Source organism: Strongylocentrotus purpuratus, unplaced genomic scaffold, assembly GCF_000002235.5.
Source record: "Strongylocentrotus purpuratus isolate Spur 01 unplaced genomic scaffold, Spur_5.0 spur5_scaffold_12, whole genome shotgun sequence".
Classification (NCBI taxonomy): domain Eukaryota; kingdom Metazoa; phylum Echinodermata; class Echinoidea; order Camarodonta; family Strongylocentrotidae; genus Strongylocentrotus; species Strongylocentrotus purpuratus.
This window is the reverse complement of record NW_022145597.1, coordinates 19,042,760-19,103,707: the sequence shown is the minus strand read 5'-3', so window position 1 is coordinate 19,103,707 and position 60,948 is coordinate 19,042,760. Positions and strand designations below refer to the sequence as shown.

The window sequence follows — 60,948 nt, the reverse complement described above, 5'->3', positions numbered from 1 at the left end:
GATAATTGTTATAATATTCTAAAGCTGCTGTTGATTCACAATTCTTGGTATTTAACTTCACAATTTCACTTTATAGATATCCACTCTACGAGAATTTCAATAGCCTCACGTATTATATTGAAATGCATGGTCCTAATTTTGGTATCACTTTAATATACAATTCAACATTAGTTCTAGTGGCAATACAATCAGATATTGAAATGGACCAAGAGCAGATTTTTCAAGTCTCTGATTGGGTTTCCAGATCATTTTACTGATGACATTGATGACATTGTTGTCATGGGCCATGCAGTATGCTGAAAGCTGCCCCTATGAATTACATCTCACACAACAGTATGATCACAGAGATTTAACTTGGTATGATGATCTCTGAAACTAAATGTGCATACTTTTCCACAAGATGGCGCTGTTTAACTTGTGTTCAGACATGACAAAGTAAACCACCTTACAATATTGAACGTCACAGCAAAATAGAAATTAAATGATGTGTAAATGAATGGGAAGTGTGGGTGAAACAAAAAGTATGAACACATATCAAGGGCCCCCTGCAGCTAGTGCACTGTGTCATTATTTTTTGCCCCATTATTGTTTTGAAGTGTGAACTAGGCCAAGTATCTCAAAGATTGTTTCACAGGGAGGCAAGAATGAGGAGGACAGTGAGTGCACAGAAACAGTCTTTGGAAGCTAAATATGAAAATTCAGCACATTTTAGGGGGCATATTTACATTTAAGGGGCATTATAAAAACCCGATAGGCCTATACCTTATAAAGGTTTTGCCGAGGAGGGGGGGGGGGGGGGGGGGGAGGGGGTGCTCTCCATGGCCCCCCGGGGTCCACTACTGCAATTAGACTTGGAAATGTTGATAATTAGTTGACGAGTCATCTATGTAAGACCAAGCTCCTCCAGAACACTCTTGTTAACCTCCGTCTCCTGTGAAGGAAAAAGGGAAGAAAAGAAAAGGAAATTTAAATAAGAACATAGTAGTACTTGTTGTTCCTGTTGTCGTAATTTAGTAGTTGCAGTAGTAGTAAGTAGCAGCAAAAGTTATAATCATTGTTTCTTTCTGCTCTTTTTCTAAATTCTTCTTCTTATTTTCCTTCTTCTTCTATTTCTACCTCTCATTATTCTACTTCTTCTTCTTCTTCTTCTCCTTCTCCTGCATTAGTAATAACTAGTATTTGGTAGCCCACATGCACTTCCCAAAAGAGTGAATCGGATGCCGAGTCTGCAGACACAACATAATAAAATATAATTGAAGGATGCATAGGAAAACGTGTCTGGTTTGGTTTTAAAAATCTGAACTCCCTTTGAAACATGCTGATCATTAACATACATGTAGGAAGCATTCTGAGATATTAAATAGACATTTCTTTATATTATCATCAAACGTTGAAGCAAGCGATTGTGTTGCCTCTTGAATAAATTCCTATATGTACATTTACATTCAAATATAAATACAATATAAACCTGCATGCATACCCACACAAAGCCGTAATAGACTTCAAAATATCAATAAAGCTACCATATTTCGTTGAATCCCATTTTAAGTCCACAAAGGAGAATGAAATTGTAGAGATAGGGTTATAGTGTAGAAATTTTGCCTACGTTTTTCATTTGGATAATGATAGAAAAAGGCGGATATAAGTCTTAGCAGAGATATGAATTTCCATTTGAAAGGCAATCTAATGAGTACAGAAAGTTGGGGGGATTAGTAAATTTCATATATATACATATTATACAGGGGAATATATATTTGTCATATACAAGACAATGTCATATGTATGTTTTTAGTGCCCACACCATCCCATAAAAGGCATATATATACTGTTAAAAATAGTAATTTAGACATTTCTTAGAGAGTAGCTACTACTCGTCAAGGGTCTTATAAATTAAAACAAATAATTGTTTGTTAATCATGGTCTGCTGGGACTTGATGCTCAATAATCTGTTGAATTTCAAGGCAAAACGCCCACCCTTGAAATGAATATAATACATTTAATTGAAAATCAGATCCTTTTGGAACAAATAACTATACATTCATTGCTTTTCTTTCCTCAGTACAAGAATTTAAAAAAAGAAAAACAGAGACATACTAGTTTTCCAAAGGAGAAGAAAAATTGATAGACCAGGGGCATCTTGCACAAACTGTTTAGATTTAACTTAATAATGCAGATTAACTTTAAAATAGTTTCAACCAATCAGTATCACATATTTAAAGCACCAGTGTAGCACTGAAAAGGTACTTACTGGGAGGGGGAGGGGGCACCATACAAGGTGTATAAAGTTGATGAATGGGGGATGTAAGACGGGTTTTATAACCCCCAGTCATATATCCCTTCTTTGTCGATCTCTCTCTCTCTCTCTCTTTCCCTTTATTTTTATATGTAATGCAATTAGAGAGCATGTAGCCCCTCCCCCCCCCCTACCCCTATCTGCATAGCTACAGCACTATCAAGATCTATCAATTTCAGAGTTGTATTTAACAAAAACTTTTTATGCAAGAGGTCCCAGAATGGAGAATCTGCTCAGAAAAAAATGGTGAAAATAACCAGGAACCCACACATACCAATCACTCAGATATAAAAAAAAAAAAAAAAAAAGTAAGAAGCAATTGAATAGAAGGTTTCTAAATTTATATCAAAGAAGAAAGCAGGAAATTAAAAAAAGGAATTTTCTACTTGAACTTACATTTGGATCATACACACGCTACACAGAGAAAGGAACGGAATAAAATAAAAGTGAAGAAAAAAATAATACATGCTACATGTAATTATAAAAGAAAATCTAAACAAATCAAAATAGATGTCATTTATTATTAGATGCATTAAGTAAGAAGGGTGTTAACTAGAATTAAAAAGTACCTTTTAAGAATAGAATCAAAAATAGCTTTCAGCAAACCAAAACAGCTTCACTGCACACTTACACAATGTACATGTTTATTGTTTTCATACCATTAATGAAGCCTGTTTAATTGAAGAAAATATACAAGATTGTGATAAAGATTCCCTTAACGATGTTTCCTGATTAGGCCCATGACTGTTTGATTCGAGCACGAATGAACGATTAGAATGTGTATTGAATTTAAAAAGCTGCACCCTTTTTTTTACAGAAAATTAATGAATCAATGCATAAAAATTTGTATTACATACTGTAGATACAAAATGCACTTAATGCACTAAAAGCACTTAATAGCATGATAAATTGATCACCACTTTCATTACTTACCCATGTACCAATCCATATTTCTACCATCAACATTTGTTTATTACTATGACATCAACATACTATCGTCAAGGTAACCAGCGTTACCGGTATGTCCATCATCATCTCTTATATCATGAACATCAATTCATCAAAACCAATAATATGGACAAAATTATAATCATTACCAGTATCTCGTCTCCACAATCATCACTACCAGCATCACTATTATCACATCATTACCATTATTATCATCCTCTCATCATCATCGTCACCATCATCATCGTGAACACCATCATCACCATCATTGTCATCACCACCCATCATCATCACCATTATTATCATCCCCTCATCGTTATCTTCATCACCATCACCATTGTCACCATCATCACCACCATCACCATTATCATCACCATCATTCATCATCAACACCATTATTACCATCACCATCACCATTATCATCGCCATCACCATCACCATCACCATCACCATCACCATTGTCATCATCATCACCTTCATCACCATCAGCACCTCCATCACCATCATCACCTCCATCATCATCCTCATCGCCACCATCATTTTGCATCATCAATCATAATCATCATCTTCATTTTCATCTTCGAAGACAAGCCCTGGGAGGGTGGAAGAATCTCAATCAATGTACACTGTACCAAAGCATCCAAAATACATTTAGTGCCAATATATTTTAATGATAAGGCAGTAAATAATGTTGAAATGAAGGCACAGATCTTTTGAATAGCATGAATTGGTCAAATTAAAACGCCAATGTTAACACTTCTGTCACCCATAACATTTTTGAAATAGTACATTTTCAACAATTTAATCTTGATTGAATGAACTGACAAACATATGTCTAACAATGGAGCAAAGTACCTGAACATACATGTTACCCTCAAGACATTATTGTAGAAAGCATCATAAGCATGTTTACCCTGGATTGGAGAGTGTAAATTTAAACAAATTCCTGACAAAACACTGTACTCAGGAGCATAAAAAGCTTCCTTATCCAAATTCTATTTTCCCCTTAATTTTTTGTGTTTCTGGTGTTTTGTTTTTTAGAGACTTCAGGTGGTGCCCAGTCATACCACTGTGTGTTCATAAAGTCTTTACAGCTGTGGGCATACACTCTACAAATTATGTAGTGCCTACAAATAGTACATAATTTGGGTAAAAAGAAAAAAAATTACCCTTTGAAGGTATTCTACGATACCATTTAATACAAGTGAAAAACAACCATAGATTACATTCACCAATTTCACTACAATAACATCAAATCTGGCTAGGAAGTAGTACTGCAAGGCAGGAATGATATGATTTATACATCACAACATCTGTTTAGAGCCAAAAGGGCATTAACCCTTTATTTTAACACAGAATTAATGCCCTTATGACTCTGAACAGACTATACTAAAGAATAGTTTACCTTGCATCATAATTATTTCTTTGGTCATACTCAAGGCAAATTAAAGCATTGTATGCCTACCATAAAACTTAACACCACTTCTTTAGTTACATATTCCCTATATCCAAAGTGAAGATCTCGGTAATTTGCTGGAAAGGCGTAGTTCTAGTAACTAGTACCAACACAAAATATGATGAAGGCTAAAGACATCATAATGGAGTTCAACTGCATACTTGTGAAAGATTTGCAAAAATTTACAAAAAATGCAGACATTTACAATGATTACAATCATCAACAACTTAAATGTTTGCCTACACATAAGGCAATGTGAGTTAACACACACAAAAAAAATGGTTTGTAAGGGACTATCGCACCCAATATTTCCTTTCTCTCCTATTCATACAAACCAAATAGTTTCAAATCTCCATAAAAGCTCACCTTTGCAACTTATGGATTTTTATTTGCATGGTTGAAAGGTGAGAAACACACTTTACAATCCCTTGCTCTTGTAATATATATTGCTGCCATTTTTTTTTTTTTTTTTATCATAGAAGCTACACAAGGTAATGAAAGACCTTTAACTAAATCACTATTAATAACATAAACAAAACAAAACAAATAGAGAAACTAATGTCTCTTTCTATCAATAGTAAAATACATCTTTACATGATTAACACTTTTTGCACCATACATGTAATCATACGCAATCATTTCTAGTTGATAATTATAAAATAAATATGATATATTTGATATAATGTGCGATACAAATATGATTTAAAATTTGATAATTAATCTTTAAGCTGAAACATCAATATTCACTCCAATATTTTCACCTGTGACAATGACATTTAGTTGCTGCTTACACGTAATGAAAGACTAAATCATAGATCTGTTGAAATATTACTGTAATTTGACAATTAGCATTCTTCTTATCTATCATCTTCTACATGTCTGTCACTATGAATATGACTGACAAAGAAAGCGGACAAAATATACATTTCCTCAGGTAGACAAAGGAACATCCCTTCACTGCTATTATGTAAAAAGGTGAATATGCATGTGACACCTGTTCTACATATTTTTACATAATAGCAGTGAAGGGATGTTCCTTTGTGTACCTGAGGAAATGTATATTTTGTCCGCTTTCTTTGTCAGTCATATTCATAGTGTGTACACCTAGCTCAAGTCTAGCTAGCTGATTGGTGTTTGATGTATTTGTAAAGTCATAATGACAGTCTATTAGATCTTGAGAATTGAATATATTTTGAAGAGCACAACGCTGATATGATTTATCCACTCCTATACATTTTTCATGGTTTGTCTGTTTGGAGCCAGAAGGGTGTTAACTCTGTGTAAAATTACAGTCAGATCTGTCTATAGCGACCGCCCAAGGGAAACACAAAAATTGGTCTTTGTAGACAGGTTCCTTTAGTACATGTTTCAATGAGAAACCATTTTCAAGGGAAACAAAAAACGTGGTCTTTCAAGACAGGTGGTCACTAAAGCAGGTTTGACTGTATATGAGTTAATAACGCCCTTCTGGCTCCAAACAGATGCTTTGAAGAATTATCCATAAAAAAAATCATGATGAAGAAGTAACATGAAAGATTTGAAAAGAATTGTTTTTAGTTAATGTCAGTGGCACATGGTAGAGTGGAGAAGAGGGGCAGTTGACATTCATGCATTAATTAGCACCAACACTGAGCACATTGATGAAAATTGCAATCATTTTGTCACAATTCCCTCTTTTTACATCTTTCCTGTACAGCATTTTCATATTGACATACACTGTAGACAGGCAATGCGTTGACTGTCCGCAAGAAGGCCGTAAGGGCAATATGTATGTATTGTCAACACCAGCAAGGGCCTTCTTGAGGGTAGCCGATGAATTGTAACTTAGAACTTAGCTTACATGCATTTTAATTGTCTACAGCACCAGCATTTGGTCGTTAAAGCACTGGTTCTACATGTACCACAAGAACCTGTATACAAAGACCTCTAAACTTAAAAACTGCTTTGATTCTCCCTTGGGCGGACTTTCTATCCAGGTATGACTACATTGTACAGCTAGCGGAGTAAGCGGGTTGAGAAGGAGAAGGGGGAGGAGGAGGAGGTTGAAGGTCGAGTAAGGAGCTACAGAAAACCCATTTCTTCCAAGGCATTGCGGGTCGCCTCCAACTCCTACAGAGACAGACAAGGAGACAGAAAAACAAGAGGGAGAGTGTCAGTCACATGGAATCACGAGAGGGTCATGCAAGCGGGGGTTGGAGGCAATGGGAGGGGGAGGGTCAGGCTGGGTTGGATGGGGGAAGGGTCAGGCTGAGTTGCTGGGGGAGGGGGGGGGACTACAATTATTCCTTTATGCATAAAGGGTGGGGACAAAGTGTTGTAAGGGGAATTTTTTACATGCAAGAGAGAGACAAGGAGACAAGGAGGGAGATTGTCAATCACATGGAATCACAGGAAGGTCAAGCATGGAGAACAGTTGGGTGTGGCTGGGTTGGAGGGGGTCAGGCCAGGTTGGGTGGAGGGCTACAATTATATGTATTCGCATAGAGAGTGGGGACAAAGTGTTTTAACTATTTAAAGGGAAAGTTTTTACTTGCTTGAGAGAGACAAGGAGACAAAAAAAAGAGGGAGAGTGGAATCACAAGTGGGTCAAGCAAGGGGGACAGGGTGAGGTTGGGTGGGAGAGGGTCAAGTTGGGTTGGGTTTGGGGAGGGGGGGGGGGGCTACAATTTTACCTACATGTATACGCATAGGGGTGGGAACAAAGTGCGTTAACTTGATAGAGTATTAGAAGAAAGGAAGTAACATTTTTTTTGGGGGGGGGTGGGCTTTTCTACCTAAATACATGCATATATCATGGGCCAGGATACTATAAATTTTGTAAGAGTCAGTAAGAGTGGGAGGGAAAGAGCATTTAATTTTAACAGGCAGCCACAAAAAACTTAATGGAGTGTTGTCACTTGGACGGAAAGCCAAACTTATGTGTCAAGCATAATGGAACAGGGTGAGGGAAGGGGGACGAAGCTCACACTTTCACAGTTTCAAAGGAGATGGGGGGGGGGACTTTACTGTTTACAGAATGACACAGAATAGAAAATGAAGGGTATTGTCGTTCAAACGGAATGACAAGAGGGGTTTTGAGGTGAACCGACTACTTCGAAATACACAAATTGAGGTAAAGATTAGGAGGAAAGGAGAAATCATTAGAGAGGTGGGGGAAGAAAACAACAGGTGGTGTCTTGTTAATGAAACTATAAGAGGAGCTTTCTACAGCGGTCTGTGGTACAGCAGCAGTGTTAGGAAGTCACAAGGAGAAAGCATTAAAGGATTTAGAAACATCTAAGTTAAAGGAGGATATGCAAATGGATCTGATTGATGAAAATCTATGCTAACCCTATGATTTCCATCATGATTTTCCTTTGAAAATGAAAGATTTATATAGATTTATCTCACTTTTTTTGTATGAAAAAAATCCCCAACCCTTGGGGATAAAGGAACCATTGCAAAAGTGAAGAGTGTAGTTGTAACTCTGTTGTACATGAGAAGAAATCAAGAGAAGATATTGAGTTTAGGAGAGTGGGTGGGAATCAATTGCTCAATGATTGATAGAATCATGGCTAGCAAGATGTTTTGGTTTGTATTCTACCAATTCTGTTAAACCTGATCCTGGATCTAAAATCATGTTAATTAACAAAGGAAATCTTAAACCTTAGACTAACTTTTTAGTCCCTCTGATTTTCACAAAAGCCTACCAGTATCGGGTTCAATTTGATAACAATACTGCCCTTTCAAGTTTTAACAGGTACATGTATGAGGAACGACAGAGAGGCACAAGACAAGACAAAGTATGGGTAAATGGCTGCTACCATGATGGAAACTCAAAGAGAAATATGATTCCTAGGAGAAGGATAATTCCTTGGAGGAGAATGATACTGGTAGCAGTCTCTCTCAAGATGAAAAGAATGCATCTTACAGGAGGATGAGGACATGGATGAGGTGAGATCACATCGGATGGAATATGGTAGACATTACGTGTTTGACATATTCTTTCACATAGAGCTAATGCCATTCTAGCCCTCAGTAGAAAATAACTTTTTTTCTTTGAAAATGGTAATGAAAAGCTAAAAATCAAGAATGGTTCAAGTCTGATTTAACAATCCTAATGCTATCTAGCAAACTAACAATTCATTACATATATGAGAACATAAAGCCGAAAACCATATATAATTCTATACAGCTAAGCTATTGAATTCATATTTAATTATCAAAATGTCAAATGATACAGTCCAAAACATCAAGAGTACATGTTCTTTCTTACAAGATACACGTACATGTACATTAGAATAGAAAGTATGGAATGAATATATGGAAGATGGTTAGCACACACTGCTGAATCAAAACTATTTAGGAGATAACTGGAGAATATTGACAAAGTTAGAACCACATTTAAGCCACTGCAGGAGAAAGCAAAGAAAATTTGCTTTGAGCTAAATGTTTGAAATAAAGAGCAATATTGCTGTCAAGTTGTTAGTTGCTATTCCCACCAGTGATACAGCAAAAACACACATAGATATGATGTTGTTAACAAGAAAAAAGTATCAGAGCAAAGCATTAAATATTCTCAAAAATATACACAAGAAAGGAGGAAGATGCTCTTTTACATAAATTCAGAGCAGTGCTTTATACCATGTACAAATGTAGTTAGTTGCCTGAAAATACTTTTGCAAGAAACCATTTTGGTTTGCCCCAGTGTAAATGTTAGTAGTGACACTACCAGGTATTTTTAAGTTGCATGAGCTACCCCACTTGAAATTGAAGTATTGAAAATTGAAATACACTTGTGAACATTTTATTGCATGTTTACTTGTACATACCGGTAATATACTTTTCCTTTTTTTTGTACAAAATCTCTTAAAGAAATTTCCACTGCTACAAAATCACTCATTGCTCAAGTCAATCCTTTAGATGTTACTCATACATAAAAAGTGTACAATGTTTAGGCAAGTACATGTAAATCTTCCACTATGACAGTTTCACTCAGGTTGTGTGACAAACAATATTCGTTTCCCCAAGGCCTTGGAAACTGCTGATATTAACCTCTTTTCGTTTATCTTTTTGCACCTTGGTTATAAATAAGATAAATTTTGATAAGGGCACTAGGTGAGAATCATTTTATTTTGCAACATACAGTTTATTATGTTTGGAGCCAGAAGGGCCATAATTCATATCATTTTACACAGAGTTAATGCCTTCTGGCTCCAAACAGATGATACATGTATGTATAGTGTCACTGTGATTACAAATGAGAGATTAAATGTGTATCTCTACAATGATGTACACTGTAATGTCACTTAAAGATAAACTTGAGTTCTGGTAATGCGATTGCATTGTGAAAGAAAAGGTGTGGAATCGATCAGAAAAGTTGATCATAGCATGTAAGTAATGGTGTGTAATGCAAGGTTCTGGAGTCATCAAAATCATCATGAATTTGGCAGAGTCTTGGTAAAGTTACAATCACTTACACAGAAAGATGTATATGGGACAACACACACGGTGTCAGGGCTAGTACTACCCTGATTTCCTTATCTTTCTATGCTCATTACTCAGCCAGGATACATTTTCTTCCAAAATTGTTTGGCACATGACATTTATTTGTAATCTTGAACATTCAGTGTAAGTTTCTTTAGATTCTGTGAGAATTCATTTTCTTTTTTTACCAGAACTCAAGTTTATCTTTAACTTCTTACGAACGACAATTAAATGATGATTAAGTACAATAGAGGTGAATTAATTTCTTTCAACATTCATACAATTCTTTTCATAGCTTTTGCGCAAATTTTAATAATCATTCAGAACCATCTAACAGAAAGGCTTAACAGGTGTAAGCTAGTATATTTAAAAGAAATATTAGTACTTTGCTTTAGTTTTAAACTTTTAATAGTGCTCAGAAAACCAGTGGGTAAAAATTAGGATCGAAGTTGAAATTAAATGTTAGTTAAAGATGTACTTGTATATATTAATTCTGAATATTATGGGAAGCAAAGGAGTTCTATTTTGTAATTATTCATTTATTAAATAGATACTGGTTACTATTATGCAATGAATACAGTGTCATTGCTTGATATTGTATTCCCTTAGATGATTATCGTTTTTTGTAATACATTTGTGACAGCTACATGCAGATAGATGTAAGACAGTTAAAATTCAAATATACTTCCAAAATGGTTAAGGCTCGTTCAGATAAGATATAAGATGCGGCAAAACAGGAGCAGATTTTTTTTTTTTTAATGACGTAACGTGTAATATGCAAACACATTTCTCGATATTATAACTTAGAGCTCAGTGAATAAGCACAAGTGTAATTTCTTTGTTGGGCGCAGTTGCCTTTCATTTTACACTATTAAAAAACGCTGCTTTTTTGCGGCAATTTAACGCCATATCTGAAAAAGCCTTTATTCAGATGCCATTATTCCACAGTACAGGAGTTGAATGGGTGAGTATTAATCATCATCTTGCTTCATTTAGATATTCAAATCAGCTAAGAACAGAAAAAAAAAATCATGTATTGATCTTTGAATGAGAAAGGACACACCTTCAGATGTACTTGATGTATTTCAAAACAATGATAGACAAAAAGACAATGGAAGATTTGTATGAATGATACGGCAACACAAAAATATTTTGTATGTATTTATTAAAGATTAAGCCCCTTTCTTGCTGCATCAAAATGGCGAAAGAAATCTAAAGAAAAGGGTCTCCAGAACTCCGCCAAGGGAAAAAAAATATTTTAAAAATAGGGGGGCTACTTTTCAAGCTTGCTTGCATGAAAATAACACTCTTTATTTTGTTTTGCATTGAACTCTATGCAATTTTGGGGGGCTTTTTTATGACTTTCGGGGCTTTTTTTGGCATTTTGGGGGCTACTTCGCTCCGAGCCCCCCCGTGTATTTTTTTCCCTGAATTATTATTATTGTCTCCGCCAAAGGACATGCCAGTACAGAAGGTACATGTACATGTATGCATTCTGAAAACCATAAAGGGTCCCCAGGAATTCTTTCCAAGTGATGACAGTAAGAAAGGGGCTTTCCTCAAAGGGGCTTTCCCCATAGTTCTGACTACATGTACATGTAGATATTTTAAATGGAGAGGATGAGTATAAGGGGTGATATATACATGGTATCCACTCATTTCCTTACTTTGCTGGTTACTTGAGAAGGCATTTGCTCCAAGGATCAGTTAACTTCATAAAAATCAGGCTACGCACATTGTTGCAAAAGAGATGGAGATAAAAATTGTGTTATTTCATGAGTTAGCACGATTGGTGGAAGCTTTGATGCATGTTTAAAAGGCAATCCAACCCAAATAGACAACTACTCTATAAAAAGAAAGCAGAAAAATCAGAGTAGCAAAGTGATGAAAATTTCAACTAAATCCGACTACATATACATATTAAGTTGTAATCACTATACTTAAGGGCACTTCAAATTGGCTGAAGCGGTTATATCAATGTGATGTAGTGCCGGACTAATTTCCCTTCTGTTAAAACATATAAAATGAAAGTAAAAATATTTTATTTTTTTCTGCAAAATTTTGATGCTCAGGAGGGTCTTTACTTTTTGAGAGGAGCTACAGGTATAATAACATGCTATCTATCAAATATTTTGAATGGTTCCCCCAAGGGAAAAGGAACTTACGAGAGAAACAGAAATTAATATTTTTGTACACGGCAATGGGAGAGTTATCCACGTCCTACGTCACAATCCACTGACCGAACTACCAATTTGAGATTCGCATAGACTTAGTGATCTCATATTTCAAACATTCATAACTTCCTTACTATTGGTCCGATTCATTTCAAACATATGCCATTCTTTTTCTGTTATTTTTCTGCTTTCATAAAAATCAACTTATTACAAGGGTTGGATTGCCCTTTAATCGGATAAACATACATATATTTTCCCCCTGTAATTTAAAAAGAAAGTGACTTGGTTCACTGTAATCTAAAATGAGAGGAAAACTTAGAATGGCATGTCGGCCTGACTCCCATGTGCTACGGGTTCAAAAAATAACCGGATGAAGCAAGTAATAATAATAATGGTGGCTTCTTATATGTAATATATAGGTCAAACTTAACTTTAAGTTGGACTTAAAATTTATGGAGAGCCATTTGTAGCCTTTAAATAGAATGTATTCAAAAGCAAAAATTTTAAACTTTTTATAAATTCCACATCAAGAACATGAAATCTCCTTGATAATAGAAAATATGAATGATTTGAATCAACATTTTTTGCCTTCTAAAATAACTTTTACAAAATATTTTCATAGATGTCAACGGCTTTCCATAATTGTTAAGTCCAAATACCAGATAAGCTCAACTTAGGATCTTTGTGAAACACCCCCCTGGTACTCCAGCATCATTACCCCTCATATCCGAGTGGCCAAATATGCAGCACTCGAGCATACCAGGGACCCATTTACATGTGGGTGGAGTCCAATATATTCATTCAGTATGTGTCCCACACATGTACATATTACAAAGAATAACAAATAGAGAATAAACGTAAGGTTATAATGAAAAAAGGTTGGATATTTGGTCTTATCCATGCTGTAGAGGGGCAATCAACTTTTGAACTCTTTGATGTAATGATTAATGTGTGAGACAATAGACATATGTATGTTGTATCTTGACAATATACATATACATGTACAGTATGTTGTATCTTGACAATATATGTTGTATCTTGACAATATACATGTATGTTGTATCTCGACCAATATACATGTACATTTCTACAGATGATGTACATGAATTACTCAATACATTCATTAGACCAATCAAAACTCACGTTAATCGACATTTGCCAGAATTGACCGTTAAAGATAGATATCTTTGATTTAGATAATCATAAATGTAACCCAACCTTGCACTACAACATTTATTCTCTCTTCTGTTAAAAACTAAAGACTACACTGTACATGTACATTCTATTAAACAACCAAGTCTCCTGAAGATACCGCTGAATATGCCTTATAATGCAACTTTGATGGAGAACAGGGAAGAGGCATACAATCTGCCATTCCTAGAAATTCACACAACCAGAAATGAGGGTGATGGTTACATTCCCCCCCCCCCCCAAAAAAAAGTAGCAGTTTGCAGCATTTTTTCATTTTCCTAAAGTGTGGCAATGAATACCGTAATTAACGTTGTATAAACCGCCCTCGTGTATTAACAGCACCCCTCTTTTTCGCCCTGTGTGTGTAAGATCATTGATGTAAATTAAAAAACAGTAGGGGACCAAGGATAGAACCTTGTGGTACACCATGTAATAGAAGAAAAATTGGAGGAATTATTATTATAAACTACATATTGAGATCTATCAGGAAGATTACTTTCAAACCAAGAAGACAGACAAATTTGAGTGTTGTTCAAGTTTCTGAGTGGTGAGTCAACACACCGATTACCGAGCTGGGAGACATTGCCAGACATAGCACCAGGTGTAGGGGCATAAATCAAAACATAAAAAAAAAAATTGGTGTACCGTGTATAAGCCGCACCCCTGACTTTTAATTTTTTTCGGCGGCAAAAAGGTGCGGTTAATACACCGTTAATTACGGTAAGTCTTTACATGTGTAGAAGTGTCTGGGTTGAAATTTAGCAGAGCTCTTCATCATGTACAGGTATGCACCTTGTAGCTGTATCGAGTTGCAGGTTCAGCAAAGCATCAGACTTTGAATCTATTAGAGGAGTCATAGCAGGATGTAACTTCCCCTTGAGCCTATAGAAACAGCCATGCCTCTCATAGCAGTCAATATATCTTTATCAATTTCTTAAACTACAAGTACAATATACAATCAGGGTGATCCACCAGAGTTTAGCTTAGCAGCAACAGCAGAGATGCCAACCTCTTGACACAAAAAACAGACTGAGTATCCTAAAAAATCAGATTTTGGAGAGAAAAATCAGATTTTCAAGAAAACTCGACACTACCAATGGCCGGTTTGCCCCGGGCCAGTAAAATTTCAGAAAAATGTGATACTGGTACGTACAGTCAAGTAAAATGTTTGCTCTTTCATTAAAAACTTTAAAGAAAATTGTAAAGCAAAGTTTTTGGTGGGGCTGCGGGGGTTTACTTTCTCATGTTTGAATGCGATTCCATGGTTTTTATGGGTATTAAAAAAACATATTAAAAAAAAATTTATCGTATTCCACTTTTATTATTGTACTAAATAAAATTAAATCATTACTGGTTGGCACCTCTGCAACAGGATTGAATTTGAATTGAACATGTTTTTGAAGATCAGCGACAGGTTTCAATTTTTAATGCATGTAGGTTTGAATTTTTAATGCATGTAGGTTTGAAAATCAGCACCAGGTTAGTATTCAATGATACCCAAATCGTTTCTAAAATATTAGTTCTCAAATTTGAGTGAAAATGCTTCAAAATATACGGGTTAGATTGCACCGTAGTGAATCTAAGAACCTCGAAACCCGAAGCAAGCTCTAGAGCCTGGCAACAAGGGGCTGTTTGCTTCTCGAGTTTTCATACATCAATTTCATACTCCTTCCTCGTTCCAATACGTGTTTGAACTTCTGTTTGTGGACCGCCCAGGGGGGTGTTTCACAAGATCCTGAGTTGAACTTATCTTTAAGTTGGACTTAACAATTATGGAAAACTGTTAGCATCTTTGAAAATATTTTGTAAAAGTTATTTTAAAAGAAATGTTTATTCAAATCATTCATTTTTTTTTTTTAGCATAGGGATTTGATGTTCTGGATCTGAAATTCATAAAAAGTCTAAAATACTTCAATTTTCGCTTTTGAATTTATTTTATTTTAAGGCTACAAATGGCTATCCATAATTTTGAAGTCCAACTTAGAGATAAGTTCGACTTAGGATCTTTGTGAAACACCCCCCTGGTACTACAAAGTGAATTTCTCCTTTCTTCTGGCTACCAACATAGTCAAAACTACTGCTGCCTGCGAGCCCCATGACGTCGGGGCAAGGAAGCTGGGATCCGGCGCTAAAGTCTTGACGGTGCAAAGCTTGAAAGGGAGAGTGTGTGTTTTCTCACTCCTAAGCACACTAAAGGAAATTTGTTTGTTAGTAAAGCACACCGAGAAAGCATAGTCTCACAGATTTTTAAAGTGATACCCTTTGAGAAGCTGCCGGCTAAAGACGAAAAGGGAACATGATATAAATCTCGGAAATGTCTCGGTACCTGGTTCAATTGATCATCTGTTATGATAATGTCGGTTTTTCCTCTTAGTTCCAGCTGTGGTATAAAGAAATTTGGAAACTTAATCCATTGCACATTGCAGCATAATTTCACCAAGAAATTTCTCAGCTACTAAGAAGTTTCACGGGAGATGAAGATATCTTTCACACAGTAAATAAGATGAACTGCAGCAAAGAACAGTCACCACATGCTCCTTCTACACTCGATACCCAACCTTAGTACAACAAAACATATTACTTCTTTCAAAAGTTAATTTACATTTTTAAATCTTATTTTATGTGACTAAATCATGTTAATGTAATCATAATTCCTTTTCATAAGTTTCACCAGCCTTCAAGTTGCATAGATGTAGATAATGTTCATGTACATACCATGAAATTTATCATTATACAAAGTTTTGGTGCGAGGTCTCTTCCTTCTTACTTTTATTTCTGTTTCCTTTTGTTGTTGACAAATATGATTACCCCAAGCACAGAAGAACATCAAACCATCTTAATGATGATCAAGAACTGCTAATCACCATTATTACCATACTATTACCATCACTAACACCACCACTACTACTACCATGATTGTACCATCATCATCACCACTATCAATTTATTACCACCATAATCATCATGATCATCACAACCATCATCATCACCACCACCACTACCGCCACAATCATCATCGTCGTTATTACTGTCAGCATCAAAATCACCACCATCAGCATTAACATTGATCACAATTTTCATCATCATCATCATCATCATCATTATCGTCATCACAACCACTACCACCATCACCATCATCATCATTATCAGTCTAACTCGTAACACCACAAGGTGGTTATCATCCCATCTGTTTAGAAACTTGCATACATGTACATTATTTTGGCTAACTTCTCTCATGACCTCATAATATTAGAAGAAAAAATAAATATGTTGAGAAATCATATCAAGGGTCCTCATACAGTCTGAGTGAGACGTTTACCATATTTCTTCAATCCACGATCTAATAAACATATTCAAATGATTTTCAAAGCGACAGAAATACATGTAAGCCCCATTTTAACAGGATAGTGCTAGAAATGATGACGGCACCTTCACCCCAAATGAAGCCTTTAATTAGCTCAGGATGAAACCCATTTGAATGAAGATTTAGCCAAAAATAAAACGTCGGGAGTCATTTGGGGATGCTGATACTGTTGGGCAATTCCCAATGAAAAAAATAATATATATTTTCTTTCTTTATTTCATTAGTTTTTTATTTTATTATTTGTGTGTGACAATTGATTGTGTCTTTATCATGAGAAGCAGAACACAATCTAAAACAAACCTGCCAACCTTTCAAAGTAAACATAAGGAACAGTCATTTTGCATACTGTTTACACAGACGTTTTGACAAAAGAGAGAAATCTAGGATGATGGATCCATAAAATTAGTTTGATGGCCAAAAAGTAAGAATAATTCCTCTAAAATAGGAAGGTTGGCAACTAACTGTAAAGGCTGCATTATTTACTTTTTTATAACTTTTATAAAATACAAAGTTATCACTGGACTCTAAAATGATTACATCCCTTCAGTGGGGATATAAAATCAAGGTAGGCCATACACAGTATCACAAAAAAATTCAGTAACCAACCATTTAGAAATGCCCCATTCTCTCCATTATTATGAGCAACCTACTACCTTGTATTCATGTGTATATCACATGAGAACCAAAAGGGCTTTAACTCGGTTTGAAATAATTAATATGAGTTAGAAGGCCCCTCTGGCTTTCAGCAGAAACAAAGGTTACAGCTGCACGTATGGTGATATTACACTGAATCAAAACTTTAAAAAAAGAAAATGATGATGTTGCATGAATAATACAAACTATAACCAAACAATGATATATCCTCAGCAGCATCCTTATGACCAGAAAGGAAAAATCATAGGAAAAGAGTGAGCGAGGAAATATGCAAATTAGAAATGCTATAGTGGACGTACCTCTGACAATAGATCCTGTGCTTGTATCGCCTTGAGGACGTTCTTTTTACTCGTCTCCTGAATCTCTCCGCCTAGCATTAGCTCGTCGAGCATGAAGTAGGCCTTCTCAAAGTTGAATATGATGTCTAGCTCACAAACCTGTAATGATCAAAGCATTGCGATGAAAACTACTTCTTTCTTCACAATCAGTGGACATAGTTAATAATAATTATATTTGCTTATATAGCGCCTAACACTTACTTTATCAGAAGTCTCTAAGCGCTCTACAATAATGCACCATAATTACCCTGGCTTTAGCAGTGCAGCTGTCACGCGCGCTGCGTTTCAAGGAATATATTCCTACCAGGTCCCCATTTACTTCACCTGGGTGGAGTGTGGCAAATGAAGATCAATGTCTTGCCAAAGGACATATACAGTTATGAACACAAATGTCTGTAGAAACTTGCAGGAGTTGCAGCACAGTAAAAATAATAAAAATGTATTTATATAGCGCATTTTCCATCTAAATGTTCAAATGCACTTTACAATTATGTTGTTGAAAAACCGAAGGTGGTTTTTGAGATATATATTTTAAAGGTATTGAGAGCAAGGGAAGGCTAAAGCTACGGTCACAAAGGTTCGTACGAACGATGCGTTAGTACGAATCTCCGTTTTTCCACTGTCTTCCCGAATTTCCATTGTCTGAAAATCGTTTGTACGGTTCGTTTTCTTCAAGAGAGCTCTTCTTAAATTTGCTGAAAGAAAAGACCAATATCCTTGCAGCTATTTTGTATGTATCCCTCTTTTTCAAAATGAACAGAGCCCTTTTAGAGAATGCCATATTGCTCACCGCTGATCACTGTCACCTCGACTGCACTATAAATATAAAGGATACTTACACTACCAAAGTATTTATCCAGAAGCTCCACATATCTATGGATGATCTCCAGTGTCAAGAGTTCATTGTCATTCTCTTCAATGGCACAGCAAAAATAAAGACTGGCATACCTGAAACAAGAATTGGTGAATTTGAATGAAATCAGATAAAAAAATGAGAAATTTATGACCTTTTCTGAAAGTTGTAATCACTATAAAATTAGGTACGCGCTGTTCAAATTGGCTGAATTGGGAATGTCCCTGTGATGTTGTGATGTTTGATTTTTACAAAAAATATTTCTCAGGAGCGTCTATTCTCTTCAATAATTTTCTATCCATGATAACTTTGGAGTAGTGCCCCAAGGGAGAAAAAAAACATAAACTAGTGATATTTTTGTACACGACAAACGTAAGTTATACGAAGCTACGTCATAATCCACCAACTAAACTGTCAATGTGAGATTCCCATAGACTTAATGATCTGATATTTCAAACATTCACAACTTCCTTATCGTTTGTCCGATACATTTTGAACTTTTGCCATTCTGTTTCTCTAATTTTTCTGCTTTCATACAATTGAAATTTTTGCAAGGGTTGGATCGCCCTTCAATATCTAATGAGTACTTACCTCTTGTACACAATTTTATAATCTCTCCACTCCAAGAAATTGCACATTTTGGGTTTTCTCGTTAGTACTGTTGCGATGAGTTCCCTTGTTATCTTTTTCTTTTGCTTTTCTAGATGTGGTGTGTACCATTTCTGCAAACGCAGCTTGCCTTGTCGGCTGAATAGGAGCATAAACTGAAGCTGGGTTGAGAGCATGAGAAAGAGATGAAAGAATTTAGAAGATAGATCTAATCTCCTAAAATAGTAGAAAATGATGCTGACATAGCATGGAGTACATGTACATAGACTATCTATTCATGAAAAAACAAGTAAAATGCTATTGGAAAATGTCTCAATTTATTCACAAGCCTCATAATGCTATCTTTCACATAAAAATTTGCAAATTGCTGAAAATGAATGAGTGCACAAACTGGGGAACCTTTGTTTTTGCAATGTAAAAATGATGATAAATTGGATATGGCCTGGGCCCTGGCATTGTTTTTGCCTTAATATTGAGGATATTTTTGGTACACTTTCTCATTAGATTTAAGATTTCGAATATTAGGGATGATATCAGATTAAGCATTGGAGGAATTAAAAAGTCAAATGTAAAGAAGTGCTTCATGTAACTACATGTACGTCGTCATCCTTCACGTTCAACAGACCTGAGCCAGCGCCAGCGCTGCAGTTCACACACAGAGACCATCTTATTCTCAGTAGGGGCGTAACGCTAAAACAAAAATCGTGTATAATTTCTTACAAATACAACAGGCAAAACCTAAAATATAATGATTTCTTACCATAATACTGATTGAGGGTGTACTCTCTCCTAAAATGATTTAAAACTGCGGATGTTTTGCTCGTAACATAGTAAATTTAGCGACAATTAGGAACAGATTTCAGATTGCAATGCTAGCTGTGCTAAATTATAATAATATAGACGTAGATGGCAGCCTTTGCCTAAAATTAATGGAGTAATTTTACTTCAATCGATCATCACAGAAAATCAGAAAATGAAACTGAGCGAAATAGTGTAAGTAAAGATTTTTTTTTCAAGAATGAAATGTAGGTTATAAATTCAGTAATTTCCTACGATATTGTCTATAACTTTTAACAGCTTTGAAATATGGACTTGCTGACTTTGTTCTTAATCAATGGAAGATAAAATCTTATACATCATTCATATTTCCAATTCCATTTTGATTTTTTTTTTCCTTCTTGTCAGAATTTTGAGACTCGGACTAGAAAATTTACTAAGTAGCCAATACTATAAAAACAATACCGTGTTCGTCCATAAATTTGTTTAATACTCATCCATATTAAAGGTCTTGTCATTCTTTTTGGATGAGATTGTGCTTAAAACCCCATCAGAATTAGGTTTTCCTCTTAATATGATGTAATTTTCGTAACTCGACTTCACAATTTTTTGGCTCGCTCGTTAATGAATATGCAGCCTATCACATCCAAATGCATAAGGTTTAAGCTGTATCTTGGACCATTAGAGAACGAAACAAATAATGAAACCATCTCTGGTAATGTAATCACAATGATCCACTAAGAATCAACGTAGAAGTAGAAGAAAGAAGGTCTGCAGTTTTGCCAGATGGTAAACTATTTCACCAAAAATCTTGTGATATTTTGAAAGCCTTGCTGAATAAAATAGAAAATAATCCTTGTAAAAAAAAAATCTAAATTTTGTGATTTCGGGTGATTTTCTTGGGATTTGGAGAAAAAAGGGAAATATTAGACTAAATTAATAAAAATCATGGAGTTAGTAAGATAAAACGGAGTTTGGGATTTTCTGTCATCAGATAAGGAGTTCATTTGGGCAGTGGAAGGTAACACAATATTCATCAGTGAAGGTTGTTGTTTTTTTTGTTTTTGTTTTTTACATGTGAAATTTGAGACAAATATCTAAATTGAAGTTAAAAACATTTTTTTACGAATATTAGCCTATATTGGCATTGATATGGGGCATATTTTGAATTTGGTAAATATGATTATTGTGTTGTCTGCGCTATTAATTCGCGCATGCGCATTTGCGATGTGTCATGTGTCAACTCTCCCTCTCAATGAGCTATTTTTTTTTTATGGTCAGTTTTTATTCTTTTCTCTCTTGAAACAAATTATAATCATAGTACAAATTACAATCATCATATGTAACTCTCACTGCAAATGTGATGACATTATAAATCAGTATAAATTTTTGTCTTACAAACGGCTTCAAAAGAAACTTACATAGTTAGTTCCTATACATCATATTTGAAACAAAAATTCATATTTTCAAAGAAAACATATGCTGTTGTATAATCCAAAAATGTTGTTTTAACAATGTAGCAACTTATACTTCTTTTTATACTGTTGTCCTGAGAGAAAAGTGTTCTCTTTTTGTTAACCCTACCCTACCCGACCTCTCCCTTTTCCCCCTACCCCCCCCCCCCCCCCCCCCCCCCCTCTTAACCGGTGGACGACTGGCTCTGGGTTCCAATTGTTTGTCTAATACTCAGGTTTTCCCATTTAGAAAAATGAATAGTGAGAGTTCCCCTCATTGCTGCCAATTTCCTTTCTTCTACTTTATCCCCGATTATACTATTCTTTATTTCATTAAAAGAGGGTGGTTTTTTAAGTTCTCTATTTCTATAAATCAGATATTTAACAAGAATTAAAACATGATTCATTAATTGATATTTTCCTTTATTTCTCTCCTCTTTCCCATACAGAATTTCCTCCAAACTACAGTTATGTATTTCAAAGTCTAAAAATCTCGTGCACATTCCCTACACTGATTGTGCAAATTCACAAGTATAGAATAAATGTTTATATGTTTCTTCATCTTTTTCGCAAAATGAGCATAAGTTAGTCGAGACAAGACCAAAACGGAAGAGGTGATGGTTTGTATATAATATATTATGTATAAGTTTGAACTGAAACTCTCTTAATCGACTGTTAAGTGTACACTGTCTTAGTCTTAAAAATATGTTTTCTATTTCCTTACAGGAAAAACCATAGTTCCTTCCAATGGCTATGGCCACAATGATCGATTACTGAATCAGATAACAATTTGAAGGCAGCATCATAATCTTGATTGCCACAAAAAGTATAGTCATTCATTTTAAAGCAATTCTTTGAAAAAATCTTTTATTTTTAATAATTATGCATATTCAAGTTGTAAATTCAAATGTTGATTGTTATTGAAGTAGGATGAATAATCTACATTTTACATTTAGTAAGCATACATTTGTTTTAATATTAAGAATTTATATATAAATTGCATTTCTTAGTGGAAACATTATAAATCTATTGTTACAAACCTCGTAACACGAAAGATATCTTTGAGTGAGCGGCGCAAGTACGTTTCTCTAATTAATACAAAATTAATAGCACTACTAATACCCTCTGCACTGCTCCACTGAGTTTGCATTGAAAATAGCTAAATTATACATCTACAGATTGCTGAGAGTATTAAGAAAATGAGTAAAGACCTTTTTAAGCCCTCACTAGTGTGAAGAATAAAATGAATGCAATTTTGACACCCTTGATCGATACTTGATGAGGTAATCCCTGAAGCAGCTTTTCCAAGCTATACTGGGATGGGATGTGTTGTGACAGCAGGTGAAGGTGCAGACAACAAAAGGGTGTACAGTTTCTTTATACAGTAAAACAGTGACGTGCAAGTTAAAAAATAAAAAAAAATCATGCTGCTATATGGTTTACAGCATTCTGGAACCTACAGGAAGTTCCAACCCTCTGATAACACTGCAGTGGCTGGTAGTTGATTTCAGATGCGAATGGTGCGGGGATAAAATGAGTACTTGTAGGCAGGGGCAGATCCAGGAATTTCTTGCCGGGGGGCACACGGGGGGCACACAGGGGGCACACGGTGGAAAAGAGAACATATATATATTTTTGTTTTAGTCCCAAAAAAATCGCAATGACTCAGCAAGCGACTGAAAAAGCGGTGGGGGGGGGGGCGAGGGGTTAGAGGACACTTTTTTTTTTTTTTGGTCGCGAGATTTTTAAATTTGACATTTTGCTCCGTTGGGAGGGGGGTAATGTCACCATTTTAGGTCAGCCATTGACATATTTTATTTGGGGGGCCGGGGGGCACGCCCCAGTTTTTCAGTACATTTTGGGCGAATTTAGGGCTGATTTTAACATATTTTTTTGGGCCTGGATCCGCCACTGGTAGGAGTCTATTGTTGCCTCAGGAACAGAGAGCTTGAGTGTGTGGTCTCTTCTGCTGATGTATGTAGCTTTGGTTATGAGGTGAGGAAGACAACAATTGACTAGCTGGTGGTGTATTTTAAAGACCATGCAGGTGCTTTGTGCTAGAAGACGACGTGTGTGTGCAGTTAATCCCATCCCAGATGGGAAACGAGCCATGTACCCTTTCCAGAACCCAATCACAAATTGAAATGACGGCGATAAAACACATGCGATAGTGTGACGTCAATGAATGAACTACCCTATATCACACATTCGGGACAAATAATGTTGGATGCCCATTGCCATTTTTAGATATGGGCTTAACGTTGTTTGTTTTTTTGCGGTAGCCAGTAGTAATATTTCCTTTTTTTGGCACTTTAAATAAGATAGACCGACTAAATAATACTTTCTACAAAATGTTTGTTTGATTATTAAGTTATTTCCATCACATTTGAGCCTACACATCGGAATAATAATCACATGTTTTGAGGGCATGTATTAGCATGTACGTGTCTTATCTAGGAGTATGACATTTTGAACGCTGACCTAACGACTCTTCTGGAGCAAAATAGGCGACATATTTACATAAAATTAATTGTCCAGATATTCATTACGAAAATGTATGATTAGACTGGTTAATTTATATTTTTAAATAAATTAAGTCGAAGTACCAGACAAGTGATAGGGGAAGGGGAAATCGAGAGATGACCGAGAAATGACATTATAAACCATACAGTATTACAATATATAATAGAACAAAATGAACTAAACAAGTAACGAAATACTGGTAAGCATGTATACGTAATAGTTTACAGAGTACATTTAAGTTGTAGAATAAGACAAAATATATTATATTGCTTATTTAACTGACAGGGGGGAAAGGGAATCTCAAAAAAGCTAGGCTTTTTGAGCGAGATTCCCAGTATATAAGTACAAGACCATCGTCATACAGCGAGCATCAAATCCTGCACATGTCTGCTCCCAGAGAGACCAAAGACGCGCGATTTCACCCACCCGCGCCAGATCCCCGGGTCTCCCCCGCCAAGGCATCAATCTGTCGTTGCCAGGTCGAACAAATCTAGGTTTTCCCACCTAGCAACCAGCAACATAAAATAGTGTACATCGCACAAACCCCGACAAAAGAAACACAGAGACCCGGCTTAGGCGACTGAACTCGCGCGTCCGAAGACTTTCCGGGAAAAAACATACAAGCACAAACCAGAAAAACACGCTGAGAATGGTTCAATGTAATTTTGTACAATCGTATATCATTATGAGCGATAGAAAACCAAACAGATGATAAGAAAAGAAGAAAAAATGCAGTTTCCATGGATAGCCTAAAAATCAAAGGGCGACTTAAGGAAAACGGGATGATGAATCATCATGAAGTTGATGAAGCTGTACGTGACATAAAAATCTATTTTGGGAATTTCTCCATTTGTTCTCCATTTTCCGAAAGAGCATAGAAAATGATGTCCAAATGTCGAAAAACTATTGAATATGTTTTTGGCTGAGATATGAATAATATCGATACGGGTTATTATCATAATAACAAAGATTAAAGATAATAATTATTATTTGAAAAAAAAGTAATGATTATCATCATTCATCTGAAACAATAAAGAAAGCGAGCCTGTTTTGGAACAGCGCATATTCTGCGGAGGGCCGTCGATTAGAAAGGCCGAATAAGATTGTGATTATAGCGATTAAGGATTTAATAGATGACTTGTTGAAATCATTACAAAACCTGGGGGTATTTCACAAAGATCTTGAGTCGAACTTAACTCTAAATTATGGAGAGCTATTCTATGGTGGCCCTGAAGGGACATCGCGAATAGACTAAATCGTGAAAAATATGCGATAAAATTCACGATATCGTCAATTTTATCGCATATTTTTCACGAAGAAATTCACGAAATTGACGATATCGTGAACTTTATCGTGAACTTTTCACGATGAAATTGACGATATCGTGAATTTTATCGTGAAAAGTTCACGATATAAAGTTCACGATATCGTCAATTTTATCGTGTACTCTATCGTGTACTCTATCGTGTACTCTCCTGACGGGCGCTTCGTAAACAAAACCAGCCCTAGCTGGGGAAGACAGAAAGAAGGAAAAAAGGGAAAGGGAAAGAGAAGATAAAAGGAAAGAAAGAATATTAAGTAGTAAAGAAGGAAACGGGGGGGGGCGAAGGGCTTTTGCCTCCTCCTCACTCCCCCCACCCCCCCCCCCCGCCAAAAAATAAATAAGGAGAGAGAGAAGGGAAAGGGAAAGGGAAAGAAAATATAAAAGGAAATAAAGAAGAGGAAGAAGGAAAGAGGGAAACGGGGGAAGGGCGAAAGGCTTTTACCTCCCCCCCCCCCCCCGCCAAAAAAATAAATAAGAGAGAGAGAGAGAGAGAGAGAGAAGGGAAAGGGAAAGAAAGAAGAGGAATATAAGAGGGAAACAGGGGAAGGGCGAAGGGCTCTTGCCTCCTCCCCCCCCCCCCGCCAAAAATAAATAAGAGAGAGAAGGGAAAGGGAAAGAAAATATAAAAGGAAAGAAAGAAGAGGAATAAGAAGGAAAGAGGGAAACGGGGGAAGGGCGAAGGGCTCTTGCCTCCTCCCTCCCCACCCCCCGCCAAAAAAATAAATAAGAGATAGAGAGAGAAGGGAAAGGGAAAGGGAAAGAGAAGATAAAAGGAAAGAAAGAAGAGGAAGAAGAAGAAGAAAAGAGGGAAACGGGGGCGAAGGGCTCTTGCATCCCCCCGCCCAAAAAATAAATAAGAGAGAGAGAGAGAGAAGGGAAAGGGAAAGAGAATAAAAAAGGAAAGGAAGAAGAATAAGAAGAAAAGAGGGGCTCTTGCCTCCTCCCCCCCCCTCCCGCGCCAACAAATAAATAGGAGAGAGAGAGAGAGAGATAGAGAGAAGGGAAAGGGAAAGGGAAAGAAAATATAAAAGGAAAGAAAGAAGAAGAAGACGGAAAGAGGGAAACGGGGGAAGGGCGAAAGGCTCTTACCTCCCCCTCCCCCCTCCCGCCATAAAGGGAAAGAGAAGGGAGAGGGAAAGAAAATATAAAAGGAAAGAAAGAAGAGGAAAAAGAATAAGAAAAGAGGGAAACAGGGGCGAAGGGCTCTTGCCTCCTTTCTTTTCTTTCTTTTCCTTTCTTTCCTATTCTCCCTCTTTTTCGTTTTTCTCTTTCTTTCTTCTCTTTCCCTTTCCTTCTCTCTCTCTCTCTTATTTATTTTTTGGCGGGGGGCGGGGGGACGAGGCAAAAGCCCTTTGCCCCCGTTTCCCTCTTTTCTTCTTCTTCCTCTTCTTTCTTTCCTTTTATCTTCTCTTTCCCTTTCCCTTTCCCTTCTCTCTCTCTCTCTGATTTATTTTTTGGCGGGGGGGGGGCAAGAGTCCTTCGCCCTTCCCCCGTTTTCCTCTTTTCTTCTTCTTCCTCTTCTTTCTTTCCTTTTATCTTCTCTTTCCCTTTCCCTTTCCCTTCTCTCTCTCTCTCTGATTTATTTTTTGGCGGGGAGGGGGGGGGGGGGGAGTGAGGAGGAGGCAAGAGCCCTTCGCCCCCCCCCCCCGTTTCCCTCTTTTCTTCTTATTATTCTTTCTTTCCTTTTATCTTCTCTTTCCCTTTCCCTTTTTTCCTTCTCTCTGTCTCCCCCAGCTAGGGCTGGTTTTGTTTACGAAGCGCCCGTCAGGAGAGTACACGATAGAGTACACGATAGAGTACACGATAAAATTGACGATATCGTGAACTTTATATCGTGAACTTTTCACGATAAAATTCACGATATCGTCAATTTCATCGTGAAAAGTTCACGATAAAGTTCACGATATCGTCAATTTCGTGAATTTCTTCGTGAAAAATATGCGATAAAATTGACGATATCGTGAATTTTATCGCATATTTTTCACGATTTAGTCTATTCGCGATGTCCCTTCAGGGCCACCATACTATTCGTAGCCTCAAAATAAAATATATTCAATTGTGAAAATTCAAGTATTTTAGACTTTTTATAAATTCCACATCAAGTTCATGAAAACATTGATATCCACCACCCCCCCCCCCCCTTCCATTTCCTGTCGGTATTTTTTCTTTTAGAATACAAATATATTTTTTAAATCAAATGACAACAATTGTTAGTCTATTATTTGCATGAGTACGTACGGATGCAATCGAGGTCACCCGAGGAAGCGGTTCTAGCCCCCCCCCCCCCCCCCCCAAAAAAAAAAAAAAAATCAGGGAGCGGCACATGTAGAAGAACCCTCAAGCTTTCTTTAGCTAGGTTAAGTTAGTTTAGTTTGTAAGAATTTAAATGTACGCATTATTCTTATCTGACGAGTTTGTTTTTTTAGGACATACTCATAAGCTACTCATGAGGGACCTTAAATCCACAAGCCTTGCTTTCAACCAAGGTCACCTCATCTTTCTATTGTAACGCCATATTCTGTTCACTTGTTATATTCATGTCATATTTGTTATGTGTGCTATGAAAGAAAGATAAATAAAACTTGAAACTTGAAACTATCTCTCCCTCTCAGTGAGCTATGGTCACAACTATGATCGATTAATGAATCATGTGACAATTTACAGGCAAATCAAAATCTTGATCGTCACAAAAAATATAGTTATGCATTGTTAAACATTTTTTTAATAATCTTTGTATATTTTAAAATTTATTTGTTAAAAGGTTGGAAATTAAAATGTACATTAATATTAGATTAATTTGAAAAATCTACATTTCAAATTATAAACGATTATTTTGTTTCAGTATTAAACATTTATATAAAAAATGTCGTGTAATGTAATTTTATATTTTCTGTCACTTTAATCGTGATAATTTATCTTTGAGTGAGCGACACAAGTGTGTTTCTCTGTAATACTAATTATAATAACACGAACAAATATCAACTAAAGCCTCGGTCACAAATGCCATTACGAACTGCTACGACCGCCGTACGAACGATTTTCAGACAATGGAAATTCGGAAAGACAATGGAAAACCAGGGAGATTCGTACGAACGCATCATTCGTACGAACCTGTGTGACCTTAGCTTAAATTGTCCGATTCTAACTTATGACGTCTAACAAAAATGGCATATAATGTATAAATGAAAACAGGCAAGCCTACTAACAAGTCTACCTTTTAAACGATTATTAGAAAGAATCCTTCCCCAATATCATTGTAGCAATAGCTACAATAATATCGATACGGGTTATTATTATCATCATAATAATAAAGATAATGATTATTATTTGAAAAAGTAATGATTATTATCATTCATCTGAAACAACAAAGAAGGCGAGCCTTTTTGGAACAGCGTATATTCTGCGGAGGGCCGTCGATTAGAAAGGCCGAGGAAGATGGTGATTATAGCGATTTAGTAGTTAAGATGACTTGTTAAAAGCATTACAAAACCTGGGGGGTGTTTCACACAAAATTAATATTATGATGAAAAAAAATCTTGATGATAACAATGATATAAATAACTTATGATAATAATAATAATAATAATGATAATAATAATAAGAGTAAAGAAATAGTGATGATACTAATCATAATCGTAAAGTAATACGAAATAGATACAAATATAATCTACCCCACTCTACACTTTCTTTACTTCAGTTTTCATAAACCTTCACTTGCTTTTTATATTGAATTAATTAATTTATCGCAATCAATAATTAATGGGATGTTCAGCTGCTTTATGTGAATTGAGCAACTACTCTATAAGCAACTTGTAACACGACCATACCTCGCTCGAGTAATTACCAAGCCGAGACAAATCAATATCATTAACTCCTTTTTCTATTTTATGTTTAGAATATTGCATGGGAACATAAAATCGGTATTCATGTAAATCCCTCTTTTTATTGATGTAGATGAACAGTGACCGAGTTGAAGTAATTAAGTAAAAAGAAAAGAGGCTAAGGTCTGATGAAAAACCCAACTCGTTGTTAATTACGCCTAACCTGTACGCGGAGACATCGTTTCATAATTAGGGACTTTTAGATTTGCACAACGACAACGTGGATTGCTACGATCGACGTCCTTTTAATGCACTGCCTTGAGTGGACGTCACACGTATCAGTCCACGAAAATCTAAAAGTCCCTATTATGTCATGCTGGTGCGTGCGGGAAGATATTCGGCCTCATTGTCCATCCTCTAAGAAATTCGAATGCATGGACAGTGGACAAAGAAGTAAATTAAAATGCATCATATAACCGTCTGCTCTTGATTCGCGTTAGATGCATGATGGAGCCGCTGTGAATACATCATGTTAGATAAGATGGAATGTTTTCATCTCATCCACGTTGTCATGGTGATTTGCGGGATGCTGTTTGGTATGACGAGTGGAGGTATGTATTCATGACTCCATGCCCTCCTCACTAGTTTCGGTGTTTTTTGTTTGTTGATTTTTCGATTTTGTTATGTAGTAGTTATTAAAGAATATATTTTATCCATTTTAACTTGGCATTGATATAACAATTCTGTATTTATCATGTCTATACTTCTACTACTACTACTACAACTACTACTACTACTACTACTACTGCTACTACTACTACTACTACTACTACTAATACAACTAATAATAATTATATTATTATTACTACTACTGCTACTGCTACTACTACTACTACCACTACTACTACTACTACTACTACTACTACTACTACTAATACTCTACTAATACTAATACTACTATTCCTACTACTACTATTACTACTACTTCTACGACTTATAATAATTATGATAATGATGATGATAATGATAATAACGTTACCATTTTAGTAGGATACAACATAAATAAAAAAGAAGATCGAAGCTAGTATATTTACAAGCACTGTCTGTTGTAGGCTGTGTGATTTAAAATGAAATAGATATATTAGGGCTTCGCGTTTAAAGGACAATATAGTGTTACTCAGGTCGACAATTTTATGTGAATTTCATTTTTATTTGGTTAATCTGGATTGTTTCATGTCAAAATGAGAATAGATAGCATTAAAATTAAAGGGTAACTTAAGGAAGACGGGATGATGAAGTCGATACCCCCCCCCCCCCTCTCTATTGCTTTCAACATTTTTCTGTCGGCATTTTTTAAAATTCAAAATAAAATGTGTATTTTTTCTCAAATGACAAAAACTGGTTGTCCCTTATTCACATGATTACGAATGCAAGCGAGGTCACCAGATAGTGGCGGTTCTGGCCTCCCCCCCCCCCCCCCAAAAAAAAGGGAGCGGCACATGTACAAAATGAATGCAAGAATCCGAAGACCCCCTTCCCCAAAAGAAATCACCTCCCCCCTTATTATCCTACCAGGTACCTCCGTTTACATATATATATATTTTTGTTTTACCCTGGATATCTTTTTCCGTTTGATTATCAGAGTGTGATTCTGGGATGCACGAGATAGCAGGGTCATGTTACTCCTTTGACAACTCCATACAGAAGACAGCGTACGGAGCTGAGATGGAGTGCCCGGTCATCGGTGCCGGTCGCTATCTAGCTTCGTTTGGTTCTCAGTCGGAGTTGGATACAGTTTATAATTACTTTAGTTCACGGGTTGGTGTAACTTCAGCACTGGCTATATGGGCTAAGAACGCATTTAACGGAGTACCTTCGGTAACAAAATATACCTTTTATAATAATTAACTTTAACAATTACTCCGCAATTACTATACTTTATACAGTGAATGATGAAACGTTTAAACCTATTCCTTATGAGGTAATTAACTTTCACGTATGCTTTACTGTTTATGATTTTACTAATGGACGAGATTATTTATACTATTATTTATAAGTTTATCAATGAATGGTGTTGCAAAATATGAATTCTATTTTGTATTTGGAGAAAAAAGAATTCTATGGAAAATAAAAGTGAACGTGAACTTGAATATTATTTCAGAGCGATTGCGAAATCATCGTCTATGGCTCAATGCTTCAAAGTGAGGACTGCTCGATATCACATCGATTCTTATGCGAGGCCGATATGGGTGAGCCCTTAAATATTATATATTATGCCAGTATACCCCCCCCCCCCTCCTCCATCCCCTCCACCACGAACACGCACACCCAACCACACTCACACACACACGTTTTGTAAAGTTTCAGCGACAATTGCTCCACAATCAATTTTTCCTATCCTAACTGAATGCCTGAACTAGTAGGGGTGCTATGGGGCTGTTCCCCTTGGAGTTTAAAGTTTTGATTTTCCTGGCAACCGCCACCTAAAATACGGGCAGCAAGGTGCCTGAATAGCCTTATACTAGTCATGGGAATTTGGGTAGGAGGTGCCCGAATATGTATTTTTTTCTTCATTTTCTACAGTTGTCTAATATCTCGTTTATTTGTAGAGGTATCCACAACTGCAGTCACCGAAGCCATGACCACTTACCAAATGTCGAGCACTTCATCAACATTGATTGCCCCGACGACTGCAGTGGCTGTAGTTACAACAGAACCTCTTACCACTACGAGCCAATATACTACCACATCATCCACCACACCGGCAACATCTGGGACTACGATATCAACTTCCACTAATCCTACAACAATCTTTAGCACCTCCCCCAGTTCATCAACATTGATTGCCCCGACGACTGCAATCGCTGTGGTTACAACAGAACCTCATACCACTACACGCCAATATACTACCACATCATCTACCACACCGGCAACATCTGTGACCACTACATCAACTTCCACTGATCCTACAACAATCTTTAGCACCTCTCTCAGTTCATCAACATTGATTGCCCCGACGACTGCAGTGGCTGTAGTTACAACAGAACCTCATACCACTATACGCCAATATACTACCACATCATCCACCACACCGGCAACATCTGTGACCACGACATCAACTTCCACTGATCCTACAACAATCTTGAGCACCTCTCCAAGTGCATTGACTACACGGTCTAGTTTGATGACTACAAACCCTCAGACGTCTGCTGTGACTACAGAAAGTCCTCCCACTACGAGCCAACGCATACCTGCCACTCCAACATTGACGTCATCTATGACGTCATCAACATCTGCAACAGCAACAACCAGAAACAGAGAGCACTCGTTTACATTAGCCAGTGCTGGCCGGTCGCTGCCGGAACCTAGTTTGATAAGAACCCTTGACAAGATTCGAACTCCATTACACTGCGCGGTCAAGTGCAGCTCATTGGAGGGGTGTCACGTGTTCACCTACTCATCAGCCAATCAGAAGTGTTATCTAGGGGCTGCAGGGGGTATGGAAAATTTACAGAATAACATGGAATGTAACACGTACAAAATGAATGAGCATATTTTATGATTGTACTTTTTCTAGATATCGATGAAATGGTTTATATTGGACGGCGCTCATTTCTCTGATAATATCAATCACAATTTTATTATTATTCTCTGTATCTCTAGAAAATGGCTTATTGCTTGTGAATAGTATGACAGTGTGGTCGCTTTAACCATGCGGACAGCGAACAACGATTGTAGATCAACGTTTCGCTGTCTAGACATTGTGAGATATACGAAGAAGGCTCTATGGAATCTCACATTACTATGAACGGTGTCAAGTAGTCCTTAGAACACTGTCGCTCATATAGGTGCGGCCATGCATTATGGCTCAAGGCATGGGCACACAGAAGATTTTTTTTTTCTTTCTGTTGGGGACCGGGGGGATTCAATGAATTATTGATAGTTTATTGCATTTTCCTTCTTTTTGTTTCTTTTTTTTGTGGGAACTGTCCCCTACCCTAGCCCCCGCTGCGTATAGTCATGGTTCAGTGGCAAAGCAATGGCCTTGCAACTATGAGGCCCCATGATCAAAACCGTGTCGATGTGCTGTGTTAGTGCCCTTTTGTGGGGCATTAATCCTCATTACTGTCATTTATGACTTAAGGGCGTAGGTCCCCTAGTTGATAAGCATAGTAGCATACACATAAACAAATACTGGCAAATTATTATTCAATAAAATCTGAGAATGTATACTATTATCTAGATCTAGATCAATAAATCATTTTCAAAATAATTCCATAAATTGGTATAAAAAGAAAATATTCCAACTATATAAGCGACAGTGTACAAAAAGGTCCAACGATTTATTAATGTACTTAGAAAATGCTTGCATTGTTGTATTCCTTTATTGGTAAATTCATGTACATGTCTTTTTAATCACATGATTGTAGTCTATGTCAATTCAGTCATAAAATAGCGATTATGCAAGTGTTTAATCAAACCTTTCAATCAAACAGTGACACATCGTGCACGTACTTAACCGGATTGTAGTTGGGCTTACAAGGCCTAACAGTGCGTAAAGATTTATTGTGGTTATGCCTTGGTGGTGTTTTCGGGGGACAGCAACCGTGGGTGAAAATCAGTTGATCGTTATGCACAATTATCCGTCATGTAAAATTCCGATAGTCGTACACGATTTGTTAATTAGTCTCAGAACATCATTCAGTTACTGTGCCACCTTTCCTGTTTACTCTTGTTAAAATGAAGGAACAAAGCATAATGACGTCATTCAAAGACATCTTGATCACCGAGGGAATTGTAATTTAACTCGGTGACGATGGCGATTCTTTTTTGTGTTTTATTTTGTAATAAAAACTGTAATGAAAAATCCAACGGCTTTAGGTTATTGTTTGACGATTGAACCTTTTTGCATCAGTGTATCATGAAGGATATGAATTTAACTTTTTCATTTCATGACTGTTACCAAGAGTCATTTTAGAGTTTTATCTTTAAATCATGAATGATGAATACAATCTAAGGACGAAGATCCCATATTAAATTTATACTTGGCTTGAAATTGTTATACTTAATGGTGCGGAAGGGAACGGCAAATTTAAGAGAGACAGAGAGACGGTGAGAGAGAGAGAGAGAGAGAGAGGTTGAAAGATATAGACCTATAAGTAAAGTGAAATCAAACATTTAGGTTTTAAAAAAGAGCGGGGAAAATGAGCAAACGATAATTGTTTGAGCTCTTTTTTTAAATGGAGATGTTGTGAGTGTTGGGAAACTGAAAGATATAGACCAATAAGTAAATTTAAATCAAACATTTAGGTAAAAAAAGAGGGGGAAGAAAATGAGCAAACGATAATTGTTTGAGCTCTTGTTTTAAATGGAGATGTTGCGAGTGTTGGGAAACTCAATATGGCATAATCCAAAAGGAAAGGGATTGAGAAAAATTAGGCCCATAAACGAAGGAAAAAGGAATGGGAGAATATAGAGAAGGAGAAGAAAGAGAAAGAGGGAGAGATAGAATGAAGAGAGAAGGAGAGGAAAATAAAGAGAGAGAGATGGAGGAGTTGGATGGTATGGGTGAAGAAAAATAAATAAAAAGAGGGAAAAAGAGATTCAGACAATACCCTAAACTGTCAATATCCAGAAACCAAATTGCTTCAGTGTGTTTGCGCTAATGTCGATATTGATAATGAAGGTTATACATTTGAATTGTTTGGTACTAATTATCAAAAGGTCAATTAGGCTGTTGAACCTTGATAAATTATACTATTCTCCGTTTCTCCCGATTCATTTTCAAGTAATAAGGGAGAAATAGCTTCAGGAAGCAGCGAAGGCTGTGTCTTGATGAACTTCCTGGTGAGCATATTTACTTTCTTCCGCAAAATATACATTGCCTTGTAGCAAATGAACTTGAGCAGATCAATGCTGGATTGGGGCAAAGTGGATGTGCCCCCGGCTAAACCAAATTTTAAATACCTTTATTAGTGTACCCCCCCCCCAACCCATTTGAGAACTACTATGCTATGATTTTATTGTGTTTCTTTATCTTTGTTAAATCATATGCTGCATGTGTAAGATTCAAACATTTATATTTCTTTACTGCCTTCAAGTTCACACACATGACACAAGGAACGTGTGCGGTGAAGATGCATGCAAAATACCATCCAAAGGGCAGTATTAGTTGATGTTTGTATTTGGCCGATTGTCTTGCAGATACTATGACCAACAATTTCAACAATAATTCACGGCATCATCAGACTGAACGACGCCATACTGAGACGGAGTGATCGATAGCGATCATTTCATCTTCGAGTTTCGCGGGTTATTAGGAATGATAAACGCCATCAACGGTTTTGCCTTGTTCATCTCCAACGCGACGAAATGTGCAGACAACTGAACATTTTTTAAAAGGATCATCTTGGTTTTTGATTACGCATCTTGACTTGGATTTAGAAAGAGTTGGATGAGAACATAAGTCAACATGGGATCGTTTTATTGTGCTTATGTTGTCGTGGTGATACCTCTAATATGTTACATGCTGTTCGGCTTCGCGAGTGGAGGTATGTATACAATTAACAACTAAATATATTCATACCCTTTGTAAATTTGATGTGTTTTGTGTTTTTCGTAACTCAAGAATGAATGGTGGACTGGTTGACCTAGGGTCTTTGTTGAATACTTTTAAATGTAGGCTTTAATATGTCACGTTCTCAAGACTCATACATTGGGACAAATCATGTTTTCACGTACTGAAAATAATACAAAAATTGGTAAAGCTATGAATAACTTAGTTGTTAACAGTAGTATGTGTGCATAATTATGTTTAGGCCTATGTATATAATTATTTCTGTGACAAATTAACTTTATAATATATCCCGTAAGATTCAAAGAATGAAAGTCAAATCTAATATTGCTTATATTGAAGCCTAAAATCTTTCTATTTCTGACAAATGCTTATGACTGTATTCCAATATTTTCGAAGCGAAGAATGCTTTCTGATTTTGAAATGATATAAGGGCTTACCTCTACATGTCCTCTTTTCTTGCTATGCACGTTTGATTTTTGATTTTCTTCATAACGATTATGTCCAGAATTCAATACAAATCGATATCACTGATGTTTTACAGTGACACATCAAGCAAATGATAAAAAACCGGATGGGTCGAATGTACCTAGCCTGTCCGCACGCTGAGAATCCTCTTCAAATTAAACCTTTTGGGGGCCTTCAAACGAGTGTGGGGGCTAGGGCGTGCACCGTCTCTTTCCTCGCCAGGACACACCATTTCCTTACCTTAAAGGGCGTTGCAAGGATTAAAACCCTGAAAATCTCAACACTTGTTAAAGGGCCTAAATGTTGTAAAAATCATAATTGAAATCTTTCCTAAAAGTAAATGGTGGCAAAATATTCACTTTTAGCAAAATTGCAGTCACTTTTTGTTTTCAAATTTGAACTTTTTTTATTCACCCCATATGTGTTGTGTATAAAACGAGGGCTTCAATTTTTCTTTTAAAGAGAGAAAACCACGGAGTCTTTTGAACTCGTCTTGCTGCTACAGATGAGATTTGAGACGAGGTTTTGAGGACTTGCAAATCCCTGATAGGGACATAATTCCTTCGACATTATCTGGATCGTCAGAGAGAACTTGTTTGATTTTATTCCAGGAAAAAAATCAAACAAATTCTCTCGGTAGTATGAGAACTTGAAGGAGTCGATAGTTGCAACAGGAATTACATACTTCAGGTTGTGGTCGTGTCTTCCGAAGTGCAGGTATGCATGGAAACAAGACGGTGATGGATCTTGTATAGAAGGGTGCATTGGTCGAGGATTCGACGCATGTGAAGCGTGTCCCACCCTAGACAGAAATAACCGTCTGATATGGGTCATTTCTTTAATAAAACTGACATTTGTTGACATTCCCCATATACAGACGGTAATCTAGACGACTCGCACCAGGGGGGGGGGTGGATAAATTGGCCAAATTCTGTACCTCTTTTTACTCGGACGAGTCGGAGACTTTCTCCCCCGATGTTCAATATTTAGATCTAATTTTCTCAATAAAAATATGAATATTTTTATCCTATCTACATTTATGCATCTTTTTATTTCTTATTTTAAAATGCGAAATTTACGGACTTACTTATATGAGTTATCCAATTTTTATCTCAGAACCGTGAAACGGTACGTTCATCCATTCAAACTAGTAATCTATGACCTGACCCGGCCGATATATTTCCGGGTCAACCTACTAAAACATAGCGAATGGCCAATCAGAGCACTCATTTAATATTGGTCTTATGAATATTCATATATCACTGGGTCAAGCCAGGCCGACTATTGGACGTTCGAAAAGAAAAAATGAATATTCATCAACTAAAACCAAGATGGATGACAACGAATCATGTTGACTACGAGACTTTCTCGGATTAATTATTAATGTAGGATCTAAATGAGCAAGCTATCGTAAATCAAATTTGATATTTCTGTGTTATTTTTTATATTTTAATATAATAATTGTAATATTGCAGCCAAACTACATTTATGAGGATGTAAAGAGTGAAAATTTCGTTGCATATCTCATTTATCGCGGTCCGGCCGAACCGAACCATTTGTTTCACTCAGTCCCCATAGGACGATCTTCAGTCTATAGAGGCGGTCAGAGGAGCTAGATGCAATCTCAGCGGAACAACCGTCGATGTCAGAGACTGAAGCTTTCGCTCTAGTCCCACCCTAGAGCTGCCACAAGAGCCGATGGTGATGTGGTGCATCTGTAGTTACGGTACACAAAGCAAGCCGCTGTTCTTTGTACTTGCTCTAGTATATTTTTGTGACCGTGTAGGAGCTACCAATCGAGAACAATAATGATCTCAAGAACCCCGCCTTTTGAAAACTAGTTTCAAATTGTTCCTGTACCTCTTTTTTCCAAGTAGGATGAATCTATTGAATGATATATTTGATTTTCCAGATTGCCAGTCTGGAATGAAAGAGATTACCGGTTCTTGCTACGCATTCCATCCCAACACCAAGACGGCCATAAACGCGGAGAAAGCATGCCCATATCACCCCGGCGGGTATCTAGCATCACTCAGTTCTAATTCAGAGCAGCTGTTTAACGTCTATCGTTATTTCCATAATCATTTTCCTACTTCTTTTGCGGATGTTTGGGTGATGGATCCGTCGATTGGCCCACCTTCGGTAAGTTTAGTATGATGATCCTAGGACTATTGCTCTCTCAATTAAATTACCAACCCGGTGATACCATCTGACTCAGGCGGATCCCGGTTCGAGACTGTGGTCCTCAGACGTATACAATCAAATCTGATTGATACACGTCAGTAAAAACCCCAATTACACACACCAACACACACCTTTTTTTAAATCATTTTTTTAAAGCAATTTTGTTTTATTTCTCCAAATGTGTAATACAAACCATAACATACAATTGAAAAAAATAAACGTGTTCAATATTGATTGCTTTTACATAAATATAAACAACAAGTTGTTTGCAGTATATATATATATAGCTGGGGGGGGGGGGGGGGGGGGGGGGGGGGGGGGTAGTGAGCACATTTTTTTTTTTTGATCCTCAATAAAAATTTCAATTTGCACCCCCCCCCCCCCCCCTTGAGCGCCAGGGGGGGGGGGGCCCAACCCCCAAAAAAGGTAAAAATCACGTGATTTTACATGATTTTTTTCTCAAGGGGGAACCCCCCCGATCTTGACATAAAAGTAACATACTTCAACATGAAAATGGTAGTATTACACATTTTCATTCTATATTAACAACCTGCCAACCCAACAAATATATCTCGCCATTCTAAATCTTTAATTTCATCTAACTCAAAAAGTTGTACTAAAGCCTGTCATATCCTTTGAACGCTCCCGCAAGATAAAAATAAATGCTTACAAAACGAACATAAATTATCACTAACAAAACCAAATCTATGAAAAAAGATGCTCACTAGTATATATGGCTCCATGCAATAATTTAAATTGAAATTCTCGTTGTTTTCTAATGAGTATAGTAATTCTTGGTCTAACAAATATTTCTTTTAATTCTTTATCTATAAAATCATATTTCATTGTGCCCATCCCTTACCTGCAAATCATACGTTTGCTGCAGTGCTTTGATAAAATATGCATAAATTTTTCTTAAACCCACATCCAAAAACTGTATTTTTTTTACTAGAAATATGGAAATAAGTATTAAAGCTTATAAAATCAACCTCGAGGAATTTTATTAACCCTGAATCATCCTTCCATAACCTGGATATCGCATCATAAATATCAATAATCATAAGCAAACTATTTCCTTCCATACCGAGGTTCATAAAATATTTAACAGACTTAACATGGCCTTTCTCAACCAAGTGATTCAGTTGAACAATCCCTCTTTCAAACAAGTATCTATCAAATATACTTTTTACATTTATACATATATTCCGAGAAATTATTAAAAATAATTGGATTAATATAACCCTCCAAATATCTTAAATTACTTGTCTCTTGCCATGCTTGCAAAATTTCCATATAGTATGGTGGGATATCTCAAACGAGTTTAACAAATTTTAAATCATAAACACATAAAAAATTAATCTACCACCCACAAACTGTAAGCAATGATCAAAAAACAATTTCCATCCCAAATTTTTCTCTCCAAATATAAGACGTTTTATCCACATTATGCGCTGTATTTTAACGGACATTTCAAAATTAATCATTCTTAATCCTCCAAAGTCATAATCCTGATACATTATTGCCCGTTTAATTCTATTCCCCCCCCCCCCCTCCATATAAATGCAAATTAAATTTTTGCAACTTCTTTGTATACCCAATGAGGGGCAATAACGAGAGATGAAATATAATTTAACTTTGAAAGCGCATAAGTTTTTAACAAATGTATTTTACCCATAATAGTTAAATCTCTTTGTTTTCACCATACAAGCAATTTTTTTTATTTTACTTAGAATTTCTTTATAATTCAAATCATCTTTTAATCTTCGTTCTAATGAATATCTAACCCCTAAAATGTGTATTTCCTTAACCAAATTTCCTAATAAAGGCCCATCAGGTTTGTTCTCATCCTCGCCCATCCACATAAAATGTGTCTTTGTTTTATTCACTTTAAGACCACTAATTTGTTCAAATGATTCAAAAATATATTGCAACCTTCCAACCGAATCAATATCCTTCAAAAATATTGTCATATCATCTGCATATAACACTTGCCTAATTTCAGATGTTCCAAATGTAATCCCTTTTATACCGTTGTCCCTCCTTATTGCATGCGCCAAAACTTCGATGGCAACCAAAAACAAATATGGCGATAATGGATCCCCTTGCCTTACTCCCCTTTCTATTTCAAAATACCCCGTGGAGTGGCCACCGTTTATAACACAACTACTTATCCCTTTATACAATAATTTTACCCAAGAGCAAAATGAATCACCAAAACCGAACAATTTCAATATTTGAAATAAATATCTTTGAGATGCAGAGTCGAAAGCTTTCTCAAAAATCCACTGCACACGAAAAACCCTTTCCCTTGTTCCCCATAATGCATAGAATAAAATAACATATTATCTATCAATCGTACAGCTTTCCCAATATTTCTATCTTTTATATATCCAACTTGATCATGATGAATTATTTCATTTAAAAGCTCTTTCATTCTTTTTGCTAGAAATTTAGATACGATTTTATAATCTACATTCAAAAGCGTGATGGGTCGATAATTTTTTATATGGAGAGTATCTTTCGCTTCTTGCTCAGTTAAGTTAATAACCCCTTGTCTTGAGATGCCGTTCATTTCCCCCCCCCCCCCCCATTAATATGTTTCATTCAATACTTCTACTAACAAATCACCAAAGCTGGCCAAAAAGTATAATAAAATTCAACTATTAACCCATCATTTCCCGGGGTTTTATTCAATTTCATTTCTTTTAAGACTTTCAAACATTCATCTTTAGTTAATTTACCTTCACAGATTTCCCTATTGTCTTCATTTAACTTTGAAATATCATTAAAAAAAAGGGTCGTTTTGATTTATATCAGCCCTCAATGAATATAAATCTTTATAAAATAGTTTAATTTCCTTTAAAATTTTCTCCTTATCTGTAGTAGTTTCTCCACACACACACACACGCACACACACATAGGCGCCGGAAGTGGGGCGGGGGGGGGGGGCAAAACGCATTTTGTCCCCCCCCCCCAAAAAAAAAAAAACGCCCCCCCCCCCTCCAAGAAAAAAAAAGCAGTAAAGGAGTAAACATGGTTTGTATTTTTAACCCAAAAGAACATAACAATAATACAAATCTGAATTAAATCACATATAAAATTCCATTCAAAGAAATGGAAAGTTCACAGGAATTAAATTTCATAAACATTGCGCATGGCACCTGTACGGTATTATCAATAGAGGTCTTTATAATAGCGATACGCGCATATCGTGGACATATTGTGCGAGAATGGGAAAGCGTGTCTGTTTTTTTGTTATAGGGGTGAGAAGAAATGAGCCCCTGAACGTTGTCGTACTGATGGGGTGTATTTCTTATTCGATACCAGTGATTTACAAATGTTGATATTATGAAATAATTTTCAGGTATTTTTTCTCCATATTTTTGTCAGTCATACCTTTTTAGACGTTTGTTGGAAAATAAGAAATTCCCAAATTACAGTCGGGCGAAAAAAAACCCCGCTTATTTAGAAGCCTTTATGTCTTGGTCTGCAAAGTGGTTCTCTGCCCCCTGGACCCCACCAAGGGCCCTAAGGCGGACCGCTGGATGCTCATCTGACCGTAATTTAATAACTAAAACCCCTGAGCTTCCGGGGGCTCTACCCACTGGACCCCACCAAGGGCCCTAAGGCGGGCCCCTGGATGCTCATCTGACCGTAATTAAATAAATAAAACCCCTGAGCTTCCAGGGGCTCTGCCCCCTGGACCTCACCAGGGGCCCTAAGGCGGGCCCCTGGTTTCCCATCTAACCGTAATTAAATACCTAAAACCCCTGAGCTCCGGGGGCTCTGCCCCTGGACCCCACCAAGGGCCCTAAAGCGGGCCCCTGGATGCTCATCTGACCGTAATTAAATACCTAAAACCCCTGAGCTTCCTGGGGCTCTGCCCCCTGGACCCCACCAAGGGCCCCTAAGGCGGCCCCTGGATGCTCATCTGACGGTAGTTAAATATTAAAACCTCTGAGCTTCCGGGGTCTCAGCCCCTTGACCCCCTGCCGAGGCTCATGCCCTGGACCCCACGCCAATTTACGCTCTACCTGATCGTTATTACTCCACTTTGAAAAACGTTCCGCGGGACCTGCATGTAACGTGTAATACTGGTTGTGATGCAGATTTTTCGTCTGCCCCCCCCCCTTTCCGAACATTTTTTTTCTCATTACGTCACTGCCCCTGGAAGGTGAGCTGGAATGTTTGCCCCCCCCCCCCCCTCAATCCCAAACTGCTTCCGGCGCGCCTGCACACACCCAGACACATGCAAATGGAATCATATCATAATAAATTTTGCTATAGAGTTTTAAAAACTAGCTGCAACATCAGCAGACCACGTTCACTAATGTTAAATCATTTGAGAGTCATATGATAAACTCATTAAGAAAACAAAAATCAATATTATCGTTGAAGTAATTCTAATATGTTGTTTAAGCTTCTATCAACCTAAACATGTAGTAGGCAAGCTTTCGTCCACTCCTGGACGTTCGCAAACCAAGTAATTATTCAAACAATTTCGTTATAACCTCCAGCGATCTCGAGGCAGCAGGCAGCAAGAAACTGTGTAAATTAACATGATAATCATGCACTCGGCTTGAGAAAGTCCACAGGTTGGTACAAGCTTAATTAAAGGGATAGTTGAGTTCTGTTGCAGAGGGCGCTACACAAAATATTTTTTTGTGAGATAATGAGAAACTGAGTGTCGAATTTGAAAGAACATTCAATTTAAATGACAAAATCATCTTTGTTTGTTAAAAATCGGTTCAGAGACGGCTGAAATATCCATAAATATAACGATTTCTAATACTTGTGTACCATCACAAATATTAGATAATTTGAAAAAGCCGTTGAAAAAACGAAATAGCGCCTTTTAAGTCGTATTTTAGCCAATGACGATGTTGGCTTTTTTTTTTTTGGCATTTTCGTGTTGTTTATATTACGCACAACCAGCCGGCCATGTATTGTTGTTTTTTATTAATTAATTATTTAACGGTCACCGTATTCTTTTGAAAGAGGAGCTAAATTGGTATGATCGTATTTGCTAAATTTCACACATTTTGGGTTCTAAAATTACCTTCATAGCAATTTTAGGTTTTAAAAGGGCACTAGAAATGTCATAGATAAGAATAAGAGCAATAAGCATGCACTTTGAAGGCATTTGCGGTCTGAAAACAGAACTCAACTATCCCTTTAAACTACATATTATTTGTTGATGTTGATAATTGATTTACTAATGATGTATCTTTCAGGACAATAACGGATGTGTAATCATTGTGAGTGGTACAGTTCTTCAATCTGAGACGTGTGTCACGCCACACAGCGTCTTATGTGAGGCTGATCTACGTGAGTACATTAATTTTCACTTCAGAAACTTATTCGGGGGGGGGGTGGGGGTCAGAAGGCATGTGCTCCTTCCCCGTGTTTTTCATTAGTTTAAAAATATTTTACCTGACTGCTATTAAAGGTACCATTTGGAGCCCAAAAAATGAAAAGGTTAAATTCCACCGGCATTAGAAAGATATACTAATTTAGAAATTCCCTAAGAAAAGGGGGGGGGGGGGGGGCTTGAAAAAGTCTTTAAGTAGGGGAAAAATCTACTATTGTCGAATCGACTTAAGATCGAGCTATAGAGCCAGTCAGGTGCGTACGCAGGGGGGGGGTGGGGTTTGAACGCCCCTTTTTTTTTTCTGCGTGTGTGTTTTGGAGGAAAATCCTCCTCAATTTTTTGTTTAATTAAAAAAAAAATTGTGCTAATGTGTCAGCAACAAAGGTGACCTTACGCCCCCCCCCCCCCCAACGGAACGAAATATCGATCGGTCAAATTTTCGAGACATACAAAATATATACATGCCCTCGTACCCTGTTTCAGTTTATTTACTTCATAAGATTTTTTTGAAGAGCTGTGGCTTATTTAAGGTAGATTTAAGTTGAAGCCTTGTTAGGATGAAATTAAATGCATTTTGATGATTTCCGATAATAATAATAAAAATAATCCGTTTTTTATATATAGCGCTCAATACACCGATCCAACGATGTGCCTAAGCGCTTTACAGATATATTATTACCCCGGTCATCGGATTCAGGCTTACCCGCACACAATGTGTGCACATTTTCCACTCCCTGGGGAGCATTCAAACCAGTCGCCATTTTACAGGCGCACATTTGCTCGTCCAACCACATGAACGTTCGCATCCTACCGGGTACCCATTTAACACCTGGGTGGAGAGTAGCAAGTGCAGGTAAATATCTTGCCAAAGGATATTAGTGCCGATCATGGTGGCTTCTCCTCCTGGCTCCAGTTCAAGTGCAATCCTCTGCGTATATAGGGTAATGTCGTCCGTTTTTTGTGTGGTGCTGTGTGGTGCGCCATTTGCTGCGTGTATGATTCTCATTCAAGGTCTTGTAAACTATCATTGGTATTTTAAGGTAGAGAAATAAATTTCATCAAACCTTGAATCATTTGTACTTTCAGAGGTGACAACGACTGAGCCAATACCCACAACTGCGGTCAAAACTACGGAAACAATAACTACAACCAGCCCAACGACTGAGCCAATATCCACAACTGCGGTCACAACTACGGAAACAATAACTACAACCAGCCCAACGACTGGGCCAATACCCACAACTGCGGTCACAACTACGGAAACAATTACTACAACCAGCCCAACGACTGATCCTTCAACGATCTTGAGTACCTCTCCAAGTTCAGTGACTACGCGGTCTAGCTCAATGAGCACAAACCCTCAGACTTCTGTTGTGACTACTACTGAAAGTCCTCCAACTACGAGCCAACTTATACCTACCACTCCAACATTGACGTCATCTATGACGTCATCAACATCTACCACAGTCACCAGAAACAGAGAGTACTCGTTAACATTAGCCAGTGCTGGTCGGTCACTGCCGGAATCTAGTTTGATAAGAACACTTGACAAGATTCGTACTCCATTACACTGCGCCGTCAAGTGCAGCTCATTGGACGGGTGTCACGTGTTCACCTACTCATCAGCCAATCAGAAGTGTTGTCTGGGAGCTGCAGGGGGTATGGACGATTTACAGGTTGACATGGAATGTAACACGTACAAAATGATTGAGTATATTTTATGATTGTACTTTTCCTAGATCTCGAAGAAAGGGTTTATATTGGATGGCGCTCATTTTTTTGTTAATATCAATCACAATTTTATTATTATGTAACCCTAAAAATGGCTTATTGCTTAATAGTATGTCTGTTTAGTCGCTATAACCATGCAGACAGCGAATGCAGATCAACGTTTCGCTGTCCAGAGGTTGTGAGATGCATGACGAAGGCTCAATGGAATCTCACATTATTATGAACGGTGTCATTTCCTCCTTTGTACAAAAAGGTCTAACGATTTATTATTATAATTAGAAAATGCTTGTATTGTTGTATCCCTGTATTGTTTAATTCGTTTACATGTCTTTTTAAATATAATATGTTTGTAGTCCACTGTCCATGTCAATCTAGTTGTAAAACTGCGATTATGCAAGTGTTTAATAAATCCTTTCAATCAAACAGTGACACATCGTGCACGTACTTAACCCGATCGTATTGGGGTTACAAAAGGTCTTACAAAGCCAAGCAGTGCGTAAAGATTTATTTTGAGTATGCCTTGGTGGTGTGTCCAGAAAAAAATGTTCAACGGGGCCGTCAGGGGCCGGGGACAACAACCGTGGGTGAAAATCAATCGCTAAGGTCCGTCCGGACGCACCACGCGAGGGAGCATGATCGGCTGCCGCACCGAGGAATATTCCCCTAACGAGGTATGTGGAGGACATGTATGTTGTAGCTGGAGGAGTAGCCCCGCGTGCTCAAGACCCTTTGCAAATTATATTGATCCCCGGTGCTCTAAGCGGGGGCGGGGGTGTACACCGGCTTCACTGTAATTATGCAGGATACGCCAGTCCGGTCGCGGTCATTTTTTTTTGGGGGGGGGGAGGGGGGGTTGGGGATTCTCGCATTCATATTCGACAATTGTGTCTCACGTTAATTCAATTAGAATCCAGATTTTTTAAATTTTTTTTATTAAGAGCCCCACCCCCCCCCCCTCCCTCCCCCTCTCTTGAATCGCTAATCTTATCACTATGCACAATTATCAGTCAGTCATGTACAATTCCGACAGTCGAACACGATTTGTTAATTAGTCTCAGAACATCATTCAGTTACTGTGCCACCTTTCCTGTTTACTCTGTTAAAATGAAGGAACAAAGAATAATGACGTCATTCAACATCTTGATAACCGAGGAAAAAGTAGTTTTAACTCGGTGATGAAGGCGATTCTTTTTTTGTGTTTTATTTTGTAATAAAAAATGCAATTAAAAAAATCCAATGGTGTGTTCTAGTTTTGCTTTACTTGCTGTTTGACGATTGAACCTTTTTGCATCAGTGTATCATGTAGGATATGAATTTAACTTTTTCATTTCATGACTGTTACCAAGAGTCATTATAGAGTATTATTTTTAAATCATGAATGATGAAAACAATCTAAGGACGAAGATCCCACATTAAATTTATACTTGGCTTAAAATTGTTATACTGAATGGTGCGTAAGGGAAAAGCAAATCGAAGAGAGAGAGAGAGAGAGACAGAGAGAGAGAGAGAGAGGTTGAAAGCTATCAACCAATAAGTAAATTGAAATCAAGCATTTACGTAAAAGAAGAGGGTGAGAAGAAAATGAGCAAACGATAATTGTTTGAGCTCTTTTTAAAATGGAGATGTTGTGAGTGTTGGGAAACTCAATATGGCATAATCCAAAAGTAAAGTGATTGAGAAAAATTTGGCCGATACACGAAGGAAAAGGGAATGGGAGAGTATAGAGAATGAGAAGAAAGAGAAAGAGGGAGAGATAGAATGAAGAGAGGAGGAGAGGAAAAGAAAGAGAAAGAGAAAAACCCAATTCGTCGTAAATTACGTCGTTTCATAATTTTGTTATGCTGGAATATATTCGGCCTCATTATCCATCCTCTTCGAAATTCGTATGCATGGACAGTGGACAAAGAAGTAAATTAAAATGCATCATATAACCGTCTGCTCTTGATTCACGTTAGATGTATGATGGAGCCGCTGTGAATACATCATGTCCGATAAGGTGGAATGTTTTCATCTCATCCACGTTGTCATGGTGATTTGTGGGATGCTGTTTGGCATGACGAGTGGAGGTATGTACTCATTAGCCCATGTCCTTCTCACTAGTTTCGGTGTTTTTTGATTTTTCGTTTTTGTTTTGTAATAGTTATTATCCCTTTTTACTTGGCATTGATATAACAATTCTGTATTTATCATGTCTATACTACTACTACAACTATTACTACTACTACTCCTGCTGCTGCTGCTGCTACTGCTACTACTACTCCTACTACTACTACTACTACTACTCCTTCTATTTCTAGTACTACTACTATTTCTAGTACTACTACTGTTTCTATACTAATATTACTACTACTACTATAACTACTACTACTAATACTACTACTACTTCTACTATTTCTACTACTACTGTTACTATACTATACTACTATATACTACTACATGTACTACTACTACTACTAATAATAATAATAATAATGATAATGATGATGATAATGATAATGCCGTTACCATTTTAGAATAGGATACAACATAAAGGGAAAAAAGAGCGAGGCTAGTATATTTATGAGCCTTGTCTTTTGTAAGCTGCGTGATTTAAAAGAAAGTAAATACACTGGGGCCTTGCGTTTAAAGGGCAATAGTGTTGCACCGGTCAACAATTTTATGTGAATTTCATTTTTATTTGGTTCATCTGGATTGTCTCATGTCAAAATGACAATAGATAGCATTAAAATTAAAGGGTAACTTAAGGAAGACGGGATGATGAAGTCGATACCCCCTCTCTATTGCTTTCAACATTTTTCTGTCGGCATTTTTTAAAATTCAAAATAATTTTTTTTCTCAAATGACAAAAAATGGTTGTCCCTTATTTACATGATTACGTACGAATGCAAGCGAGGTCACCAGGAAGTGGCGATTCTAGCCTCGACCCCCTTTCCCCCCCCCCCCCAAAAAAAAAAACAAACAAAATAAACAACAAAAATCAAAAATATCGGGGGCGGCACATGTACAAAATTAATGCAAGAATCCGAAGGCCCCCTCCCCCCCCCCCAAAAAAAAAAAATTGAAAATTCCCTCCCCCTTATTCTTCCTGCCGGGTACCTCCGTTTACACATTTTTTTTTTTTTAATTTTACCCTGGATATTCCATTAATCACACATTATCTTCTTTTTTTTATTTTCAGCGTGTGATTCTGGGATGGAAGAGATAGCAGGGTCGTGTTACTCCTTTCACAATACCGTACTGAAAACAGCGTACGAAGCTGAGATGGAGTGCCCGGTCATCGGTCCCGGTCGCTATCTAGCTTCGTTTGCCTCTCAGTCGGAGTTGGATACAGTCTTTCAGTACTTTGCACCGGGTGGTGGAAGACCAGCACTAGCTATATGGGCTACGGACGCTTCTATTGGAGTACCTTCGGTAACAGAAAAACAAAAAATACCTTTTATAATAGTTTGCTTCAAAACATACTTTATACAGTGACTGATGAAACGTTTAAACCTATTTAGTCTGGTCGATCAACGGAAAAACAACCCTACCCCAACAAATTGCAACAAAAGGTTTTTTAACTGTTTTTAATAGAATTTGACCTCAGGAAAAACATATTACACATTTAAATCGGACGTTCGGAAATCCATTTTTCAGGATAGCGTCCAAGAAGGCAGCCGTTACATAACATTGCCTTAAATCCTGACTCATTATTCACCCTAGAGATATTTGTGGGTATCTATCCCATGGCTTAGGGGGTCAGGGAATCCATTAAGAAAATTTAAAGTGTCCGTAGCTTGTCGGGAAGCCCCAAAAGTCCAAGATGGCGTCCAAACAGTCATAAGATACTTCAAATGGCCAGCTTAATTCCTTATCTTGCTATTAACTTATGCCTTAATATTATCACGATTATACTGTTAGAAATATTCATTAGTATTGTTTTGGTTTATCATCAAAATAGTGTACAATGAATGAATTCTATTATTTGTTTGAAGAAAAAGAAAATTCTGTTGAAAAATGAAAATGAACGTGAACTTGAATATTATTTCAGAGCGGTAATGGATGCGTAGTCATCGCATATGGCTCGGTGCTCCGAAGTGAGGACTGCTCGATAACACATAGTTTCTTATGCGAGGCCGACATGGGTGAGTTCTATATAATATTTTTATAATATTGGATGGCTTTGAGTGTGATACAAAAATATATTGCTCGAGCTATAACCAGGCACGTAGACACGGGGGGGGGGGGGGGGGCACGTGCCCTCCAAGATTGGTTGAAGTTTTTTAGACCCCCTTTTTTTACCTCGATCGATTACATGTATGTGCCCCCCCCCCCCCCCCCAAAAAAAAAAAAAAAAAAAAAAAAAAACATCAAACTCTGGCTACGTGCCTGGCTATGACAATATTGAACGAGTCGAAGACGAGTCCAATATTGTCCAAGAACCGCGTCTGCTAGGGACTTACTTAAATATTTGTTTTCTTCAATTGCCCTGGATACTACACGATTAATCTGACAACATCCTTTTTCGTTTGATTATCAGCGTGTGATTCTGGGATGCACGAGATAGCAGGGTCATGTTACTCATTTGATAACACCGTAGAGAAGACAGCGTACGAAGCTGAGATGGAGTGCCCGGTCATCGGTCCCGGTCGCTATCTAGCTTCGTTTGGTTCCCAGACGGAGCTTGATACAGTCTTTCAGTACTTTTCACCGGATGGTGGAAGACCAGCACTAGCTATATGGGCTACGAACGCTTCTATTGGAGTACCTTCGGTAACAAAATATACCTTTTATAATAATTAACTCTAACAATTACTCCTCAATAACTATACTTTATACAGTGAATGATGAAACGATTAAACCTATTCCTTATCTGGTATTTAACTTTCACGTATGCTTTACTGTTATCATGATTTTACTATTGGACGAGATTATTTATATTGTTATTTATAAGTTTATCAATAAATGGTGTACCAAAATATAAATTCTATTATGTCTTTGGAGAAAAAAGAATTCTATGGAAAATAAAAGTGAACGTAAATTTGAATATTATTTCAGAGCGATAACGGATGCGTAGTCATCGCCTATGGCTCCGTGCTTCGAAGTGAGGACTGCTCGATAACACACAAATTCTTATGCGAGACCGACATGGGTGAGCCCTTTAATATCGTATATTATGCCAGTATAACTTCACCCCCCCCCCCTCCAGATACACGCACACACATACACACACACACACACACACACACACACGCACACACACGTTTGCAAAGTTTTAAAGTAGATATTCATTGATTTTAAAAACTAACTTTATTTTCATCATTGCAAAGTTGAAACTTTGATTCGACAAGGTAATCAAAATTCAATGCTTGGAAACATTCGAAGTAATGATTATTATAAATTACAAAACGCTTAAATACAGATCCCGGCATAGCACCTGAAGAGCTCTCCGAACGCTGCTGAGATGTGTGAGATCACAGTATGGACATGACTTGCACAAGCAGACGATGTCCCTTGACATCTCACACATTTCCAGTGCCTGTATTTTCATCTTTTCTTGAGTTCTTTCTCTTACTTCACTACCGTCAGGCTAAATGTATAATATATTGCCTCACTCTAAACCCCGCGCATGGTTTTATTTTGACGACAAATGCAGCGATACAAAAATAAAGGAATCTGTCGCTTGTAAACAAAATAGGACGCCATTGTATATTCAGCTGCACACACCGGGGTATGTTCGGCGTTTCAAGAGGGAACAAATGCCGTCCTCAATATCATTCCGGGGGGTTTTCAATTTGAAAGTATGTTGCTTTGATTGTTTGTTTGTTTGTTTGTTTTATTTATTTATCCACGGTTAAAAACACCTGCTATCAGCCACAAGGCTGTTTTTCAGCAAGTCCGTTAAAAACATTCACACAATATACATAAACAAAACAAATATAATTCATAATACAAATTAAAATAACAAGAATACACAATGTGGAAATAACAACAAGAATACAAATGTCTAAATAAATAAATAAATAAATAAATAAATTCTTAATAACAAAAATACAAATGTGTAAATAACTCTTAATAACAATCAGAAATTTGAGGAGAAATACAATTTAGTGAAGTCACAAGCTCCTTATCACAAAACAAATCATCAGGTGTAGATTGAGTGAACGATCGAGAGAGCGTGGAAGAGGGGGAAAGAGAGAGAGAAAGAGAGAGGGGAGAGAGACATAGACAAAGATAGACAATAACAATTAGAACGTAGGGGGGAAAACACCATCGATCGCCTTTATAAAGTTTGAAAGCCGGGTTTCTTTTCTGATGCACTGGGGTAGGTGATTGAATAGCCGAGATGCGATATAAAGAGTGCTGTTTCTTAGAAAATTAGTGTTTGGTTTAGGTATCTTAATAGTACATTCCCTGTTTCTAAGGTTATAATTACTTTCTTTCAAAATGACTTTAGTAGAGAGAATATCTGGTACTTCATTGTTAAGTATTCTGTACATCAGAATAACCAGGTCCTTCTTAACTTTAACATTGAGACAATCAAGTTTTAATCTATTGTAAAGTTCATGTCTGCTGAAGCGAGAATCCACCCAAAGTACTATTCTTAATGCTCTGTTTTGTAATATCTGAAGCTTCTTTAGGTGCCCAGATTCGGGTTTCATCCAAATCGTACTACAATAATCAAAACGAGATCGGATCATCGTATTATATAATAGCGGAGCAGTCCGTTGATCAATAAATGGTCTAGCTCTTCGTAAGACAAAAAAGTTCCGTAGTATTGTTGATTTCGCCCTTTCAATTTGTGGTGTCCATGAAAAATCTGTATCAAGTATAACACCGAGATATTTACATTGATCGACTCTCTCTAGGGGACAATTGTCAATACAGACATTAATGTTCTCAAAATCTTTACGTTTACATTTTGTTCCTATGACCATAAACTTACATTTCATTGCATTTAGCATAAGTTGATTATGCAATAACCAATCATGAATAACACCTAAATCTTCATTGATTATACACTGAAGACTATTTGGATCTCTAGATGCGTAGTATAAACATGTGTCGTCAGCAAACATTGATACAGTGCAATGCTTGACAACAAGCGGTAAATCATTCATGTATAATATGAATAACAGTGGCCCCAATATACTTCCCTGTGGGACGCCACAAAATACTTGGTTTGCTTTTGACCCGTTACCGTTAATAATAGTAATGTGTTTTCTCAGAGAAAAATAATCTCGAAACCAACGTAAAGATTCATTGCTGAAACCATATATCTTCATTTTTTGTAAAAGAATATCATGTGACACCATGTCAAAAGCTTTTTCAAGATCCAACGTTACCAATCCAATGACATGACCTGTATCTATCGCTGTATTCACATTTTCTGTTAGATTCAATAAAGCTAACTCTGTTGAAAAGTGTGGTCGAAAACCAAACTGATTTTGTACCAATATGTCGTTATCATTCAAATATTTATAAGTTTGCCGAAAAACAAGCTTTTCCAAAATTTTAGAAAGTACTGGCAACACAGATATAGGTCTATAATTCGACGGGTTGGTGCAGTCGCCTCCTTTAAAAAGAGGTGTTATTCTGGCGCACTTCCATTCATTTGGTACAATGCCTTCACGTAAGGATAAGTTAATTATATGAGCCAGATATTCAACAATAGTAAGCGACGAATCCTTCAAAATACTCGATGGTATAGTATCAAGACCAGTAGCCTTATTACGAGAAGTTTCTTTAATACATTTTTTAACATCTTCACTGGTAACTGGAACAAAATTGAAGGAAGTGTTTACTTTACAAATAAACTGTCCTGGATTATCTTTAAATTTAACGGTTTTTTTTACGGTTTGTTGCCAGTGAGGAAAAATACTCATTCATTATATTAGCAATGGAGCTGTTTCCAATGTATTCTACCCCACAAAGATTAATTTTCTGTATTGTTGTAACTTTTTTACTACTTGGTATCAATTCTCTCAGAACTTTCCACATCATTGCGGAATTCCCGACGTTCTCAATAATACTGTCCATAATGTATTTTCGCTTAGCCCTTCTCACAAAAGAAGTAACTTTATTACGTAATTGCTTATAACTTGACCAATCAGCGTCTACTTTAGACCGTTTTGCCTTCTGCTTGGCTTTATTTCTATCTCGAATTAATGTCAGTATTTCACTTGCCATCCAAGGTGACTTCTTGTGCCTAACCCGCTTCCTTTTAACAGGGGCATGCATATCCAATATAACTCTGAACTTTTTAACCCATATTTGTTAATTAACCCCTATCCTGTGTATTTACAAGCAAAAGATTTTAGTTATCAGAATCGGGTCATATCCCCTTTTGAATGGTTTGACATGCCATTACATTTATATACACTAAACTCATTATAATTTGAGTAATAATAGCTTTGCAATTGTGTTCATTCTCTATGGGATGTTGTCTGCTTGGGCAGTGTTGGTCCATATAGTGACGTCATTAAACCGTCGTTATTTTTCCGGCGAATCTCTCGTATATCCCAGCTGCTATGGAGGTGGTTGTATTTTTATTTTTATAAATCACCCGATATATAGTTGACCTAAAACTTGTCCGATGTCCATCTGTTAGCTTACCAGTTTCCAGTGATACATTAGTTGACATATTTGTGATCTCCTTTGAATTTCACCTTTAAGATAAGACACAGCACGATGGTTTTAGCGACAATTGCTCCGCATTCAATTTTTCTATCCTCATTGAATGCCTGATTTGACATAGGTGGGATGTTGGGGGACTGCCCCCCCCCCCCCTGGGATTTTAAAGCTCTGATTTTCAGGCAACCAACACCGAAAATACTGGCAGCAAGGTGCCTGAATAGCCTTTGACAAGTCATGTGTATTTGGATAGGAGGTGCCCGAATAAGCAAAAACAAATTTAATTCATTTTCAACAGTTGTTTAACATCTCGTTTATTTGTAGAGGTATCCACAACTGTAGTCACCGAAGCCATGACCACTTTCCAAATGTCGAGCACTTCATCAACATTGATTGCCCCGACAACTGCAGTGGCTGTAGTTACAATAGAGCCTCTTACCACTACAAGCCAATATACTACCACATCATCTACCACACGGGCAACATCTGTGACCACTACATCAACTTCCACTGATCCTACAACACCGGCAACATCTGTGTCCACGACATCAACTTCCACTGATCCTACAACACCGGCAACATCTGTGACCAAGACATCAACTTCCACTGATCCTACAACACCGGCAACATCTGTGACCACGACATCAATTTCCACTAATCCTACAAAACCGGCAACATCTGTGACCACGACATCAACTTCCACTGATCCTACAACAATCTTGAGCACCTCTACAAGCTCAATGACTACAAACCCTCAGACTTCTGTTGTGACTACTGAGAGTCCTCCCACTACGAGCCAACTTATACCTTACACTCCGACCTTGACGTCATCTTCCACAGTCACCAGAAACAGAGAGTACTCGTTTACATTAGCCAGTGCTGGCCGGTCACTGAAGGAACCTAGTTTGATAAGAACCCTTGACAAGATTCGAACTCCATTACACTGCGCGGTCAAGTGCAGCTCATTGGAGGGGTGTCACGTGTTCACCTACTCATCAGCCAATCAGAAGTGTTATCTAGGGGCTGCAGGGGGTATGGACAATTTACAGAATAACATGGAATGTAACACGTACAAAATGACTAAGCATATTTTATGATTGTACTTTTTCTAGATATCGATGAAATGGTTTATATTAGACAGCGCTCATTTCTCTGATAATATCAATCACAATTTAATTATTATTTAATGTAACTCTAGAAAATGGCTTATTGCTTATAAGTAGTCTGTCAGTGTGGTCGCTATAACCCTGTGGACAGCGAACAGCGAATGTAGATCAACGTTTCACTGTCCAGACGTTGTGAGATGCATGAAGAAGGCCCTATGGAATCCCACATTATATTATTATGAACGGTGTCATGTACTCGTTTGTAGAAATAGGTCCAAAGGTTTATTTGTGTACTTAGAAAATGCTTGTGATTTTGTATTCCTTTATTGATTAATTCGTGTACATTTTTTTAAAATCATATGTATGTAGTCCATGTCAAATCATTCGTAAAACTGCGATTATGCAAGTGTTTAATAAAACTTTGCGATCAAACACTGACACATCGCACTTACTTAATCCGATCGAAGGGGGTTACAAATGGTCGCACAGAGCTAAACAGTGCGTAAACATTTATTGTGAGTATATGCCTTGATGGTGTATCCGGAAAAATTAGTCAAGAGGGCCGTCAGGGGCCGATGGACAGCAACCGTGGGTGAAAATCATTCGATAAGGTCCGCCCGGACGCACCTAGGCAGGGAGCATGATCGGCTGCCACACCGCGGAATATTCCCCTGACGCGGTATGTAGAGGGCATATTGTATCCGGGGGGGAGGGCATACAGCCCCGCGTGCTTAAGACCCTTTGCATATTGTATTGATCCCCCGGGCTTTAAGCGGGGAGGGGGTATACTCCGGCTTCATTATCTGCTGGATACGCCATTGTCAGTCGCGGTTCTAGAAGAAGAAAGGGGGGGGGCTTGGAGATTCTTGCGTACATATTCGATAATTGTGTCTCGCGTTAATTCTATTAGAATCAAGATTTTTGTATTATTATTATTAAGAGCCCCCATCCCCTTCCCCTCTCCTAAACCGCTAATATCATCGTTATGCACAATTATCAGTCATGTACAATTCCGATAGTCGAACACGATTTGTTAATTAGTCTCAGAACATCATTCAGTTACTGTGCCACCTTTCCTGTTTACTCTGGTTAAAATGAAGGAACAAAGAATAATGACGTCATTCAAAGACATCTTGATAACCGAGGGAATTGTAATATAACTCGGTGACGATGGCGATTCTTTTTTGTGTTTTATTTTGTAATAAAAACTGTAATGAAAAATCCAATGGTGTGTTCTTATTTTGCTTTATTTGTTGTTTGACGATTGAACCTTTTTGTATCAGTGTATCATGTAGGATATGAATTTAACTTTTTCATTTCATGACTGTTACCAAGAGTCATTTTAGAGTTTTATCTTTAAATCATGAATGATGAATACAATCTAAGGACGAAGATCCCATATTAAATTTATACTTGGCTTGGAATTGTTATACTGAATGGTGCGTAAGGGAAAACAAATTGAAGAGAGAGAGAGAGAGAGAGAGATAGAGAGAGAGAGAGAGAAAGAGAGACAGAGAGAGAGAGAGAGGTTGAAATATAAAGACCAATAAGTAAATTGAAATCAAACATTTAGGTAAAAGAAGAGGGGGACGAGAATGAGCAAACGATTATTGGTTGAGCTCTTTTTTTAATGGAGATGCTGTGAGTGTTGGGAAATTAAAATTCAATATGACATAATCCAAAAGCAAAGTGATTGAGAAAGATTAGGCCGATAAACGAAGGAATAAAGAATGGGAGACTGAGTATAGAGAAGAAAGAGAGAGAGAAAGAGAGAAAAAAGAGAGGAGTGAGAAGAGAGAAGAAGGAAGAAGGAGAGAAGGAGAGAGAGAGGGAGATGGGGGGAGTTGGATGGAAAGGGTGATAGAAAACAAAGGAGAGAGGGAAACAGGCAAAACTCTTTACTATCATATCCAGAAACCAAATTGCCTCAGTGTGTTTTTGCGCTAATGTCGATATTGATATGAGGGTAATACATTTGAATTGTTTGGTACTAATTATAAAAAACTTCAATAATGCCCACGATACTTAATATCATTATACTATACTTACGTTTCTCCCAATTAATTTCCAAGTAATAAGGGAGAAATAATTTCAGGAAGCGGTGAAGGCTATGTCTTGATGAACTTCCTGGTGAAAATAATTAACTTTCTTCCGCAAAATATACATTGCCTTGTATCAAATGAACTTGAGCAGATCAAGGCTGGATTGGATTGGGGCAAAGTGCATGTGCCCCCGGCTAACCAAAGCTTAAATACCTGTATTAGTGTCCCCCGCCCCCTACCCGACCAATTTGAGAACTTTTATGTTATGATTTTGTTCGACTTTTTTATGTGTTTGTTCATATAAAAAAAATTCAAATCATAAGTTGCATATTGTACAAGATTAAAACCTCTAAATTTCTTTACCGCCTACAGGTTTACAACTTTACATACATGACACAATGAACGTGTGCAGTGAAGATGCAAGCAAATTCTCCACCAAAGGGCAGTTAATTGTGGTTGGTATTTGACCAATTGTTTCGACAATACATTTCTAAACCACGTCATACTGAGACGGAGTGATAATTAAACTTGGAAGATATCATTTCACCTTCGAGTATTGCAGGTTATTAGGAATGATAAACGCCATCAACGATTTTACCTTTTTCATCTCCAACACGATGAAATGTGCAGACAACTGACCATTTGTTTTTGTTGAAGATCATCTTAGTTTTTGATGACACAACTTAACTTGGATTTCGAAAGAGTTGGATGAGAAAATAATTCAACATGGGATCGTTATATTGTGCTAATGTTGTCATGATGATACATCTAATATGTTATATGCTGTTCGGCTTTGCGAGTGGAGGTATGTATGGAATTAACAACTAACAAAATATTAATTATTAGCGAAATTACAGTCACTTTTCTTTTCAAATTTGAATTTTGCAACTGCGAGTGTTTTATCCATCCCATTTGAGATGTGTACAAAATGAGAGCTTCAATATCACCCATGTATACAGTCTTTTACATGGGAAAACACAGTCTTTTGAGCTGAAATGTTGCAAATACTTTCATAAACTCATCTCGCTGCTACAGATAATTATTGAGATAAGGTTGTGAGGACTTGCAAATCGCTGATAGGGGCTTGGACCAAGAATTACATAACTCCTTCGACATTATCCGGATCGTTAGAGAGAATTTGTTAGATTTTTTTCTTCCTGGATTCGAGAGGGTGTAGGAGCTCAAAATCGAGAACAATAATGATCTCAAGAACCCTGCCTCTTCAAACTATTTTCAATTTTTCCTTTAACTTTTATTCTTTAAGAAGGATGAATCTTTTGAATCGTGTGGAAGCGTCATGGTGTAGTGGTTCTGACTCTCGTCTTTCAATCATAAGGTTGTGAGTTCGAATCCCACTCCAGGACGTTAATTTCCTTCAGCAAGAAATTCATCCACATTGTGCTTCACTCCACCCAGGTGAAGTAAATGGAACCTGGTAGGAATTTATTTCTTGAAACGCAGACCACGTGACAGCTAATGCCAGTATCATTATGCCGCATCACTGTAAAGCGCTTAGAGACTTCTGATAAAGTAAGTGTTAGGCGCTATATAAGCAAATATAATTATTATTATTGAATGATATTTTTGATTTTCCAGATTGCCAGTCTGGAATGCACGAGGTTACCGGTTCTTGCTACTCGTTCCATCGTAACGCAATAACGGCCCTTAGAGCGGAGACAACATGCCCAAACCGCCCCGGCCGTTTTCTAGCATCAATTAGTTCTCCAGAGGAGCTGTATGACGTCTATACTTATTTCAGGATTCATGATTCTATATACTTCTTTGATGTGTGGGTGATGGATCCGTCGAAAGGCCTACCTTCGGTATGTTTAGTATGATCCTAAGAATATTACACTCCTGATTAGATCACCACCCCGGTTATACATTCTGACTCAGGCAGACCCCGGTTCGATACTGATGTCCTTACAGGCGCGGATCCAGGATTTCTTAGGGGAGGGGGCCCAACTTTCTTTTTTTTTTTTTTTGCTCCCGAAAATTTGAAAATCGCGCCGGCCGAAAAGTCGCTCAGTGGGGGGGGGGGGGCTATTGAGCACATTTTTTTTTTTTGATCTTCCCCCCCCCCCCCTTGAGCGCCAGGGGGGGGGCCCAACCCCCAAAAAAGGTAAAAATCACGTGATTTTACATGATTTTTTTCTCAAGGGGGGTGGGGCCCGGGCCCCCCCCCCCCCCCTGGATCCGCCACTGGTCCTTAGACGTATATAATCGAATATAATTGATACACGTCAGTAAAACACCAATCACACATACCCACACACAGACACGCACGCACTACTAACCCACCCACCCACACACACGCAGTTTGAATTATATCGTAGTGAATTTTCCTATTGAGCTGTCAAAGCTAGCTGCAACACCAGCAGGCCACGTTCACTAATGTTAAATCATTTGACAGTCATAATTATGATAAACTGATTAAGAGAACATTCATTTGTTGAAGTAGCCTACTTCTAACATGTACACTGTCGCTCATAGAGTCGAAATACTTTTTTTTACCCCAATTTATGGAATTATTTTTACAATGATTTATTCCTAATAGATCTAGATAATAGTATACATTCTCAGATTTTATTGAATAATAATTTGCCAGTGTTTGTTTTGCGTGACTGCTAAAGCATGTGTATGCTTCTATGCTTTTCAACTAGAGAACCTAGTTGAACCTCTGGGGGATCCACATACTACAAGCACTGCTTTTTAGTGGATCCCCCCCCCCCCCATTTCCTCAGAAATTAAGAATTTCTTGTAATTATTTTATTATGTGCAAAGTTTATTTGTATAGTTTCTTGAAAAAATGAATTATGTATGAAATAAAATGTAATATCTTTGTTTACCTTTCTGTTGGAAATGAAATAAATATGAATATGAAAAACCTACGCCCTTAAGTCATATATGACATTAATGAGGATTAATACCCCACGAATGGGCACTAATATAGCACATCGACACGTTTTTGATCCTGGGGCCTCACAGTTACACATAAAAAAAAACAAAGAAAATGCAATAAATTATCAATTATTCATTGAATTCCCCCCGGTCCCCAACAGAAAACAAATCTTCTGTGTGCCCATAATGCATCGCCGTACAGAGGACTTTTTTTATTTTTAGGAATAAATCATTGCCAAAATAATTCCATAAATTGGAGTAAAAAAAATATTCCAACTTTATGAGCGACAGTGTAGTTTAAGCTTCTATCAACCTAAAAATTTAGTAGGCAAGCTTTCGTCTACTCCTGTGGACTTTCGCAAGCCACGTAATTATTCGAACAATTTCTTTATTACCACCCATCTTCGCTCCAGTGATCTCGAGGGAGCAGACAGCAAGAAACTGTGTAAATCAACATGGTAAGCATGCACTTGGCTTGAGAAAGTCCACAGGTTGCATGGTAAAAGCTTAAACTACATATTATTTGATAAATTGGTTGTGTTAATTCCTCTACATCTCGATAATTGATTTGTATTTTAAATGTTGATAATTGATTTACTAATGATGTATCTTTCAGGACGGTAACGGATGTGTAATCATTGTGAGTGGTACGGTCCTTCAATCTGAGCCGTGTCTCACGCCACACAGCGTCTTATGTGAGGCTGATCTAGGTG

The 60,948-nt window shown here is 37.3% G+C and overlaps 3 protein-coding genes across 6 annotated transcripts; 2 read left to right on the top strand and 1 right to left on the bottom strand.

The window, feature by feature from the left end:
- Positions 1 to 804: 804 nt before the first annotated feature.
- On the bottom strand, positions 805 to 20,226 carry LOC587361 (AP-1 complex subunit sigma-2). Of its 4 annotated transcripts, none has more exons than XM_030982012.1 (6): positions 20,107 to 20,226; positions 19,329 to 19,507; positions 18,724 to 18,832; positions 17,846 to 17,983; positions 2,690 to 2,707; positions 805 to 931 (listed from the first exon to the last, which is right to left on the bottom strand). In XM_030982012.1, exons 1-6 carry the CDS (start codon positions 20,107 to 20,109, stop codon positions 884 to 886), a joined length of 495 nt encoding a protein of 164 aa, XP_030837872.1. In that variant the 5' UTR covers positions 20,110 to 20,226; the 3' UTR covers positions 805 to 883. The 4 variants fall into 4 exon arrangements, with proteins under 4 accessions (XP_030837872.1, XP_792185.3, XP_011665796.1 ...); XM_011667494.2 differs by lacking the exons at positions 805 to 931; positions 2,690 to 2,707 and adding exons at positions 6,504 to 6,806; positions 11,831 to 11,890 and having other exon boundaries at positions 20,107 to 20,221; XM_787092.5 differs by lacking the exon at positions 2,690 to 2,707 and having other exon boundaries at positions 20,107 to 20,225.
- Positions 20,227 to 28,814: 8,588 nt separating this feature from the next.
- LOC115922484 (cell wall protein DAN4-like) lies at positions 28,815 to 32,614 on the top strand. The gene is made up of 6 exons (XM_030981408.1): positions 28,815 to 28,862; positions 29,746 to 29,856; positions 30,888 to 31,123; positions 31,407 to 31,494; positions 31,855 to 32,419; positions 32,467 to 32,614. Exons 2-6 carry the CDS (start codon positions 29,775 to 29,777, stop codon positions 32,612 to 32,614), a joined length of 1,119 nt encoding a protein of 372 aa, XP_030837268.1. The 5' UTR covers positions 28,815 to 28,862; positions 29,746 to 29,774.
- Positions 32,615 to 47,796: 15,182 nt separating this feature from the next.
- On the top strand, positions 47,797 to 55,283 carry LOC115922483 (cell wall protein DAN4-like; the record flags this gene model as incomplete). The annotated part of the gene is made up of 7 exons (XM_030981407.1): positions 47,797 to 47,892; positions 48,290 to 48,308; positions 48,752 to 48,984; positions 49,604 to 49,697; positions 50,093 to 50,325; positions 50,611 to 50,704; positions 54,511 to 55,283. Coding segments are annotated over 7 exons (1,542 nt in total), but the record flags the coding sequence as incomplete, so codon positions are not given.
- Positions 55,284 to 60,948: the final 5,665 nt, after the last annotated feature.

Coding starts and splice junctions, on each gene's coding strand:
- LOC115922484 (XM_030981408.1), top strand. CDS start 29,775: ATGTTAGATAAGATGGAATGTTTTCATCTCATCCACGTTGTCATGGTG. Junction 29,857..30,887: donor GTTTGGTATGACGAGTGGAG/GTATGTATTCAT, acceptor TTTGATTATCAG/AGTGTGATTCTGGGATGCAC. Junction 32,420..32,466: donor CCAAGTGCATTGACTACACG/GTCTAGTTTGAT, acceptor CTGTGACTACAG/AAAGTCCTCCCACTACGAGC.
- LOC587361 (XM_030982012.1), bottom strand. Junction 18,833..19,328: donor TATAAAATTGTGTACAAGAG/GTAAGTACTCAT, acceptor TTCTTGTTTCAG/GTATGCCAGTCTTTATTTTT. Junction 17,984..18,723: donor TGGATAAATACTTTGGTAGT/GTAAGTATCCTT, acceptor TGATCATTACAG/GTTTGTGAGCTAGACATCAT.